The sequence below is a fragment of the Megascapheus bottae genome, chromosome 1 (assembly GCF_031878675.1).
Source record: "Megascapheus bottae isolate mThoBot1 chromosome 1, mThoBot2.hap1, whole genome shotgun sequence".
NCBI lineage: Eukaryota > Metazoa > Chordata > Mammalia > Rodentia > Geomyidae > Megascapheus > Megascapheus bottae.
The window spans coordinates 72,269,985-72,342,073 of record NC_143509.1 but is presented as its reverse complement, the minus strand read 5'-3'; the positions used below and the strand labels follow the sequence as shown (position 1 = coordinate 72,342,073).

The 72,089-nt window shown below is 35.5% G+C and overlaps 1 protein-coding gene across 1 annotated transcript; it reads left to right on the top strand.

Moving 5' to 3' along the window:
• The first annotated feature begins 18,680 nt into the window (after positions 1-18,680).
• Positions 18,681-56,778, top strand: Zpld1 (zona pellucida like domain containing 1). The gene is made up of 10 exons (XM_090332555.1): positions 18,681-18,786; positions 35,406-35,626; positions 38,393-38,574; positions 39,938-40,010; positions 44,789-44,886; positions 46,796-46,876; positions 48,099-48,270; positions 49,401-49,509; positions 55,597-55,626; positions 56,584-56,778. Exons 1-10 carry the CDS (start codon positions 18,681-18,683, stop codon positions 56,757-56,759), a joined length of 1,248 nt encoding a protein of 415 aa, XP_090188681.1. The 3' UTR covers positions 56,760-56,778.
• Positions 56,779-72,089: the final 15,311 nt, after the last annotated feature.

Sequence of the window (72,089 nt, the reverse complement as noted above, 5' to 3'; positions counted from 1 at the left end):
TCTTAATGAGATAACAATGACAATGATCCCAAGATTTACATGTTATATGTAGTTTTAATCAATTACTAGTCATCAAAACCTTCAGTAGCATCAGAATTTCCTCTATAGAGTCAGATAATAAATATTTTATTCTTTGTGGATCTCTGTAACAATCACTCACCTCTGCCACAGTAGCTCCAAAACACTCACAGAAAATAAATAAACAAGCAATCTCTGTTGCAACATTTATTTATAGGAACTGATATTGGAAATTGATATTATTTCTACTTATCCTTTTTTGCCAGTCCCAGGGCTTGAATGCAGGGCCTCTATCCCTGATCCTCTGTGTGCTCAAGGTTAGGATTGTATCATTTGAGCCATAGTACCATTTCCAGCTTTTCTGAGTAGTTTATTGGAGATAAGATTTTCACAGGTATTCCTGCTCTGCCTAGGTTTGAACCAGATCCTCAGATCTCAGCCTCCTGAATAGCTAGGATTACAGGGGTGAGCCACCAGTACCTGGCTTAATTTTTACTTTTAAAGAAAATGTTACATTTATTTTAAACTTTTCCAGTCACTTAATTTACTAATCCTACAGTGTTAATATTCTAGAATTCATAAAATGACACAATAGCATAAAGGATATATAGAAAACATTTAGAAAATACAAAAATATAAAATTAGGTACAGGGATCCTTGTGGATTTTTCTTGAGAAATAACAAAAGGATTTAAAAATTATAAGACTAAACTATAAATGAAAGTCCCGGAACAGCTAAGTTAGAGTAATATGATAATTCTGTTGTTACTATTGTTATATGTGAAAAATACAGATGGACAGTGCAAAAGATGTTTTTGCTTTAGTGAGAATAGTGTTGAGGGCAAATGATAATGTCAATGGTTTCATTTGTTTGTGGTGCTAAGCTTCTCCACAGAAGAAGACTAAACTGAACCCCCTTTCTATGAAACTGCATCATCCAAAAGAGCAAGAAAGACTGAAGACCATTTATTTTCATATTTTAAAATGTAGAGCCTGATATTTATTTAAATATGCTTCTATGAAAAATAGCCCGAGTTCATATGACTGTTCTTCAGTTGGACATATTTTCAGTTCATGATAGGCTATAAATCCTTACATTGTATGTATTGTACTTCCTAATGAGATCAATTTTTAAAAAGAAAGAAAATTGAATACAATGATTCACACTAACCTAACTAATTCACACTAGCTTTTCTTTTCATTGTAAATGAAATTTACCATAATTTGGACACAATAAGCTATAAATGCTTAATTTAGATAATCCTTAACGTTTTATAAATTTGAGATTATTATTCATAAAATAGACACATTTTGAAATCTTAGGTGAGTGTAGGCTCAATACTTAAATTCTGACCATCAACTCTAAATAGAAATTTATTTTACATATGCACTTAAAGTTGAAGTATTGCACTGTATTTCTTGTTGCTAAAATTCGCTACTTTATCAATTCTATCAAAATGTGTCATTACTATTAGTAAAGTGAAAGGAGACTTCACAAGAAAATGTACAATTTGAATCTGAAAAACTGAAAATTATAGAACATGACAATATTCAAAAAAAGGGAATGAATTAAAACTACATAAAAATACTAGGGGAACATTTCTTACTGAATAAATGGAACCTGAATTGGGTGCTAGTTAATCAGGAGGATTATATCTAAGGATCAGTGTTCGGTGCCAGTCCAGGAATATAAATGCATGGGACTCTTATCTCCAGTTTAATCATCAAAAGCTGAACTAGAGATGTTACTCAAGTGGTAAAATGCCAGCTATGAGCAAAATAACTACACTAGAGCCCAAAGCCCTGAGTTCAAGTTCAAGTACCAGCATTATAAAAATAGAGGTAAGATGGAAACTGGCAGCTTACACCTGGAATCCTAGCCACTCAGGAGGCTGAGATCTGAAGATCACAGTTGGAAGCCAACCCAGGCAGAAAGTGAGATTCACCTCCAATTAATCAGTCAAAAACTGGCAGTGTCACTGTGGCTCAAGTGATAGAGTGCTAGCCTACCACACAGGCTCAGGTACAGCACCCAGGCCCTACAAGTGACAACAGATAACTAAAGTGAAATTCTAGTTTATGAGTTTTATACATAAAACGCAATTTAAGATCAATTTCTATATTTCAAATCTTATTTACATTTTTTAGTAAAAGCCGGGTGCAGTGGCTCACGCCTGTAATCCTGGATACTCAGGGGGCTGAGATCTGAGTATCAAGGTTCAAAGCCAGCCTGGACACAAAAGGACCTGAGACTCATCTCCAATTAACCTCTAGAAAACGGGAAGTGGGGCTTGGCTCAAGGGTAGGGTGGTAGCCTTGAGCTGAAGAGCTCAGGGACGGGGTTCAGGCCCCACAACCGACAAAAATAAACAAATAAATAAATAATTATTGTAAAGGTGATGTACGGAGTGTTTACAGTTATGTAAGTCAGGTAATGAACACATTTCCTTTGGAACCATGTTGCCCCCTTCTTGAATTTTAGATGCATTGTATCTGATATTCTGCTGCATTCAAAAGATAATGATGTATGGAGAATTCTATTCTCATGAAGCTTAACATTTTATCAGGGAGAAGAATGATACATATTTAAGCCAACTGCAATGATTTTATTCCTCCGGGAGATATTTGGCAGTAAGTCCAGCTGTTTCTGAATGTCATGATTTGAGAGGGGGCGGGCGGGTGGCTTCCCACTGTGTTGTGAGCAGAAAACAAGGATGCTTTTATGAATATAACAAATAATTCATCTGGTCTGAAATCTCAATTGTACCAATTTGGAGACATTTTGATGTAAGTGCACATTTTTTTTTTAAACAACTGCTCTTATAGATTACTGCCCAGATTCTGTTGGGAATATAGAGAAGGAGGTGGGTCAATACTGTGTGCAGTAAAGAGTTGTTTCCTTGGAGAACAGTCTTAACTGAGGAGGTGTGTGTAAGCAGGCTCTTGAAAGCTTAAGGGAGATACATTCCAGTGGAGAGGGCCAGAAAATTCTGTTTTTCAGACTAAGGAAGTGAAGTGAGCAAAAGCACAGACATGTGAAATAATCTTTTATCTCTGCAGATTGTAAAATCCTGAGCATGAGTATGAGGGAAATAAAAATCTAATGGGGGGGCAGAAATTGTTTCTTCCATGTTATATAGTTGGGATTTCTTTTTTCCTGAAAGCTTTTGGAAAAAAATGTTGTGATTCAAACAGGGACATGATACAATCGGGAAATTTATGATATTTATTAGTCTTGGTGTGAAGTGTCACTATTATAAAGACAAATGAAATCCTGTATCATTATGTCAGAGAGGAGCCAAGAGGAGGCATTTAGTGGGAAGAGGGTGTTACTCTGAGAGGGGAAGCGTATTCCTACTTGTTTTCCTCTGCATATTTCCATGTTGATTCAATTACTTCCACATTCTTTGTCATAACTACCTCCAAGGAATAAAAATGATCTATTTTCATTAATGAGATTTCTTTTCTTTCTGGTGGATTGTCTGGATCATGCAGGATTAAGTTACTCAGTGGTGGCCTTGTCTTTTGCTAGAAGTCCTTTTTAATTTTTTTTTCAGATTCTAGCAAGGATGGGAAAAATAAAATATGTTTAGCAATTAAAAAAATGACAAGAAATATTTTCTCAGAGACAGCAAAAACCTTGTTTCTCTACGTCAGTGATTCTCAGCTCTGAAAACTTGTTAGACTCACTGTGAGAGCCACGTTGCGATCTGTACTTCTGAAAACTCCTTAGGTAATTTTGAATTTGGATCAGGGTGACGACCCTTACGTTATCTTTGCTTAGAGGATTCTCTCATGGATAGAGAATATTAATCTTCCCTTTTTATTTGGCTTTGTAAGGATTTGTTTTTAGATTTTTCTCCAATTAAAAAGTAAATCCATTTCCATTAAAAATTAAAATCCATTTGCATTTTTTGAGCGTGTACCAGATTTCAAAGGGTAGGATTTTTTTCCCCTGGTAGTCTTACAGGACATGTAGGAACTCGACTAATTCTTACAAAAAATCCACAAGATGGTGTCACATTCAGGCAGCCAAGATAACATGCATGGAGTTTTTGAATACAGTCAAATTTATATCTTTAAAAGGGGTCTTACTTCATGCTTCTGGCTGGTTCAAGAGGCAAGTGAGCGTAGTATAAGGAAGGAGAGACTGGGAATTTGCCTTCTTATAGCTCTTTCTGCTCTTCCATCCCAGATTCCATTTCATTCTGAGCAGCCACCTTCAAAATGGAGTGATTTCTTGACAAAATAATGAAAGAGAATATTATTATATTGACATTAATTTACCCTGCAAAAAATAATCAAAAATGTCAACCCTAATCCTCTGTTTTCTCAAAAAGTTACTAATAATTTGCTCCATTTAAGGGAATGAATTTTTTTCACCCATCAAGAAATAGAGATAAAAGAAAGGTCACATGATGCCAGTGAACAATTGTTGCAAATTACTGTCTTTCCACCTCTTTTGACTATATTTCCCTTTGCTTTTGTTCTCTATCATGAGTTTTTTTCTAAAACATTCTAGAACATTTTTCTCTTTCGGTTTATAAACACATGTCATATACATGGTCCCTCTATTTTCTTACAGAATATTTATAACAAATACCCTCCCAGACATGAACAAATAAATAATAAATCAGATTCTACAATTCAAATTTGAGTCCAAACTCAGAACTGGGGAAATATACTTGCCCTTAATATTTGTCTTGTGGGTAGTTCTCGATCAGAATTCTAACTTATCATAGCTTGTTTTATCTGCTGGGCCAATGGAAACACATGATGGGCAGAGCATTTCCATCCACAGGTACCATGTTTTACTAGTTTTAAACCAAACTTTTGAATTATGATCTGTACAAACATGAAAAGAATATATACCATGCTAATATCTTTCACTACTTATAATTTGTTTCTATACTAGTTCTTCCTATTTTATATGTTTTTGAATTTTTGTTATTGATAAGTTTCAAACACAAAATTGAAATATTTTAATCTTTAGTATTTTGTAACTTGCCTACACACAATTCTCTTTTTTTGATGAATCATTTTAAAACAACCCTAACAAACCACCTTACCCAACAAGAATGGCCAAGATTTTGAAGTCAGACAATGACAGGTGATGGTGGGGTTGTGGAGAAAAAGGAACCCTACTACATTGCTTGTGGGATTGTAAGCAAGTTCAGCCACTTGGAAAGCAGTGTAGAAGTTTCTTAAAGAACTGAAAATTGACCTTCCCTATGATCCTGCCATACCACTTCTGGGCATCTACCCTGAACATCATAACCCAAGATATGATAAGGACACCTGCTCAGCTATGTTCATCTCTGCACTATTCACAATAGCCAGGCACTGGAAACAATCCAGATACCCTACTGCAGATGAATGAATACAGAAAATGTGATATATATATGTATATATATATATATATATATATACAATGGAATTTTACATAGCCAACAGACAAGATAAAATAATTGCATTTGCAGGGAAGTGGATGAATCTAGAGCGAATCATATTGAGTGAGCAAGTCAAGACCAAAGGACCAAAAGGCGCAAGATATTCTTAATATGTGGCTATTAGATCCAAACAGTACAAGAGTGAGGACTCAAAAGTTGCATACCCAATGCTATGGACATGGTATAAATATAAACACAGCTACATAGTCATAAAACTTATGACTCTATAGACATAATGTTTTATTACATAGATTATTATGTATCTATGACATACAAACCCTTAGCCTAATTTTGATTATGTTCTAAAATCTAAGTGCCAGTGATTGCATATAGAGATTCCCTTCTTGAATACTTATTTGTTGAACATGTCATTTGAAATATGATGCAAAAATCAATGTTAATAAATTCTTTAATAAAAAATAAAGACAAAAAGAAACCAGAAACAAAAACCCCCAGAAATATGGTTGTAACTCAGAAGTAATGCTCGATTATTTCCTTTGAATTACTGTGTTCTGAGAAAAGATTTGATATAATGACAGAAACATATAATGCTAATGAAGGGTGAGGCTTTGAATTTTAGTTTCTCTCTGATTCCAACATCGATTCTAGATGTTGTTTCTGTGTATCTATGCCACTTGATCCAAAATAGCTAAATGTTTTGTGAATCTGATTTAATCATGTTCAAAAAGTATCATATTGTGTGGATATAATTGTGTTGCTAGCAAACCACCGCATTAAAGATAATTAAAATTATTTCAGCAACAGTTTTTAGCTATCAACTCTTTTCTTAGTTGTTGCAAGTAATAAAATCATGCAAGTACCTAGGAAAAGCATAGTGGAGCCACTTGCCTTCCATTTCCACTCTTATGAAATAAAGGTGGCTTGTTTCCTTCAGTGAATTGTACTTCAGAACAATGTCACAAAGACTACTATCAGATCTCTTGAAAAAGATGAACCAATAATTTCAAAATTCCAGACCTTTAATAAAAGCAGGATTAAAAGCATACTTTAGATAGAATAATGTATTTGTGTAAATTATCAGCAGCTTATTTTAATTTGTGACTATTACTTCTTATTCCTTTAATGAAAAAGATGTATTTGCAAGGAGAATTAAAACTGTAAAACCAAGAGTCAATGGTTTTTTTTTCCACCTACTTTTAATTTTACTATTTTTTTTGTTGTTAATGGAAGATAGAATCAAATAGTTCCAAAGTGAAAGGACTAATGTTTCTCTTTATCAGCGTGGAAAGAAGCTATGAAGTCTCTTCTTGAGAGTTTTTCTTCCAATGAGAAGATGTCATGAGAGTGTTCTAGCAGCATCATTTACCACTTCATCAGGCTTTCGTGCACAAAGCTAGAAGGCAGTAAAACTGATAACACTTAACTTCTAATAAGGGAGAAAAGTGATTTCTGAAAGAAGGCTTTGAAAATTTAGCATTACTTTTTCTTATCATGGCTAAAAGAATCATAATTTCATAGGCTTTAAAAAATAAAATAGATAAATATCACCTTTATCATTCTGAATTCTGTTGTTTATCTCATATGTGAGGTAAATGAACCATAACCCATCATATGACTCCTCCCTGGCCATGGGGGTAATTCGTGACAGAATAACTGAACCCAAGCTTTTTGTAATTCTGGTTCTGTTTTGTTAGTGCAGGTGGCATATAGGTCAAATTCTGTTAATATGAAATGTTAATAATGTAATAATGTTAATATGAAAACCTCGAACCTCAGGCTCTAGCAGGGAGTTGCTGAAGCCCCAGGCCACACTCTATAATGCTAAGACAATTCTTTTTCCTAGAAAAAAATGTCAACAATTGGGCAAAAAGATAGTCTCCTAAAATTCATTCCTAGAAGTTTTTTAGGGTTGTACACAAAATTAGCAATAAATGAACCAGAAGGGTTTAAAATATCTAATATCTAATAATATTCTAGAGGCTGCAACACATGTACCTCATTTGGTGAGGTCACATCACACTTGCATTACCTGCCAACCAATCTAATTGTATTTTCTAGAGGGAAAAAAGAACTATAAGCAATACAAACACACACACACACACACACACACACACACACACACACACACAAATATATCTCCTGTTTTTTCAATAAGTGAGTTATATTTCTCCATAAATCTGTAGACAATATCAATCTGATTGTATTTTTTTATCTAGTTACCATGCATGTTTGATAAACAATCATATCTACCATGTTGTTAATGTTCAAAAACTTTTAAATTTAATATGACTTCTGTAGCAAAAGTAATGACATATTCTGTGCTTTTCATGAAATGAAAGTTTTATAAAGTGTGTGTGTGTGTGTGTGTGTGTGTGTGTGTGTGTGTGTGTGTGTGTGTGTGCCTGGGCATTGTCTGAACTTTTTTCTGCTTAAGACAGTTATTTTTTTTAATTTTGGAGATAAGAATCTCCTGTGGACTTTCTTGCCTACACCCAACATTCCAAAATATTTTTGATGCCCTACATTAAATTATTGGAAGATATTTCTAAAATTTCTAGGGAATGCTAGTCAATTAAAGCTATATATCTCTATAGCTAAGTATTCCTCCAGATTTTAAATTCAAATTCTGAATTTTAAAGAATTTTGCAAACATTTGAGTAATAAGTGCTCTTACATGCAGAAATAATGAATTGGCATACTGAAGAGGATATTCAAATGTATTGTTTTGAAGAGGATGCTCAATATGAAGAAATTTAATTTTCCATTCTAACACTTGAAGTATGCCAAACATTTAACCAGGGGTGAACTATTTTTAAAATTAAATTTATTAAAAAAATAAATTAAATTAAATTTATTAAACCTAAAATATCTCCATAATATTTACAATCTTGATGACATTTAAATTTTATATAAAAAGTGTTTTTTTACTCCATTAAATATTGTTATCAAAATATAAATTGACTTGCTACTCAAATAGTCACAATTACACTACTGAAAATATCAACAAACACAATTTTTTTTCTGGCTTTTGATTTGCTTTGAAAACTTTTACATTTATGTATCTCAGAAGTAGTGCTAACCCACTGGAAAAGTATTTATGTTATAAGCTGCTACCTACCCGTGATTACTTACTAGAAAGAATTTGTCTAGGACAGCAAATGCACACATATTTGCTTCCATGGACTACATAAGGATTTGATATATTAAGGTTGTTTTCACAGTTATATAGTTCACTGAACTCAGATCATATAATCTAAACCTCTAACATCTCTAAGAGTAAAGTTATATTTTATTCACTTTTTCTCTCTGCAACCCCAAACTTGTACCATTTAATATTTGATTATATTTTGCATTTCTTGGCTCTTAAGATATTTGAATGACTTTTAATTAACTTTAGGTAATTTTAATTTTGACAGAATTTTGCATTTATTCATATTTCTTTTGGTTAGTAAAGACCATCGTCTCTTTTGGTGAAAAAATGACATCTGCTATTAGAATTTTTGAAATTACAAGAGACTATAGGAACAAAAAACACAATTCAAAATTGAAACCTTTGCTTTTAATTGTCTTAAATATTTGCCATCTAATCTCTTCAATTTTGAAAAAAGTTATGAAAATACCTTTTTGGATGAGTTGGGGAATTTTTAATATGAAATCGATATTGGAAATTATTGTGAATTAATTACAACTTTCTTGATGTTGATAATGATATTGTGATTATGTGAAGAAAATTTTTGCTCTTATGTGATGTAAAATATTAATGATGAAAATACGTGGATGGATGGAATTTTTAAAAATAACTAAAAAATGAATGTCCAATTTGAATTTCCATATCTCAAAGCTTTATTGGGCTGATGGTTTTATCTTCTAAGACTATATCATTGATAATTATTAGCTGATCTTCAAAAACTGTGATCTCATTGTGAGAAGGTAAACTTCCATTAAAATTCCCATGATAATCTTTATGTTTCTATATGTTTTGTCTTAAAATAAGCAAATGTCTTGAATATTCCTTATTAGAGTTTGTATTATTTGTATTTACATGATGTCAGTTACAAGACTTTGCTCTATTATCCCTGCTAGGAAATATTTAATACTGCCCAAGTAACTTTGGTTTCTATGTAGTTTTCTGGGGAATAGCATTAGTCGACATTTTTCTCATCCTACTTCTCATCTTCTCATGAATTTCATGTGGAAAGGGAGGGAAGGAAGAGAGTAAAGGCTGATTTAGAGACACAGGCTCTGGAAGCAAGTTATCTGAGTTCCCTACTTCCTAGGTAAGTGATCTAAAACAAACTACACAATCATTCTTGTTCCTTCAACTACCTGTAAGATAAGGATCATTACAATACCTTTTTAGTTTTAGTGAGATATGAAAGGTATTTTTGCTAAAAGTCTTAAAATAGTGCCTTGTACACAGTAATTATTATATTTATGAATTTATCTAAAGCAGTTCTTTAAAAATATTGTCTGAGCAGCTGTACAAAAGAGTTACCATTTAACAAAGTAGGTTATGAATACGAATCTTGTTCAATGTCAACCCTTTCAGCATTCTCACCAATTCCTTATTTCTTCCCACACTATTCTTAATTTTGTAGGATGTAACAATGAATCCTTTTTTATATAAATAAAGGAATGGCACAAATAAAATTAAATTTGTTGTTCTTTGGGGGCTGGAAAGCATTCATTCGTTTATCATCTTGGAGTCCTAACTGGCCTTTGTGGAGAATTCTTACCTGTTTTTCAGGGGGTCGTGACTGGCCTTATCATGTGCATAGGAGCTGACATAACTTGTAACCCCTTTTCTCAAAATTAATATCCTACAGTGATTCATCCCACCTCCTGTTAGGGATTTACGCCTTCTGTCAGGGATTGCACTCATGATCTCTCACTGGCACTCAGGGAGCTCATCTCTAGGGTGACTTTCTCCATTCTTCCTCAGACAGTGCCAATCAATCCTTCAATTCATACTCACTTTGACACATCTCAGAACATCCCTCCTGAACCCACCTATCCAAATGAGGTTATATCATAAGGATTTCTTTAAGCATTCTTGACTCTCATCCAATATACTTGTAAGTATATTTTATGTGTGAAATTGTTAATGGTTATCTCTTTCTTTTGTCTGTAAAGTCTTATAAAGGTAAGAATCAAATTCATTTTGCTCATCTTTGAACCCCCAGGACTGCAGAATCTGGCCCTTACACACTGCTCAATAAATTATATGTAATAAATAAATGATAAATGAGTTGATGCAGAAATTCAGTCCTGGAGTGTGATTGGAGTTTGTATGAGCCAAAGGTTGTTTAAGATATGAAGTTATAGTTTCATTCTGTATTATAATTACCTTGAATATACTTTTGATTAATGGGAAGTGGGTTTATATTCAGCTAGAGTGTATCAGCATGTATCCTTTCATTTGACTGGTTTATTTGATGTTCCTGATTGCAAATATTTTGTAAATCCTTATTAATAAGATTTTCCTTTTGGAATAAGCATATAGATCATCTATGTCTAATTAACAAGGGAAAATAAACCATTAACAAAAGTATTATTTTATTATATAATTCATGAAGGGATGAAGAAAGTCAATATATTTAACATATCTTTAAAACTACTTCAGAACTGTAAAATTTATAAGTACCCTGAAAAGAAACTTGGCCAATTATTAAGAAAAGCTTGTAAAGTGACTTAGTTCAATCTGTCAGTTACAGTACTTCCTAAACTAAGGTACTGGAATAATCATTCTCAAAGAAACAACACAGAACATTTAATCATTAGATTACTTGAGGAAATCCTCAACAGAGAGACACAGGAGGGAGGCTGACAAAGAGAAATAAATATACATTCATTCACTCTATGCCAGAGAGAATTGGAGTAGAGTTTTCTCTGAGAAGTAGCCATTAGCATTTATATTTCCTTATGGTATACATCAGCATCTTTAGAGCTATAAAATTTCCAAATGATTCCTTGATAACAAAGTATATTTCTTTCTTTCTTTGAGGCATTGTTCTGAAATTACATGGTGTGTTTTATTCTTTGTTTAGTGAGACAAGGACACTCCACGTTAAGAAAATATATGTACATAATAATGGATATTTCAGATGAAGGCTTTGTTTTCATGTGCCTTTTAATATATGGGCTGCCTCTAATGTTCCAAGAGCAACATAGACATAAAGAATATAGAGCTCTAGTCTAGACAGTCTGTCAAAAACCATGTGACTTATTAAAGAATTATGATCACCAGCCCTTGAAAAAGCAGCGATTTTAGAGGGTGAGCCAATCGCCAATATATTCTTTTTTTTTCTTCCAGCTCTGAGCTCAGCAGGACAATGAGTTTTCCATAGAGTCCTAGCATCTCTTTACCTTCCACCCTGTTTTTTTGCTTCCAAAACTGGAGAAGGCCTTCAATTTTTTTTTTTTTGCCAGTCCTCCTGGGCCTTGAACTCAGGGCCTGAGCACTGTTCTTGGACTTGCTCCAGGCTAGAGCTCTACCACTTGACCCTCAGCACTACTTCAAGCTTTTTTCTATGTATGTGGTACTGATGAATCAAACCTTCTCTTCCTGTATGGTAGGCAAGCACTCTACCACTAGGCCAAACTCCCGGTGCTGAAGGGTTTCATTTTTAAATATTTATCTTTTGAAATACACATATTTCTTTTACTCTCTTTTCCTGGGAACATTTAAAAGTATGTAGTCATTTAAAAGTTTCTGGTGAGTGACTGGTCCTTCCTGAATGGGTACTGTGAATGAGGCTGTGGAAACTGAACCATAGGGGCCTAAGAGCTTGGTACCACACACTGAGGAGGCGCACAGGACACGGAAGAGCCATGTCATGTTTCTGAGAATCCATCTAATTATAAGGCTGTTTAAATGTTCACAAAAATCAGCTTGAGTTTAGTAAGAAGAATCACAGACCTCAGATTGATGGTTGTACTTGCAAATAAACATATGGTTTGAATTTCCTGTTTTTCCTTATCAATAGCAATATCATACATACTGACCTATACGAAGACCACACAATTTAAGAAGGATAAGGCTTTGATAAATCGTTTGACTCCATTTGTCTCTACAGAATTTTTTTCTAGTGAGTAGACAAAGGCACTTTCAAAGGTGTCTACTTTTAAATTTTTGGTTTGGTCACAGGGTTCTAGTTAATAAATTACTTTTGTCAGGCACTAAATGGTCACCTTTGTACATCTGAAAAGGTTGATGCAGGTCTTCAAAGTGCCTAAGTTATTCTAAGAGAATAATTTACGCACAGAAACATACTTTAAAAAATTAGGAAGTGGCTACAAAGGAAAAGAAATGTTAATTAAAGGCAGATCTGCTTATTTACAACAAAAGATTTTTTTTAACCTCTGAGATTTACTTCTATGGATTGAATAATCTCTGGCAATATCATGGAAGAGTTTAAAGAATTTCTTCCCCATCAACTCAGAAGGTCCAATTATCCATATCACTGATCACAAATAATTTGCATGTTTTGCATTTCGTTTTCATTTTGGTTCTTTCTGATTTTTCTTTAACTACAGTATGTGTGTGTTGTGTCCATTTGTTTCTAATTTTTGTTTTTCAGTCCCTTCTCGTGAAACAAACTACGTATAAACTTTCAATAATTATTTGATAGATGAAGAATAAATGTGTCTTGATCAAAATTTTCAAGTAAATGACAAAATTCTCTTTGATAGAGTAAGACATTTCTGGAAAGTGTTTGCTGGAAATCATCACATGATGGATGCATGGGTGATTTTCTAGAATCTCTCTGCTTGAGCACAAATCCTGCTTCTCACACAATGTCTGCCTCTTTGGATGTTACTGAGAATTTAATACCTATGTTATCTTTTCTTAGACTAAGGAGAATAAATTACTTGATACCTTTTACATGGTTAAAAAGCATGTATAAAAATTTAAAACATTCCGGCACACAGTCAGCCCTTAAAATTCAGTAGTAATACTGTTATTAAATCAGTTTGTAAAAAGAATCTTTTTAGACACTCACTGCTAAATGAAGTTATGGCAATTATGTGAATATTAAGAAATATTTTGCCCCAATCATCTGAATCATGTAGTTCAAAGCATAATTTAAGCACACATCATTAACATAACTTACTTTCTGGAAATTATTAGGACATTAATTTTATTTATGTAACAAACTCTAATGAAGTCAAACAGAGTGCTATAATAATTGCAAAGGTCAAGCTCAGTTTTGAATTCTGAACTGCTATTTTCTAGGTCTGTGACCCTGGACAAGTCAATTTAAAGCTTTGAAGCTTCAGCTTTCACATTTGTAACATGGGTAAAAATTAAATCCATGTTAGTAGTTGCATATTAAATGAAGTACTGTGCCTAACACACAACAAATCCCAACACAAACAGCCCTCAAAACATTGTTTTATGATAAAATTGAGCAAACTGTGGCTCTGGAAGAATTGAGTGTAAATTGAAGAAAATTTGTTTCTAATTTATTCAATCCTCAGCAAATAAAATTTCTATCTCAGAAGAGCTTATCATTTAAAAAGGAAATTGCAATATGATAAATATTGACAAATTTGACAGAAAATCATCTAGCATTCAACATCTTTTGTGATACTAATTAGAAAGCTAAAACATGAGTGTTGTTTAAGAGATGAGAGTATTTTTAAATGAATATTTCTGAGTTCTTTAAAATTGATCATTCCACATACAATTCCTGTTTTCTTTTCCCTTCCCTCATCAATTTAAATTTATGAAGGTACTAAGTAAGAAATATGAATTTCTTGAGTACACATATCTTTAAGATTATTAAAATTTCTATGAATATTTATAGTGTTGGCTATGTTCAGCCACGTTGTAAGTCACTATTCACATCTGAGCATCTATATCTGAGCCACTATTCACATCTGTGGAAGGCTAAACTTAAAGAGGTGCTGGGAAAGACAGGAAATGAGTCTGCTGAGATTCTCTAGGAAACATTCGCTGGAGTCCCAGTGTAACAAGAAATACCTCAGATCATTCTAGAGTAGACCTCACAAATCAGTCTATTCCAAGTGTTTCACTCAGCTCATGGCTGGAATAAAGATGAATGCATTTGCATCTGTGCAAAAGCTACTAAAGCCAGATCATCGTGTATTGATAAAAACATATATAGACAAAGTTTCTAAATCTAAATCAATTCATTTTACTTCAGAAAAAAATTAGGAACTGTGATAATGTGGGGTTATCCTGCCTGTATCAACAAATGTTTACTATTTTATGTGCAGAGGAATTAATGAAGACAGGGTTGGATGGAAAGTTTGTCCATTATTAGTTCTCTGTTTTGTTTTAACGTGCTGGTGTTATAAGAGGCTCTAGAAGTCTTGGCATTTGTGATACTTACTGAATATGTTGCAGGGATTCAAAACAGGAGTACCTCCTACAAAAAGATGTGAGTTTATTTCCAAAATTACATTTTCTGTACCTTACCATTAAAGCACACATCCATCACTTAAAATCAAATTCCGTGATTGAATTACGTGGAGTGATCATTAACTTGGGATACCTTCAGCTCTCATGAAGTGAAGTTCTGGAGTACAACGTTACCCAGAGGAACTCAAGTCTAATCATTATTCCTTCTGTTGGGTGTCCTTATAAAGGACACAATATACAAGAATATATGATTCCTAAAATGTACAAATTCTATGTCTTCTGTGTGCTCCAACTGTGTTATGCCCATTCTTTTATTTTTATTAACTGTGTTTTTATCTTTAAGTAGTTGTACAAAGGGGTTGCCATTTAACAAAACAATTTATGAATATGATGCATATTGATCAATATCACCCATTTTAACATTCCTCTCCTGCTCACCTGTTTACTCATTCTCCTTAATTTTGTAGGATATACATTGGATTCTTGTCTGCAATCCCTAGCCTCTTCATTCACCTACCCTTTTCTCCTACACCTTATCCCACCTCTTGCAAGAACCCATTTCTTGGTATTTATTTTGTTGAGCCAAGGTCTGATGTGTAGCTGCAAAAAAATCTTCACCCATTCTGTAGGCTGTCTTTTTATGTGCTGTGCTTCTAGATCTTTATTAGAGTTCTTTCCTGTACAAAGGAGCCCTACGGTTTCTCCCACACCATTCTGTAATAGTTTAATGGTTTAGGTCTTTCACTGAGGTCTTTGACAAGATATGGTCTTTGTGAATTTAGAGTTACTGTATAAAGTCTTATGATCATCACTTAATGCAGTAGCTGAGAAAGGATTTGATTCCATACCTGTTGATAAAGTCAATATAATTGCTATGGAATAAGCTTTCATCTATAAGTCTTTCTCATCAAAATAGTGAATAACTTTTAATCTCCATGACAGTGCTGAAGCTTTTGTTCTAAGTATGAAAGAAATTGGCATAACTTTTTTTTCCCAAATTTGATCAAATGTGGTCAAGAATTCAATGTATAGCCTAAAAAATTAAGAATGAGAGAAAAGATTGAATAAAGGATGGAAGAGTGAGAATGTTGAAAGGGATGACACTGATCAAGATGTATTGTATTTATAAATTGCATTGTTAAATGCCAGCTCCTATGTACAAGTACTTAAACATACTACCGAAAAGTAAAGTTGCAAAGCTTTTACTACTACTTTAAGTAGGTTGTTCCAATTAGCATAGGTTCTCATTCAGTTTTGCAATGCAGATGTGTCCATCTGATACCTTTCACAGAGAGAAAGGAAAGCTTCTTATCTTTTAAATGGATTTTTCTTTCCCATAATGCCCATATTCTAAAATGTAAATATTTAAAATTTTTATTAGGCTAGGCAACAGTAGATCACACCTATAATTCTAGGTGCTCAGGAAGGTGAGATCTGATTATTTCAGTTTGAAACCAGCCCAGGCAGAAAAGTGAGATTTATCTACAATTAACTCCAAAAAAAAAAGAAAGAAAAGAAAAGAAACCAGAAGCAGTACTGTGGCTCCAGTGTTAAGGAGCTAGCATCGAGCACATAAGGCTCAAGGAGAGTGCCCAGGCTCTCAGTTCAAGTCCCACAAATGACGAAAAAATTAATCTGCTTATTAATTATCAGATGAAAGGAGTTTTTAAAGGGAACATGATTTGGAAATTAGACATGTTAGTGCATACATGTAATCCCAACAACTGGAAAACTGAGGGAGGAGTACAATTTGTTAGACAGCTTGAGACATTGTCTCAAAAAATTTAAAAAAAAATGGAAATACAATGAGAACAGGAGTTGGGAGCATGGTTTAGTTAGGAGACTGGTAATCAATGACCCAAAATTTTAAGTACTGAATTCAAATCCCATTCTTGGTCCTAAAAAGAAGAAAACAGTTGATTATGATGAATATTTTCCATAAGAATCATTAATATTTTTTAACTAGCAGATGACTTTAGTTTGTGCATCAACCTTCATTGTCAGAAAAATTTGGGGTTGAATTCCATTTCCTTCCATGTTACTGAAACTTTCTGGGGCCAAGTTTCATCTGTGTACATAAAGTAATAATTCTCAAATTATCCAATCATTGTAAGAAATATCGATGGAAGATTAAGAGTCCAGGATCTGATCTATCTTTGTGCAGAATATTCACTGGATGAATGCATTCTTTTGTGAAAAACTATTGAAGCTATGAAGTGTTTCTGTAAAGTAAAAACAGCCCATAGAGTACCCTGACTTTTGAACACATGCCTGTGTTAGGAATCACTAGTTTAGATCCAGAGACTCCAACACCTTCTAGAATTTAAAAGCACTCTTCCTAAGAGGTAGTGGAGGGGTAAAGAATAAATGTGTGTGTGTGTGTGTGTGTGTGTGTGTGTGTGTGTAAGAATAAATGCACAGGTAATGGAAGTCTACCACTTCGCACCATGTTACTCTCTTTACTATCAATCTTCTAGGGACTCCAAAATAGAAGAGCTATTTTTGTCATATTTTAAGCCTCCTGACAGCTAGCTAGTAATGGCATAAGCGTGTCAAATAGCACTGGGGGCATGGATCAGACATTTGTATGAACTTTTTGTTTATGGACTGTCTCAAAGGATTGGATCCAACCAGATGAAAAGCTATTATTACCCCCAAGTAATGAGGGTTGTGACCAAATAATGTGCTAGAAACACCAAAGGAAGGAAGTTTCTGTAGAGTGAGTAGTTTTCAGTCTATTTTGGAGAGTAAGCCTATGCCTTCCTATCCCACATCCTCTCCACAGAGACTTTTTCGCCATAAACTTGTAATTCTAAAATGATCATTCTAAAGCAAACGTATTTCCTTTCTTTTGCTCAATACTTGATTAGTTGTCCAGGCGGGGGTCTTTGAGGATGGCTAAAACACCATGTCATCCTAAACCCCAAGCTTTTAGAATGCACTAAGGTTTCTGAGTAAACCTTTACAGTTTTCTTTTCTTTTGGCTTTTGATGCATAAACCAAAACCACCACTGAAAGAAAAAAATGCCAATGCTGTGAGAATAATCTGGTTGCTTCTGTAAGGTGTTTTATGATATTTATAATAGGCCAATAAAAGAGTATACAGGAAAGTGTAGTGAAATTCAGACTGACAGGATTCAGGTATTAAAGCCAATATCCACTAATCTGTCCACCCACATTAGACTCCTAAGAAACAACTTTGATTAGCTTCTCCTCAGCATTCATCATGTTCACATATCTGTACCCATCTCACATTTCATGAATGAGCTCAATGAGAACTCATTCTTTGGAAAAGCTACAGTACTGTTCATATACATACTAATTTTGTACCTTATCCCTGTGTTTCTGAGAAAATGATGCATACCCATTGAGAATTGATAATACTGAGAATTCCATTATTGAGAATATTTTTCCCCTGACAAGTACTTGGTCAGTAAGAGTACTAAAAATTTGCTCAAAATTGAGTTTGAATGATGACTCCAATTTGATTTCACATATGTTGATATTCTATGTGTTCAGAAATCTCATCTGCCACATACTTGGTTTGAATACTGTTTTTAGTAGCATTTTTCCCTTTGTTAACCACCTATTCTGAAACTACAACTACTGTTGTAAACTACGTGTTCTGTTTCCAAAGCTGTCTTTCTCACCATTAACAAACTGAAATCAAACAATAAAAATAATCGTAAAGCATTGTTATAGAAATCTACTGCATTTTTTCATGATCATTTATTTCATAATCCTCAGTCTTTATGGATTTATGTATGGAGTATGGATATAAACTGTGTTTCCTACTGTGAGTTGAGATGAGCCTCAATCAGTGGGAGTGATATCTACATGATGATTCATTTTACAGGTCTTGCAATGGAAGGAATATGGTTGTTGATGCTTCTAATGATAAGAGTACTTCCAGGCTCTGCTCAGTTCAATGGTTACAACTGCGATGCCAACCTCCACAGCAGATTTCCTGGTAAGTGTCGAGCTAAGCTATCTTCTAAATGCTTCTTGAAGGAGTGATTTTGTTTGAATAGTAAATAGTTAAGATACAGATGGGAAATGGGGGCCCACTCCTTTGTATATTAACAAATACCTAATGACAAGATGTTTCCTGGAGTTGTAATTAATGTCAATGTTTATATTCAAAGTAGTTATCAAAGCTAATATTATTATAAATACTGTTCACAAATGTGGAAAATATTGGTCAGTGGCTAATGAACTTTAGAGAGGGTTAATTCAGACTTTTAAAACTAGGCATATGTGTAAATAGGTTTAGGAACAATGCTTCAGAAAATGATTACAAATTGTTCCATGCTATCCCTAAAATAGTATTTCAATGAAATGTTGGACACCATCTAACTACACAGATAAGCTTCAAAATGAGACTCACAGAAAGCTATAAATATTATGTCAGATATGAGATTTTGAACATATCTGTGGGCATAGCTCATAGATTGCTAAAATCTACACTCAGTGTGGAGATCTTCTGTATTTCTTATAACTATTTGTCATTTTTTTAGCATTTATTTATTTAGCCAGTCCTGGGGCTTGAACTCAGGGCCTGAGCACTGTCCTTGGGCTTTCTCAAGGATGGAGCCTCTACCACTTGAGCCACGACACCATTTCCAGCTTTTTCTATACATGTGATACCAAGGAATCAAACCCAGGTCTTCATGCATACTAGGCAAGCACTCTACCACTAGACCAGACTTGCAGCCAGTATTTGTCATTTTGCAATAGGTAAAATCATAGAATCGTAGACCAAGAAAATAATCTTCACAAAATAAAAACAGAGTATTGGAAACATTCGTGGGGTTTGGACTCAGGGCCTGAGCTCTATTGCTCAAGGCTCTAGTGCTCTACCGCTTTGAGCCACATTTCCACTTCCAGTTTTTTGGTGGTTGATTGGAGACAAGAGTCTCATGGACTTTCCTTCCTGGGCTGACTTTGAACCACAATTTTCAGGTCTCAGCCTCCAGGGTAGCTAGGAATACAGTCATGTATTCCTATTTTTTTCCCAAGTGCGCATTGTTAAATATATACCTTCAGAGCTCTGTAAACTTGTCAAAGACTCTAATGGAGCATGCTAAGGCAACCAACCACACACCTGCATAGAGAGAGCAATCAGTAGATATTTCCATAGTAGAAAAGAGATTGCCACAGCAGAATAAAGACTAGAATGTGTTTTATTGATCCTTTGAACCAGACAGTATTCAACTTTTTGGAATTCAGTGTAAAATCTAGACGTTGTGGTATAAGGAATTCTGCCATGGGGAAAAGGTAAGTCTTCTAAAGATGGCTGATTAATGATGTTGAGTGCTATGCATGATTTTTTCTTATTTATATCATGAAAAATTAGGATATATAAAAAAGAGGAAATTAGTAAAATGAGTAGTCATCTTAATAGTATAACTTTGTTGTTACCAACATTTTAAATTTTTGCTTAATCTCTATCATCATACTAATCTCTGGAATATTTAATAATAAACTTATATTTAATCTTCAGTATATACATTTGATATATATGATATATAAGGAAAAGAATTTTAAGCATCTTTATATTTCATGTATTTATCAAATAACACTTTAAGTGGTAACATTTATTTCAGACAAATTGCTTTCAATTTGATCATCTGTTGTGTGGATTTCTGAGAATCTGGATTTTGCTAAATGCAAGACTGTTATGGGTTGTATATCTTGTGAACTAATTAGATCTAGAGGTTTGAGTAAAATCAAATTCAATTATTTTGGCTTCATCTGTTATATTGTGTAATGAAAGTGTCAGTAACAAGGAGCCAATGATTTTTTTGATATTTTTTATTGTAATTAATAAAAGGATTACATGATATTTGCCAGATAGAAGGTGCATTAATTCACATACATTGATACCCTTTCACATGTCTTGGTCGCCATTACCCCCCCCCCACCCCCCATCTTGTTTTCCCCCCCTTCCCTATCCAATTTCAAATAACCAAATACAAATATATCCGATATATCAGATAACAAAGTGAGATACTGTAACAATATGAGATAACCAAGGGACAGCAAAAGAGCTGAGAAATAACATAGTACCTTAAGGACAACAATCATTCATTATATGGCTTTTGTTTCTATATCCTAGAGGTCCTTTCAATTAGCATCATACTATATGGCCTTCTGTATCAAGGTTTTGCTCTATTGCAAATCTCTGCTAGGAGAGCCCAAGGTTTCTACTGATTATGACAAATGAAGAAAACCATTGAGCCTAAGTTCCTTTGAGTCTGGCTTACTTCACTTAATATGATTTTTTCTAAGTCTTTCCATTTCCTAACAAATGGGGTGATGTCGTTCTTTCTGACAGCGGCATAGAATTCCATTGTGTACAAATACCACATCTTGTTGATCCACTCATCAACTGAGGGACATCTGGGTTGGTTCCATATCTTTGCTATGGTAAATAGTGCTACAATGAACATTGTTGTGCTAGTGGATTTAGTATGGCCTTGTTTCTAGATGATTGGGTAAATGCCAAGTAGTGGAATTGCTGGGTCATAGGGGAGCTTTATGTTTAGCCTTTTGAGGCACTGCCATACTGCTTTCCATAGTGGTTGAACAAATTTGCACTCCCACCAACAGTGTAGTGGTGAGCCCTCCTGGCCACATTCCCTTCAGCATTGGTTGTTATTAGTTTTCTTGATCCTGGCCATTCTAACTGGAGTGTGGTGGAATCTTAGAGTTGTTTTGATTTGCATTTCTTTTATGACTAGAGATGTTGAGCATTTCTCCATGTGTCAAAAGGCCATTTTTGTTTCTTCTTCATAGAAGACTCTCTTTACATCTTTTCCAAAGTAACAACCATCCCATTAAAAATGAGCCAATTATTTTTTTAAAAACACATTTTTTAAAGTTTGATGAGGAAATATTTCATTTTAGAAAACCAACTTTGGGAAAAATTAAAGACAGAATCAAGTTTGAATGAAACAGGCAGAGATATACTATGAAGTAACTGAGAATGGGAACAGTAGAAGACGATTTTGTCTTCTTTATTTTGTGTGTGTGATAGACCCAGTAGAACTTGATTTGGAGGTGTGAGGAATGGAAAAACAGAGAATTTTTTTAACTTTGAAAAGTAATTGTGACACCATAACACCAAAAATATAGGATGCTTGCATTCTTTAGAAAAGAACTCTCCATTTGGAAATAACAGGTTACATGCATTTCTAAATGAATGTGTAGTGACGGCTTCTATTGCAATAATAAGAAATACATACCTAGGTTTGAGAAAAGATATCAACCATATGATAGCCATAGGAAAGTTGAATTCTTATATAGTGTGAGAGCAATAGGAAATAGGAATGTGAAAGGTTTCCAAAAACATTGTTATCTAGTCAGCTTTTGTTTTGAATGAAAAAGAAGAGTAAGATGGACCAGAAATTGAAATAAGAAAGAAGTGGTTTCAGACTATAGAGTCCTGAGCTATTAGAAAAGAATGTACCCTGTAAATATTTAAGAAAGAATTGATGCTATGAGGAAGAAATTAGTGGTGTGGACAGAAGAGTCCACTTTTAGGACACAGTAATGTTTTCTAAAAGAGAAGGAGAAATAAAGACCACAGTAATGAAAATGTGAGATGTTATCTTTCTCTTTTTCCTGGTCACTGTCAGGTGATGGCTTTCATGAAAGTTGAGAGGCCAGAGACACATATCCCTACAGGGCCTTGCTCTGGTGGTCAAAAGATGGTATTATTTATTATAGATAAAAAGGATGATTTGGAAAAAATACTGCTCAGCTGAGAGCATTGTACTGATGTTGTATCTATATATACTGTCGGTGTGAATAAAACATGTTGACCAGTCAATGATAGCAAAAGGAAGTATTTGTTGTACTATAAAACTAAAATAGGTTAAGCCCTCTATTTACAGATAATGTCTATTAACCACTGTAACAAAATCATCTAGGATAGCTGGTAAATGTGTGGATTACACTATTTCACCTCAAATGTAATGTTGGAACATCTGAATATGGTGACAGAAATCTGCATGAACTTCTACAGATGGACCCAATGTACATTCATGGTTAAGAACAAATGACAATGTCATGCTATTATTTTCTGGAGTGCATTATTTGCCATTAAAGTACAATCATGTGTTAGGGAAATATACTTGCGCACAAAACCATCTGCCAATCTAAAATCCTCTCCACCAAGGTAATAAAGAAAGAAAACACTCAGTGTTGAATACAAATTAAACTCAGAATGTGATATATATCACAGTCTTCAAAGAAAATAAACTCCTTTATACAAGCTAAGCAGATGCAGCACATTACATACAACATGTTTTTATTAAGACACACAATAACTGCTCTTCAAGTAAGAAGAGTTAACAACAACATTTGTCACATTTTCTGACTTCACCTGGTAATTGGAGTGACAATCTGTATCACGTTTATCTTGAGAGAAACTTAACTATCCTTTGGATAGGAGGTAGTTGAGCAATTTGAAGCAAGTCTTACACCAAGTCTCTTCCTCAGAGACTGGGAGATACAGATATGTCTCCCTCCATGCTCCATTTCGAAATGATAGCTTCCAGATTCTAGACACAGACATATAAGCCATATAATGAATAATTGTTGTTCTTAAGGTACTATGTTATCTCTCATCTCTTTTGCTGTCCCTTGGTTATCTCATATCGTTATAGTATCTCGCTTTGTTACCTGATATATCAGATATATTTGTATTTGGTTATTTGAAATTGGATAGGGAAGGGGGAAAACAAGATGAGGGGTGGGGGTTGGGGGAGGGAAATGGGGACCAAGACATGTGAAAGGGTATCAATGTATGGGAATTAATGCACCATCTATCTGGCAAATATCATGTAAACCTTCTATTAATTACAATAAAAATATATGAAAAAAGTTTACAAAAATCTCATCTAGTTTTCAAACTAATTTATGTACAGTTCAATGAGAGGAGAAAATACTCACTATTTCTAGTTCTTTTTTTTTCTTCAGTCATGGGGCTTGAACTCAGAACCTGGGCTTGTCCCCGAGCTTTTTTGCTCAAGGTTAGTGCTCTAGTATTTTGAGGGGCAGTGCCACTTTTGGTTTTCTGGTGGCTAATTCAAGATAAGAGTCTTATGGACTTTACTCTCTGGGGTAGCCATATTTAGCTCTTTAAAGTAAACTCTCTTAAGGAGAGGGAGGTGGGAAAAATGTTTTATTTTGAACCAGGAGCATTAATTAAGGATCTATTTTAATTGGCTTTTCCCTTAAGATGTTAATATATTTAGCATTTTCTTACTTAGGTAACATGTGCACACACCAACACATGCATTCTTTTTTTTGGGGGGGGTTGAGAAAGTTTATAATAATTTTCAGCTTCTATGCCCTTTCAGGTGAATATAATACTGTTTTCAGAATTTTGAGCAAAACTACACAGAGCAAAACAAATACTTAAGTACAAATTGAACAAAATAAACTAAAGCTATGACCTGATTTTGTTCTGGCTTGTTTGAAAATAGAATTAACTCCTTCAGGTTACCGTTTAGTAAATAATCTCTTCATTCCAAATAATGACATTCTAATACCCTAATAACAATAAAGATCTTTTCAGAAACATCAGGATTCTGCAGCGCCATTGTAGAGTTGGGGTGAAAGACATGGCACTGACTCAACCAGCCCATTAGCTCTGTGTGTGTGTGTGTGTGTGTGTGTGTGTGTGTGTGTGTGTGTGTGTATTTCTATCCATTGTGAGGATTGAACTATGGGCCTGAGTGATATACTTGAGCTCTTCAGCTTAAGGCTACCACTCTACCACTTTAAGCCACAGAGCCACTTCCAGTTTTCTGGGGGTTAATTGGAGATAAGAGTCTCATGGACTTTCTTGCGCAGGATGGCTTTGATCTCAGCCTCCTGAGTTGTTAGGGTTATGGCATGAGTCACTGGTGCTAGGCTCCTATTACCATTTTTAGATCCTTTTGGCCCAAGGTGACTATCTAGAGAAAGAAGCCTTTAGGAAGAAGCACCTCCTAGACACAAAATGAGTGAAGAAAAATCCTGGGAAGGCAACTATGTTAAAAGAGGTGAAGTGGGCTCAACACATGCATTCTTACATGTGCATGTATGGACAGCAACACACGCATATACAGAGACATCCATATACACACCGTTATACTTAAACATTTATATGAAAAGCCTCAAATCCACATGAAGGAGAAGTCTCAGGAACTTTAGCTTTTTATGGGTATTACTTGATATTCACTTTTTTTTCCGGTTGCATGCAGAAAGAACAGAATGAGCCAGTAAAGCCTAAAGGTTAATTGCTTATTTCCCTCTTGACTTCTGGCTTGTTTCCACATCAGGATCAGCCTTGATGTCATCAGGGGCTTCAATTGCTGCTAGGATTCTTAGCAGTGAGACAGAATGACCAAGAGCCTGGCAAAGACGAGGGGCTATCTAAATGCAAAGCAATGTTAATAATGATGAGAGTAATCATCTCACCCTATCTGACCCTTGCTGTTTCATGACATTAGCACTATATTCCTTAATTTCCATAGCATTTATTTTTTGGGGCCAAGGCGACTACCATGTTCAGAGTCATTATCATTTAAAGAGATACCAGCTCCTTCAACTCTGCTATGTAAGTGAAGGAGCAGCGCACTGATGTAGCAGAGGAATTGTAGCCATGTTCTTCACAGAGAAAAATGCAACTCACAGTTGTCTTTTAAATATCAAAGAGCTATGCTGGGAACACAAACAGATAAATGTACATGCCTCTGTAATTCTGGAAGTACCTTCTGGTACTAGTCTCTGGTTTGGAAAGGGAGTAGACTTAGGCTACACATTTAGGTACCTGAAGAAGTCTAGAATAATAAAAGCACAGCATCAGAAAATTAATGGCATGACACTGTCTTAATGGTGACCTAAAGAGTTATAGAAAACTTAATGTAAGTCAGCGTTTCACAGCTTGCAATTTGGTATTTAGCTTCAAATATCACTAATAAGGAAGGCAACATGTTTCATATTTTGAATCCTAGATATATCAGAGGAATTTCTCTTTCATGTTTCATAATAAACACACCAAGTATTTCTTAAACATCACATTCCAATTGGGATGCAGTGTAAGAACTTGTCTAATCTTGTAAATTTGCAGAGATATAGAGATTGTGTTATATCATATACTGTAGCCAAAAAATAAACAGTAAGTTTTAAAAAAGCATTGCAAAAAAGGTTAAGCACCAAGGTATATACCATAGTAAAGACTGAAAAGGTAAATGTATTTGGTTAGCTATTTCAAAATGTGATTGACTGAAGACATCTTTTTTCCCTTCTAATGTCTATTAACATTTTAATGAAAACCAATATAGTCCAGAAAATAGAAATGGGATTCAATTTAACTGATAGAATTCAATGGCGAATTAAACAAAGCAAAGTAATTTTGTGTTAGGATTTGCTTAATAATTACACTGTTATGTGCCCAAAGACAAAGTAAGAGAGGGTAATAGAGTGAGTAATAAAACCCCAAGGACTATGTTCTGGTCCTCTGTGGAGATAAGGAAAGTGGGTTCTCTCACCTTCCTACTTAGTGGTTGTATTTTGGTCCCCATCACATCACTTGCTTTTCCTTATGCATCTGTGGCTTCAGTGACTGACCAAATGAGAGAATTTATTCCCACATAAATGACTGACCCCACTCAAATACCTCTACAACGAAACACTGCAGTGGAAAAGAGAGAAGTTAATTAAGTTAGAGAGTGGAAAATGAAGGATCCATATCTTTCTTCAACAATAAAATAATTATATGAATTTTGACTTTCCTCTTTACAAATAAAACCTATGTTTTCTTGTTTCTTCCTGCAAAAAACCTCTTCTGGTTTCAAAGAATGAGTAGCAGCAAGTGTGATTATAATTCAGCAAAGTTTGCTTCAGACTGCATACAAATGTCTTCCAGCACGGGAAATAACAGCTTGTGTTTGCTAACGAGAAACAGATGTGTGGAAAACGAAGGTGACAAGAAACCTGTTCAAAATAGAGAGGAAACTTGAATTCGTGAAATTCTTATCAGCTGTTGCTATTTGGTGTAGATGAAATATCAATATCCCTTAAGGATTTCTTGCTGTTTCAGTACCCAAACCTTATTCTGGAATAAAAACTTTGTGAGAGGAAATATAACTTTAAAAATGAGTTAAAACAGCGTGCACAGCATCTGTTCTCCATAGTATCAAATACCATCACTCTAAGTTTAGAAAGAGAAACAAATGACAGGCATTTGCTCTTGGAACTTACTAAAACGAAACAAATTTGAATTTGAATATTTATTAGAACCCAGGAAGTAAGTCATTTTCAGAAAAAATTCAATTGCAGTTCAAAATACTCTTCAACACACAGAAAATATTACCTCTGCCATCTTTTTTATTTTTTATTGGTCGTGGGACCTGAACTCTTGGCCTGGGCACTGTCCCTGAGCTCTTCATCTCAAGGCTAGACCTCTACCACCTGAGCCACAGCGCCACTTCCGGTTTTCTGGTGGTTAATTGGAATTAAGAGTCTCACAGACATTCATGCCAGGTCTGACTTTAAACCATAATCCTCAGGTCTCAGCCTCCTGAATAGCTAGGATTCGAGGCATGAGCCACTGGAAGCCAGCATCCCCAAGATTTCTTTTAAGGGTATACATGTGCCATTGTGTTTCCATGATACTTGTATCTGAAATGTAGAGATTCTCCACCTCTGATCACTGTGGAGCAACCGTTCAACCCCAAGTCTTCTCCATTTGTGATGGAGTCTCCCAAGTGTCTTTTAGATAGTCAGAAAGGATCTGCTTCTCCTGGACTCGCAGGCCACTATGAGGTGGACACTGCCTTTGCTAGTAGCATTTCTTACTGAATACTAAGCTTACTAAGTAAGCAAGCAATACTTACTGAATTACCCCTCGTGGCAGAGCTGCTTTTCGAAATGGGGTAGAGAGGAAGGAGAAAGAGGAACCAATCCCTTTCTCATTTTGCTTTCACATGAGGCCACCTGAGCATTAAAGTAGATTTAGGAGACTTAGGCTCTGTCTCACAGTGAGATTTTGTTTTGAGATTCAAAGCCAAGTATTTGCTCAGCCAAATAAGATAGTTTCACTTTCCCTCTCTCTTTCTCTTCCCTGTCATTTTTGTATTTGAACTTGCCTCTCTTCTGGGCAGTACACCATTGAAATAGATTGATCTCTGATGGGAATGTTTAACACCTCCAAATGAAGTCCAACAAAGAGCTTCTCTGTCTAATTAGAATGCATGATTGTGTTTTAGTGGTAGTGACTCAGAGACCTATTTCCTAGCTTCACCTGAGGGTTTATGAGATATGCACAAACCCAGTTTTTACTTCCAATCTACTACACAAGAATGGTGCATTTGAACACAATTTTCTTGTGATTTGTTCACACTCTAAAGTCTACCAGGTGTGAGCTACAGCATGGTGAGGGTCTTGTTGGCTTCATGCTCTCAAACAATACATGGTGTTGATGGAATCCTTGGAGGAACATTATGCACTTCTTGTTCAGAATAATAGACATTAGCAAATATGTCACTAGTTAGAGGATATTTTAAAACAATTAATTATTAAACAATGAGGGAAGACAATCACCAAGACTAATACATTTAAAAAGGTGTAAAATACCTAAATGGATTGCAAAAATACGTGACTTACATATTGGCTAATGAGCTGTGTTTTCTTAATATGAAGTTATATAATCTGTGACAGACAGCGTTCCTTAACAACTTGAAATCAAAGGCCTCCTTTTGGGCATTTGGCAGAGTTCGGACAGGACACATTGTTGAACATTCTGGAAAAACCCACAACTTCCAAAGACTTTGTAATTTAATGGGAAAGCAGTCGTCTACTCTAGCTATAACACAACTGACAGCATAGGCTCACAAGAAAAGGGAAAAGGGACATGTAAAATAGGTTATAAGAGGATGATCATGGTATTTTTTCCTTGGGAAAATTAGGCAATATTCAGCCAAGGACAACTTTAACACTATTTTTCTGTTCTCCTCCCCCCTCCCCCTCCTCCTCCTCCCTCCCCCTCCTCCTCTTCCTCTTCCTCTTCCTCCTCCTCCTCCTCCTCCTCCTCCTCCTCCTCCTCCTCCTCCTCCTCCTCCTCCTCCTCCTCTTCTTCTTCTTCTTCTTCTTCTTCTTCTTCTTCTTCTTCTTCTTCTTCTTCTTCTTCTTCTCCTCCTCCTCCTCCTCCTCCTCCTCCTTCTTCTTCTTCTTCTTCTTCTTCTTCTTCTTCTTCTTCTTCTTCTCCTTCTTCTCTTTTCTTCTTCTCTTTTCTTCCTCTTCCTCATCTTCTACTGTGCTGGTTCTGGGGCTTGACCTCAGGACTAGAGAGTCCCTGACTCTCTTTGGCTCAAGGCTAGTGCTTTATCACTTGAGGCACAGACCCCTTTCAGCTTTTTCTGCGTTGTTTAGCTTACTGGAGATAATAGTCTCACAGAGTTTCCTCCCTGGTTTGGTTTCAAATTGTGATCCTCAGATCTCTGGCTCCTGAGTAGCTTGGATTACACATGTCAGTTACAGGTATCTTTGTTACTTTTTTTTTTTAACAATGTTGTCATGATTAGTTTCAGCTATTAGTATGCTTCTTAATATATTGAGAAACTGATGAACGTATTTTTCTCAAATGTATGTATTTTCCTCTTTTTGATCATAATTATTATGCCTATGTTTAAAATACCATGATATACAGTTCTGTATATATATATATATATCCCATGTGCCATCTAGAACTCAGCCTCTCAAACCCAGTCCATCTCTTGCTGAGATCTATATCTCAAGGAATAATCCATCAAAGCTAGAAATCTGATCGTTAGTGACACCCATTTTTCCATAATCAAATCAATTTCTTATAAAACTTAGTCCATTGGAAATATATCACTTCTTCCTAACAATTCCTTCCCACACATTTTCCTCTACCAAGATAAGGGTGTGTAGAATATTTATCGAGCTCCTGTGTACCATCAGGCTGGGCTGTATGGGAACTGGCTACTTTTCATCTGTCTTATTTTTCAACCACAAGACCTGGGAAGTCATGGCGTAACTTGTCAATATTTTTAGTCCTCAGTCTATTAGAGAGACTGACAGCCACCATGCATTTAATAAAAGTTAGGGTACTTTGCTGATATAAAGTAGCATGCAGTATAGCTTTTGAAAGCAAATAGAATAGGGTAACAGTTGTCAAGACATATTATGTTCATAAAAACTTTATTAAATGGCATTTCCTTCGTACAACTATTTAAAGATAATGAAAACATACACAAAGCAAACCTAAATAGGACTAATAGACTGTCAATTAGGACCATACTGATGCCACTGATTTTCTATGTCCAGTTCTTGTGAACTCTACTTTGTTTTTGTGATATGACTGGCCTCTAGAATTGCTTTTCATAAATATGCTTACTTTTGCAGATCAACAGTGAAGAACGATTTGAGGCACAGCACTATAGTGCTATCAGCTTGCAGCCAAATCGTTTGTTTAGTGCTATATTTGTAGAAAAAGATACAAGTAGGTACATTATTTAATTAATTGTATTGATGTGTGCCCTTATTATTTCATAACACATTTAGAAAATGTTTAGGCCCAGGCTGGGAATTTGGCCTAGTAGTAGTGCTTGCCTAGCATGCATGAAGACTTGGTTTTGATTTCTCCATACCCCATATATAGAAAAAAGCCAGAAGTGGTGCTGTAGCTCAAGTGGTAGAGATCTAGCCTTGAGAAACCCCAAGGATGGTACTCAGATTCTGAGTTCAAGCTTCAGGACTAGAAAAAAAATTAAAAAGGAAAAAAAAATGTTTAGCTCTGGTACAGCTACTAAAAGGGAATGTGAGTATTCAAGTTAATAGTGCCCAAATCAAAAGAGAAAGGTTCAGTTTATCCTTAGTTAATCTTTAGCTTCACCTAGATGCTTTTGGGTTTACAAAAGTTGGCTAGGAAATTGTTGAAAGAGGAAAGTGGAACATTAAATGTATGTATGAGTGCTACAAATACATTATCAGTTATTGTGTCTAATAGAGACATATGTAATTAGATTTTCTAACAATAATCTTTCATTAAGAGTAAAGAAGTTGTGTAGTATGCTGGGAGTGGTGGTGGCTCACACCTGTAATCCTAGCTAATCCGGAGGCTGAGATCTGAGGATCAAGGTTCAAAGCCAGCCCTGGGACAAAAGGACCTGAGACTCTCATCTCCAATTAACCTCTAGAAAATGGGAAGTGGGGCTTGGCTCAAGGGTAGGGTGGTAGCCTTGGGCTAAAGAACTCAGGGACAGTGCCCAGGCCCAGGGGTAGGGCAGTAGCCTTGAGTTGAAGAGCTCAGGGACAACACCCAGGCTGACTTCAGGCCCTATGTCCCACAAAAACAAAAGTTGTATAATATCCTTATATACACATATATAGATGTGTGTATATATGTATTTGTATATATGTACATAAATATATATATATATAATGGGATCCATTTAAGCCCATTTATATGGTAACTATAACCTATGAATTCCAACTTAGGGCAGATTTTTATACATGATAAGCTTGAGAATTGGCAGTGTGGTGGTGTATTTAAAACTTGCATAAATTTAGAAAATCTGTGAGAGACAAACCCAATTTTGTACTTTATATTATATAATCTTTAAATTCCTTAAAAATATCTGAGCTTGATAGAAATATCCAGAAGAAATATGATTATCTTATAAGTACCGCCTGCTAACCGATTGCACCACTGGAGCTCCAGAAATATGATTATCTTGACAATTAAGAAATAATATAAATAAACTATGTAAGCAGTTTGGCACAGTTTAAGCACAGACTTAAAAATCATATCCTAAATACATGTTATCCCTTCATTTTTTTTGTCACTAGCTTCTAAAAGGTGTTGCACAGAGGAACATTACAATTTAAGCCAGTCAAGGACGGTAAAAGGCTTAAAAATTTTGTTGAAAGAGTTTTCAGTAACTGAAAAAAAATCTCTTACTTTTGGCAGAAACTCTCCTTTGGTGACTTGAAGTATCGTTTTATTTTTCCTCAAAGCCTCCCAAATGGTAAAATTGAGCTGAATGGATGCCTTTACTATCTTCAACCAGGGGGGAAATATGTTTCTCTCAAAGATAGTGAAAAGCCTTTAGAAAGCTGGGTCAGAATGGATTGGAACATATCTCTTTTCTTATGCTGTAAAATCCTTTAATTTGTTATCATATCGTCAAGTGGGATCAACTTGTAGCAAATTCAGCTTCACTGCAGGGGTTACATGTCCTTGGTTGTAAAGCAGAAAACAGACGACAGCTTTATATCTGCAATTTTACATCTTTACATTTTTACACAGCAATTGCTTCTGTCTGTTCAGGTATTCTAAACATCAGTGCATGTCCTCAAACAGAGGTGAGACAGTAGAAGTCTTAAGTTTAAGTTAAGGATAATGACTTCTGTCTTTGAGGTATTTATTGATCAATTATTTTGGTATATTTGGAACATACTAACTAAAATAATCAGGTTTGTTCACTGAGCAGAAAGCAAAGTCTTTGTGAACTTATGAATAAGGATGGGTTTAACATTTAAATAGACATTTTGTTACCATAAAAAGACCATTTTCTCTGTAAAGCTATCTTATAAATTCTTCTGTGCCTGCCACAGGACTTCTTTGCTTGCCATATTTTTCTTCTTTAAATTCTAATGAAAAGAGACCTATCTAGCTCTCAAGGGGCCTGAATGTATTTTTATCTTCACCAAGTCCCTACAGTGTCATTAATTCCTGCTTCTTAACATTGCTAACACTTACTGAAATTAAAAGTTGGTGCCATCTTTGCAAGAAGATCTGCCTAACCAACTTGTCTGGGCTAGGTTGGCTTTCTCTTCCACCTCCTAGCATTCTGTATGCCATATCGTGTACCCACTTCTTGTAATAATAGACTGTAATACACAGGATAACTGTGCCACTACTGTTGAAATCATCAGTGTAGGCTATTACTCCAGTACTTTACAGAATTCATTAAAAAATCACAGGAATGCATCAATGAATAGAGTAAGTAGCTTTCCTGCCTTTGGAATTTTTAGTTCATTAGACAAATCTACAAATGCATATATGTCTTTAAAGCTACTGACAGTATAAAAATAAAGTGCTACACTTTATATTTGGGGTCAAGGAGATCTTGAATAAGAAAAATAAGTTGGAGACCTGAAGGATGAGAGAGTGATTACTCAGTTAATACCTAGGGACACTGGTGAAAGCACTATCATGTAGAAAATATGTTTTAAAATGGGCATACTTTACTGGGGTGTAATTTTTATATAATAAGATAGACCAGTCATAAGGATGGAACTTGAAATTTTAAGATATGTGCATAATTACATAACCTTGCCAGAACAGAATATAGAACAATGCTTACATATTTCATAGGTGAATGTCCTATCATTTGTGAAAAATATATTTTAATTTTGTTCAGCTTTCTTTTGGTGAACAATCTATCTTTAAGAAGATTCCAATAAAACTATGGCTCTGTCTCTTCAGAGTATGGTACTTTCATAGAACATCATTCATGTTTGATTGATGTTTTACTCTACTCCGGAATCACCACAACTTCACTTCATTAATTAAATTCGAAACAACTCCATCTCCAAATAAATCCTGACACAGAAAAGATTAGGGCTTCATCATGTCCTTTCAGGGATATGACTCAACTCAATTCCTATATGTTTCCTAAATTAATAAGTTAACTCTGAAATTATCCAGAAGCCAAAGTTTCCATTCGCTACACACATATTCTTCTTTATAAATAGAAATAAAAAAACTGTGAAATACTGTCATGTGTGTGTGTGTGTGTGTGTGCACTTGTGCACCGGCATTTATTCTTATGACTAAGACCAAGGATAACTCTTTTTTTTATTTCAGTGTATAGAGGGGTTACAGTTATATTCGCCAGATAGAGGGTGCATTACTTCTCACACATTGATATTCCTTCTTTTTTTTTTGTGAGTCATTCATGCTGGGCTCACCCAGACATTATTTTATCAAATTCTTATTATAGCTGTACAAGGCAGAGTATGAGTCTGGTAAGGATAGGCAACCTCAAACTGGGCAGCCAAAACAAGAAATCTAATTACCTCACGGTTTGATATCCCTTCTTATGTTTTTGTTCCCATTTACTTCCCCCATCCCCTCTCCTTATTTTTCCCCTCCTATTTCAAATAAATAAGTAAACATCTATATAATATACTGGGTAACAAAGTGGGATACTGTAACAATATAAGATTAACCAAAGGGCAACACAAGAGAAGAGAGAAAAACACAATACATAAAGAATAACACACTCATAATTAAGCTCTTGTTTCTGTATCCTGGAAGTCAATTCATTTGGCCCCACCCTATATGGCCTTATGCGTCTAGAGTTTGAGCTATTGTAATCCTCTGCTAGGAGAGTTCTAGATGTGTATTAATTATTACAGATGAGGGAAACCATTGAGCCTATGTTCCTTTTGGTCTGGCTTACTTCACTTACTATGAACCCAAGTCTTTCAAGGATAGCTCTTATTGTTGATAAGTCATAAAACCAAGGAGAACCATGAAAATTATGTTTTGCATTTCATGTTTAGTACATACTCTTCTGCATGCATAATCATTGGAAATTTTTTCTCTAAGTAGCCTGCACATTTTTGGATATCATACCACTATTTTTCTTTATCTTGATTGTGATTATATAGGTAAAACAAAATGAAAATTTTTTTGAATGGCATTAAGTTCTACATCTTGGATGTTACTAAAAGACCAAGGTGTTTAGCAACTAGGGCTAAGACAAATTTAAATGCTTCCGCTTTATACCAGGGAGAATGCATCAACTGTGGTAAGCTTCACCCTATAGAGGAAGTTGAATAATTTAGTCTGGTTTGGAACTTTCTAAGAAATCTATTTTCTTAGATACATAAGGCTATATAGAATGATGCTAAATGAAAGGACCTCCAGAATATAGAAACAAAGCCATATAATGAGTAATTGTTGTCCTTAATGTACTATGTTATCGCTCATATCTTTTGCTGTCCCTTAGTTATCTCATATTGTTACAGTATTTTACCTTGTTATCTGATATATTGTATATATGCTTATTTGGTTATTTGAAATAGGATAGGGAAGGGGGAAAACAAGATGAGGTGCAGGGGTGGGGGGAATGGAAATGGGGACCAAAACATGAGAAAGTGTATCAATGTATGTGAAGTAATGTACCTATCTGGTGAATATAATGTAACCCTTCTATTAATTACAACAAAAATATATGGAAAAAAGAAATCTATTTTCTTTTCTTTTCTTTTTTTCCATTCTATTTTCTTATAATTCAATGGCACTCCATTGATATTCAGTGCATATCTACTGAACTGCAGGCACAAGAAAACAGAGGTAAACTCTAAAGTCCACATGAAAGACCTCACGTTCTTTCTTACTAACCTGAACCTTGAATTATGAAGTGTGTAGACTAGAAAGAATTAGATGAAGGAGATGATGAATGCAAATATTTCAGAGGCAGAAGAACTGCTCAAGTATGTGCTACTGCATCTTTCTGACTTGCATTTGTTTTTTCTAATCCATTTATGTTTTAGCTGAAAGAGACATCAATGTGTACTGTGGGGTGCAGACCATTACGATGAAGATTAATTTTTGCACGGTCCTCTTCTCGGGTTATTCTGAAACAGACCTGGCGCTGAATGGCAGGCACGGGGATTCCCACTGCAGGGGCTTCATCAATAACAACACATTTCCAGCAGTGGTCATTTTCATCATCAATCTCAGCACCTTGGAGGGCTGTGGAAACAACTTAGTGGTAAGATATAAATGTGAAATTGTGTGCTAGGTATGAAGTCATAAATAAAAAGCTACCCCTTTTGGGGAAATAACCAGAAGCTCAATCTATCTTTAAAAATAATCCAATAAAACTGAACAAATCCTTTTCTTTTCCTTTGCCTGCTGGAGGCTTACATTCCCCCATACACAATTTTGTCTTCCTGTAATGGTTTTTGTTTATAGTAGCTAAGTCAAAAAGGCCCGATGGCAGCTTAGCTGCCCTAAGCAACATCCTTTTAGGCAAGTGACATGGATGGAAATTTCTTTGCAGTTTATCATTTGCCATTGAAGTTCTTGATAATACAGTGTTTTTTTCCAGTGAGTTTGACTTGAATCACTTGGCCTTTTGCTTCAGTGATCTCACTCAGGAAGAAAGACTAAAGATAAAAATGGGAAAGTTAGAGTCTTTTGTTAAGTTTATCATTGAGTGATGGACATTAGTCCTTTGTATAAGGAGGCTGTTGGTGTTTCTTGGGTGAATCTCTTCATTGTGTGGGTCTACACTTCACATTCAAAATGTTTAATCAGAATTAAGTCTTACCCATAAAATCCAGTGTACATTTCCCCCCCAGTCATCTGCAAGGGAAAAGCAGTCCTTTGCAAATTTTCACCCTGAATGAATATAATAGTCTGTTAGTCTATCCTAATAGTCTATTATAGTAGACTAACATTTAGTCTAACTAATTTTAGTCTACCTAATAGTCTATACTGTTTTAATTAATTTATTGACCACACATACAATAAATCAAGGAAGGAATTGCCTCTCCAGGGAATTAAAATTGATTGGCATTAATATATTTTTGATGAGTATTAGTTACAAACAAATTCACTTAGGATTGGTTTTTATTTTGCTTGTTAAAAATGTAATCTTTGTGATATAGGCTCACAAAGCCAAAAGGAAATAGACTAGGATGACCACTTATTCCAGTAAAGGAGAAATAGAAATTCACTTTCTTTCTAAATAATTTTTATTGTTATTGTTAAAGTGATATACAGAGGAATTATAGTTATGTAAGTCAAATAATAGAGATATTTCACTTTATCTTTCCAATTATTGTTTAGGATTAAAAGAAAAGGCTTTATTATTTTAAGGGCCCAGTGTCAAAATTTGGTAGGGACTGGAAGACAGAGAAAAAGATTTATTTGAATCTACTTCCTTATCTTTTCCCAAAGACCATTTCCAAGCTTGCAGTTTCTGTTTCGTTGACTCTTTTTTATTAAAAACGTTTATTCATCTCTCTGAGTTGTGTGCAGAGAGGTTATAAAATGGGCCTAAGGGATAGTGAGGCATGTTGATTGTTGCTGGTCTTGTTTTCCTTTGGAGTAAGGGAAGGGAGCTCAACCTTATACCATATCTCAAAATGCTTCTTTCATGCATTTAAGTCACTTTGACATCCTGGCTAGGAAACAATCCAAAAGTAAGGTCTGGAAAATGTGTCTCTTTAGTATGTGCACCTTTTTTTTTTTTTTACTCTGGGTGTGTGTGTCTGTGTGAATTTTTCACAGAACTGTTATCTTTAGCAACTTAGGAAGAGATGGAGATTTGCTCATTTTTCATATTTTGCCTTGAATACATCCAGATTTGGAATCTTCTCTAAAAATATTCATTATGAGTAAAATGAAACAATTGAATTACTGGTTTAGTAAATGTTTAGTAAAATGTTTTTATTCACACGGATTGTTTCCATAATTGTACATTAGCTAGAGTTTTAGCTTTGCCCATGGGCTGTTCCTGTGTAAGTTCCTGCATAAAATGTATTCCACTGTTGAAAATTAAGTATTATAGGAATTAATAATATCTGTTGGAAATATTTATGAATTCCATATTGTATCATTGGATTTATAAAAAAATTAGAAATATAGTTGCTGTATTCCTAAAGTGGTAGATTTTCAATTGCAGTATTGTTAGAGAATCCAATAAAAAAAAATACAGAGACCCAAGAAAATACATACACAAGACAGCCACAACTTTTGGGAGTTTATGGTGATCTGAAATGCATGTATGAATTGTCACACTGGAAGAGAGCAAGCCTCGCCACGAATAACAGAAGACTGATTTTGAGCACATTTGTGACTTCCATGATGTCCAGAAATTATTTGTGAGGCCCATGATGCTGAATATACAAAAGTAGATCTGACCTGGCTGGTGCCTGCACAGAAACAGCGCTGAGGGCTAGTGGGGGAACTCCCAGCACTGTGAACAGTACCTGCTGCCATGACAGAGATAAACACAGAGGGCTTGGGGGTTTTTCCCATGGAAGAATATCACATACAAAGGAATGACATCTATCTTACTCTGTGAAGTAGAAAGGGGAAAGGTGACTAAGGTACTATGCATAAGAGCAGAGCAAGAAGGGTCTTGGGGATGGAACATTCCTATCAAGAGCAGAAGCTTAAAGATAGGCAGTTAGTGTGGAAAATATTGTTAGATTCACTGGAATCTTTTAAGTCATGTCAGAGAAATTAGACCTGACATAGGGCTTTACATTAACTTGTAACCCAATGGCCCTTTTCTGTCTTATTCTCTTTCCTTTCATTACTTAGGAAACATGAGTAAAGTGTTTTTAATAAATACAAACTTTCTTTTACTTAAAAGACATATTTAATGATTTCTAAATAGCATTCATTACCAAAACAGGTAACTGTTGAAGTGAAACCTAGAAATGATCTAATTTAATGTATATTTGCATAGGAATTTCCCCCCCCCCTCTCTCTGGACATTCAGTGTGATCTACCATTCTGACAGGTCTCCACAGTTCCTGGTGTCACTGGTTATGGAAATTCGACTTCAGTACAAATAGGAAATATTTCAGGATACATTGATACTCCGGACCCACCAACCATCATCAGCTATCTACCTGGGCTTCTTTATAAATTTAGTTGTACTTATCCTTTGGAATACTTGGTTAATAACACTCAACTCGCTTCGTAAGTTTACGTTTTATTCTTGCTTCCCCCTGTCATTTTTATATTTGCATAATTTCTTACTTTGAGGGACTTAGAAAGACTCAAACAATTCAATGGAAGCCATATTAAGTTTTACTTCTGTCTTTATCATGTTTCCTCTGTCTCTGTTTTCTCCTTCCCTCCTTTGAATTCTCCTCTTTTGTTCTGACCAAGAACCATGCCTAAACTTAAGCAGTTCTGAAGACTTTACAGTATTTCCAGGGTGCATAACATTTATTTTGGTCAGTAGATTTTTAAAAATCTTTTTGCATGAGAAAATGGACAGGTATGTTGGATTCTGTTATACATTGTATACAGTGAGTACACAGGTGTCTGTGATTCTCTAGGAGTGGTAGCATGGCTTAGATCTAAGGAACTCCACACATGGACTGAGCATATAGTTTATAGCCATGTATTCATTTATTATCTCTTATTTTAAATTTTATATTGTCAGGGTGATGTAAAAAGGAGTTATATTCACAAGGTAGTGAGTATGTTGCTTCTTGAACATTGTTACCCCTTCCCATGTTTTCATCCATTTTCCTCCCCACCTTCATTTATGATTTCTAAAGTACATACTCCAAGAAATAATTATTTTCATGTCACAATATCATTACTTAGATTTGCCAAATATTTTTCATCATATGTAGTGATTGAAAAATGATGTTCCCTCTGTAATAATACAAGATTTATTATTATGAACTCAAAATTATAGTTTAAGTACAAGAGAACATGGAGGCTGCATTGTGGCTCTGTATAAAACAGATACCCACAGTTAACTTTAACAATGGAATGATGATGATACATGTTTTAGTCAAAAGCAAAACTAGAGAGGAACATAAGAAAATAAGTCTTTTGTCCAAGAATTACAGATGTGGAGAAAAGGAACTTTCTTTAAATGAATTCCTCAGCTTTAATTGCTATAGAAATTCATTCACTCACCTAAGCAATATTTATCATACACTAACTTTACAATGTTCTAGCAATGATCAAAGCAAAGCAAAATCCTGCATTTCATAAAACTTCTTTTTCAATGACACCAAAGAAATTGTATTTTTATGAGATTTGAGCTTTTATGAAATGATGTTATTTTTCAAACATGCAATACAAAACAATAAACAGATGATTTTATAACTAAAAAGAGGCTAAAGGACTGTCTTTATTTTGTACCTCTTGCTTTTTATTATTTGTTCAGTGATTTGAATGGTATTTCCGACTCCATACCTAGTTAAAAGTACACAGACTTTAGGTTTAGTGCCTGAACTATACCTAAGCATTCTAAATAGAGCTTAAGCTTTTAATTTAAAATCTCACCAGTGTTTTCCTGCTTCTAAATCTGTCTTAGGTCCTCAGCTGCTATTTCTGTGCGAGAGAACAACGGGACATTTGTCAGCACTTTGAGCCTGCTCCTTTATAACGTATGTTGATGGGTGAAAGATGTTATTTTCCCTTTCATTGTTGTGAGGAGCCATTTAGGTGACTAGCTTTTATATAAAAATCTACTGAAAGTCACATGAAGCCTGCTGTACTTAGGTAACATTAATCCCTCTTAGCTTCCAACCTCATATTGCTTAGTCATAAAGTATACTATATGCACCATTTAACTTTCTACAAATCGATAAATGATTGAAAATTTACACAATAAGTGATTCGATAATAGTAATGGCAAGTGTCAATCTATGTCCATGTACACATATCTGAGGGTACATTTACAGCAATACCAGGGTCAAGATCTTGGAAATCATATTTTTATGATAGGAAGAGATGGGTATTCCAAAGGATTCTTCTTCTTTTGGAAACATCTTGGTGATGAATGTGTTAATATTTTCAGTCTGGGTTTGGGATAATGACAATTGCATCATCTCAAATAATTTGGATTGACAACAGAGCATTGTCTGAAGTTGTAACATGTAAATATTGAGAGCAGCACCAAAATGTGAAAAAATACACAAGTTTCTATTTATAACCATACCATTAATCCCCCAAATGATATTTTCATGTTGATTAAAAAATTTTATTCATACATTTTAAATGCCTGATTTAAATATCAATTTTTCAATCTATCAACCAACATTTTTGTAAATTATGAATCTGATTTTTTTGCATTATTATTCATGTCATCATGGCAAGGACTTATAATTCATGCAACTGATTTAAAACCCAGTGCTTTATACTTTGAATATAATGAGCTATAAATATTATAGTAGAATGTTTTTCCAAAGGCATTTAAAAAATCATGTTTGTAAGTTTGTAGTATGACACCAGTGAGTTCTTTAACAACAAATTAAAATGTATTGGAATGATGAAGATTGCTTTTCTGTCATTCGGCAACTTTCTTCTGAAAAGAGAGATGCCAGTTAACTTGGTTCTAGAATGCCCATGGCAATATTTGTTTTCAGTATGGCTAGGTATTTATTTATTTGTTTTGCTTTGAGCAATATTTATATTTAATCTAAATTGGAAGGTTTCTATCCATTGATTTGTATGTTTAAGCTCTTGAGATAGCACTGAGATGGCTGGTTTGATTCAGTGTTACTTATTATAATTGAGTGAGAAAAATATGAGGCTTTCCAGTCTAAAAAATGAAAATATGTTCACATGCCATTTAAATATACATTTGTTTTCTGTGAAATTAAGCCATCATTTCACTTGAAAAGCAGAAAATCAGAATATATGTGTGATTCTGAAGAAAATTTTCTTGTGAAGTTCTTCTTTACAGTTAGAAATGATGCTGTAATCCTGTTGCTAGCATGACAATAATCCAGTCTCTAAATTTTTACATTTCCTTTTCTTTTATGTGGTAGTACTATGGTTTGAACTCAGGACCTTGTGCTTGCTAGTTAGATCCTTTACTATTTTGGCCAGGTGCTCATCCTATTTTGGGTTTAGTTATGTTTTAGAAAGTCTTCTTCTCCTTCTACTTGCCTGTACCATCTACCAAGCTACAAACCCTAGGCTGAAAGCCTCCTCACACCTCCTATGTAGTTCCACTGCATACTTTCTAGGTACACTTCACTAATTCCCAGATTTATTGTTGAGATTGGCCGTGCTAACTTTCCCTTGCTGGTCTTGAACTACAATCCTCCCCTACCCCTGAGCCACTATGCCTGGTTCTGTAATCCCTATGTGAAATAAGTACAATATAAAAATAATCTTTATAATTTAGTTCTGTGGAAAAAGCTAACCCATTTCTATGTCACAATATTAATTAAAGAGGTAGTGCTAAAGTTATTTTATTTTTCAGTAAAGGTTTTATTAGTAGTTGAACTTAAAAAATGTATTTTAACAGTTCCTTACTAATCAGGTACATAATAAAATTCAATCACTTCCCCCAAACTAGTTTTAAATCTATCTAAAATCAACAAGTGTTTTAGAGAATTTTATGTGCATATAACCCCCTCTTGCCTCTGGACAGAATTTCTTCTATTGTGTTGTACTGTTATACACTGTTACAAATAATAAGGTAGGATTGCTCTTAAGTTATTCACTAGTAAAATATCGTAGTTCATATTTAGTTCACTCTCTGTTGAACAGTATTTCATGAATGTGTGTGTGTGACTGTGTGCGTGTGTGTGTGTGTGTGTGTGTGTGTGTGTGTGTGTGTGTGTGTGTGTGTGTGTGTATGAGTCCTGGGACTTGAATTCTGGGTCTGGGCTCAATCCCTAAGCTTTTTTGTTCAAGACTAGCACTCTATCATTTGAGCCATAGCTCTACTTACAGCTTTTTTTGCAGTTTATTGGAGATTCAAGTCTCAGACTGGTCTGTGTTTGAATCACAATTCTCAAATGTCAGCCTTCTCAGTGGGAACCACCAGTACCCAGTCACATTATGTAAATTTTGAGAATCACGTAAAGGCATGTACTTACCACTGCTATGTCAAACACAAGAGCTTCACTGTTCAAATATGATGTCATCGTGATATTTTTCCAGATGGAAAATATTGTAACATTAAAATTTCACGATATAAAAATGGTATTTGCTGCTAATTGATCCCAAACTATATTTATTATTTGTTCAGAACACTGATTTAATATTTAGTTATTCAAATATAACATTATTGTGGTATTTAAAATTAGATACCATTTTATAACCCCTAGAGCCTATGCATTCCTATCCTTTAGGAGTAATAGAAAATTGTATTGACGGCTGTATTTTTACTCTTTTATTTGCTGTTCAGAGATTTAAAAAATTGCACCCAATTTGGCACAATTTTTAATTGCTATGGGTATTAGCACATAATCAATACTCTGAGGAAATGTATAGTTGTAGAGAACAGTCATCTTGTCAATGAGTTTAACATACACAAAGACTATTTCAACTTAACTGTGGCCTTCTTTGTGTGTATTGAGAAAATAAGTTTTCTGTTCTCTGTGTAAATGAGAAGTGAGGATGCTTTTGTGTATGTGAATTGTAGCTAAATGCTGGAGTTTTCTCAGCAGGCAAATATTTGAAGTAGGGTAATGGTAATCGTGTTGAAAATTTGTGTTGGACTCAACAGTAAATTACCTCTTAGAACCAGTTTCTAGGGAAGAAATTTGATGGCTCATATTTAACGATAACTGGGTCATACGTCATTTTCAAATGACAGCAGTGTATACTTGTGAGGAAGTGTTTGCATTCTTGGCAACAACATTGCTAGAACGTGAGATGAAAAGCCAGTGAAGCTAATCAATTGTACATTACTTGTAGACCTTGGAAAAGGGAGTCAGAAAATTTACTAAAGAAAACTATCACCTATAAGACATGATTAGAAGAGCAACTATCATTTATCAGAGATGTAGAGAATAATTAGAAATACAGTAAGAGATACAAACGCAATTTCCAACTGCATCACATAGTTCTTCATATGTCTGGCTTTATTTGAAATGTTCTATATGGATGTAATTTTTTATCTAACCTCTTATTATTTTTTTAAATTTTTTTTGCTAGTCCTGAGGCTTGAACTCGGGGCCTGTGCACTGTCACTGGACACTTTTTGCTCAAGGCTAGCACTCTGCCACTTCAGCCATAGGGCCACTTCCAGTCTTTGTGTGTGTGGTCACACTCATGGCCATTCATTTTAAAAGTTCAAAGGGTGTTTATTTTCTTCCCAGTCTTTTAAACAGGAGATGCTCCCTATTTTGCCCTTCTTTGAAGTTTAATCTTTTTTTTTAGTGAAATTACGAACATTCTTTTGCTACAAAATAGCAATACATACTATCCAGCTACTAGATTTGGAGGAAAACAATTGTTATGTAAGCTATAGGATTTGACTGCTTCAAATTTACAGGGTTTGCTCTGTTTTAAATTTTTTTATTTACAGTGTTTTTCTTCAATATCAACTGTTACATTCCTGCTTTAATATACTATAGATTGGGAGTGACATAAATAAATCTAGAATGGCCAAAAATAAGGATGAAGTCATTAAAGGAAGCTCTGAGAATCTTGTATAGGTATTCCCTAAAAATTTTGATGCAGGACTTCTATGATGTACATTCTGGAATTCAAAAAATGTGTAGGTCTCTTTTAATACCAAAAAGATACCAAAAATTGAAGTCATGATACTCAACCAATAAGGCTTGAATTGAATCTGATACAATTTAAATAACCTGAATCCTAATCTCTGATATAATTTAAATAAACTGAATATTCACTTAAATAAGCTAAACCTTGGCCATTGGATATTGCATAAACTGAATATTAACCGCTGACCATTGAATATAATAAATACAGTATTTGGTATGCATTAACCACAATATATGGTTAGATGATAGAAAAGGATTTTTTTTTCTTTTTTTTTTCTTTTTTTTTGCCAGTCCTGGGCTTGAGCTCAGGGCCTGACCACTGTCCTTGGACTTTCTCAAGGCTAGAGCTCTACCACTTGAGCCTCAGCACCACTTCCAGCTTTTTTTCTATATGTGGTACTGAGGAATTGAACCCGGGTCTTCATGCATGCTAGGCAAGCACTTTAAACACTAGGCCAAACTCCTGGCCCCAGGATTTTTTTTTTTTTTGCCATGGAAATCAGACTTGTTGCAAGAATTTGGTTTAAGGGAAATTCTGTCAAAAATCAGGATTACATACATTGTTTTGGACATGGCTATGTAGATTTATTGATTTACTTGCCCTTTTCTAAGACCCCTTTAATGATATTCAGAGTGGTAAACATGATGTTGTCAGAGAGGTAATGAGAGATTGTTTATTATTTCATCATTAGGATTCAACCTACAGGCAGCAGTTAATTATCCCGAGTACAGGATTGCCTTTGAAAACCAAAGTGTTTGCATCTGTACAAGCTACAAATCTGGATGGCAGGTATCTTTAAACTCTTATGTTTTGTTTGTCTAGATACTTGGGTCTCCTGAGTAGTTCTGAAGTCAGCTCATTCATTTTTCCATTCGTCTAAGAAACACTGTCATTGCTATCTGTTCAGTCATTCTAATAAAAAGAGACAATCAGTTGCAAAGTTTAAGGGATAACACTAGTTTGATGTCATTGATTGGAAAATAACTCTTCCCATAATAAAGGAGGGTAGTAAGTTGTAGGGCTCTGGGGAGATCTTCTGGAGTACTGCAAAGTTTTGTTCTTCATCAGAAAGATAACTACACATAATACTTTTGTGAACACTTGTAATTTGTGTATACATACATATAACTATTAGAAAACAAAATATAAGGGACAGAATTACATACAAATTTTTAGAAAAATTACTGTGAAAATCAGTTTTTTATATAACGCTTAAGAAATTCAGAATTATTAAAATAGAAAGGATTCCAGTTTTTCAGAAACTGAAGCCAGAAGATCCTGAGTTTGAATCCAGTCTGGGTTAAGTAGAGATATCCTGTTTTCCTGTTTCAAGAGAGAGAGAGAGAGAGAGAGAGAGAGAGAGAGAGAGAGAGAGAGAGAGAGAGAGAGAGAGAGAGAGAGAGAGAGAGAGAGAGACAGAGACAGAGACAGACACAGAGAGAGACACAGAGAGAGACACAGAGAGAGACACAGAGAGAGACACAGAGAGACAGACACACACACATAGAGAGAGACAGAGAGAGACAGAGAGACAGAGAGACAGAGAGAGACAGAGAGACAGAGAGAGACAGAGAGAGAGACAGAGAGACAGACACAGAGAGACAGACACAGAGAGAGAGAGAGAGAGAGAGAGAGAGAGAGAGAGAGAGAGAGAGAGAGAGCGAGCAGAACAGAAACATATCCTCAAAAAGGCTGAAGATCTAATACTGCCCTAAAACTAAAAAAAATTAAAATAAAAAAGTAACATGTAAAGGAATTATTTGGGTCATCCTGTGTTAATATTTAAACTTTGCATCTGGGATTCTCATACCTAGCTATTTGACACTTTTGTACTTTCTCTCTTTTTATCTTTTTTTTTTAAACCTATCTAACTTTCTGGCCATGGTTTAGACTCCATGTGAATCTTCCCATATAAAGGATTTTCTCTTTTTACATTTTATTGACATTTCCTTTGCTGTGGACTATTTACTTATTTGTTTGCTTTATTTTTTTACACCAAGAGTTAGAATAAGACACTGTATAAATCTTGGCCTAATTTGGTCCAGTAGAGAAAAACTGTGTTTGACTCATGGCTTTCTTCTATCTGTTTAAGTGTCATGAATGCCTTTCCCATCTCCCTGACTCTGTCATATAAACTGTACCAAACTTGGCTGTATTTGTTGTTATAATATTTTCTATCTTATGTGTCTGAAGATAAGAGACCATTTTATTTTATTTTATTTGCCAGTCCTGGGGCTTGAACTCATTGAGCTTTCTCAAGGCTAGCATTCTACCACTTGAGCCACAGCACCACTTTTGTTTGGCTTTTTTTTAAATTTATGTGGTACTGAGGAATCGAACCCAGGGCTTTGTGCATGCTAGGCAAGCACTCTACCACTAGGCCACACAAGACCATTTCATAGAGAAGTTCATGAGCGTTCTTCTGTGGAGCTCACCTGAAGTTTCTGCTAGGACCATTCATTTTCCTTTAAACTATTGTGTGTAACATTACCTTTAACATAGGAATGATAACAGTTTTTTTGCAGACTTTTAAACACTTTGAGTGTGGAGAAAATCTGAATAAACAAGGAATTTCTATTAAAAAAGAGACAATAATACAAAATAATCTACCATGTGATAAGAGACTTGTCAATATTTACTCTTTTTTGTATTAATGAACAAAGAGGATTCTGACTATACACTGTGTTTGCCTCTGCAGATGGAATGTCTTGATGGATTCTTGCTATACAACCCCATCAGGGAACCCAAATGATGATATTCGCTATGACCTCTTTCTTAGGTAAGTGTCAGAGATTAGTTCTGATACAAAAGGCAAAGATGTAGATAATGAAAATGGAAAATCCAGGTTAGATGCACAAATTATGGAATTCATGTGATGAAGCACAGCAGTCTAGGTGAAATACTGATAAGGCTATTGAATGAAAGTTGTAAGTAAAGTCCAGAAAACACAGGACTATTTCATTGTTTTAGGAAAAGCCTGGGTAGAATACCAGGAGGATATTAATTATTTGTAGACGTTTCATATCAACAGATATCAAAAGGTGACTTAAAAGAAAGTAATGGTCCAATGGTCTGAATAATTTAGGCCCCAACACACAACATTATTTTGCTCATTTATCAGTATTTAATAGGAAAGTATAATATAACCTATACTCTTTTTTTCCTCCTCAGTCAATAACTTCAGCTACACTTTTCAGTAGACAGTGATAGAGTAAATGTAATCTACATCTTGGGAAAAGGGACATCGATCATAAAACATTCCATCATTCTAGTTCCCTTCCACCATTTTTATCTGACCGTAGAACAGACTTGAGTGTTATGTAATGTCTTCTAAGAATGCTTATAAAATGCGTTCGGCTCAGAGCATTGTATCTTATTGACACATGATGAGAGTAACATATAAGAAACCAAAAGAATATATTTTATAGCCTATTCAGGGCTAAGATATGTTCAGAGGGTATGGTAACTACCACTCATATATTCTAATACTGGAAGTATTCATGTGCACAAGAATTTTGGGGGAAAATATCATTATGTATCAAAATCCTTAGAAGATTTCATTTAGTTGGATTGTATTTTCAAAATTTTAAAGTTAGGTTTTAGAATATTGAAGATATTTTCATCTGTTGGTGTTATTTAAAATAGTGAAACATAGAGACATGTAGACCAAGGCATCAGACAAGAGAAGAGACACCTTCTGCCACAGATGTTTCTATACGTATTTTATATTATTTGGATTTTTGAATCCCATGAAAGTACCAGCCTCCTAAAGTCTGGCAGTAATATTGTGGTCAGAAAATGATCTCTTTAACTTTTATAAGCCAGGTTGTTCTTTTGATAATTATTGAATTAGCATACGGGCTTTATACATATCTGTAATGTAGTGAATTTCTCTTGGCTGATAAACGTGCCTAGGTTTCCATTAATACTGTAGAAAGTAATCTACAAATCCCAATGCATTGGTACTTTCAACAATATCCTTCACATTCCTTATGATATAGTTGTGACAAAGACCCTCAAACCACCGTCATTGAAAATGGCAGGAGCCAGCAGGGCCGGTTTTCATTTGAAGTGTTCCGTTTTGTGAAACACAAGAATCAGAAAATGTCCACTGTCTTCCTGCACTGTGTTACCAAACTCTGCCGTGCTGACGACTGCTCCTTCCTTATGCCGGTACATTTTACATTAAGTCTTATTCTAAATGATTGCATTGATCTGCGATGAAAGGTTATCACATGTCAGTGTGCCAAGTTACGGGTCAGACAGAAGTAGGATTCACTCACTCATTTAGTAAGGATCTATTGAATGCTTACTTTGTGCCAAGCTGGGAACACACAGATGATGATTTATGTTTGAGGATCGTGGAAAGAAGCAAGATTATTAAAAAAATCTTATGAGGTAAATGCTGACAAAGACATGGGTAAGAAAGATGGAAGGAAAAGAGTCGTTGGTGGGGTGAGTATGAGAGGTAAAGCTATAATGGGCAGGGAGAATGAGAGACATTACGAAGAAGAAAGAATGCACAAGCGTACAGCATTTATTACAGCACGGGCAGAGTATACGATGATGAGGAAACTTGAGAACTGGGCTAGGCTCATGCTAAAATGTTAGATGTGGACCGTATGGATAAATACACTGAAAGATGCGGACTGAATTCTATGCAGCCACCAAGTAAAAATAGTATTGATTTCTTAAATTCTAAAATTCAGTTCTGACAGGTTAAATGCATATTAAATTCTAAAATTTGGTTGCGACAGGTTGAGTTAATATTGAATTCTAAAATCTGGTTCTTACAGTTTTAATTAATATTAACTTTAGAGAAACGCAAGCAAAAAGCAGAAGTGGCACTGATGTTTGTATTTATAATCATAATCAGTCCATGCATAAGTAGGAAGTCATTTCTTCACAATCATTGATCTCTTTTGTCCTCATTAGCCCTATCAAATGGAAGTTAATGCAGATTCACATCACCTCGAGTCTGTACTGACCATTATTTTGGAGAAGAATTTATTGAAGGTTTGAGAGAAATAAAAGTAGAAATGTTTGATAAACACAGCTCTCTTTTTCAGGAGAGTCACTGAGGACTGACACACCATTGCAAGCAGGAAATAAGAAAATGTGACCCAAGCCAGGATAAGAAACACTGTAGCAGTCATATGCAAAGTAATTAAACAAATGCACAGAAGGAAGTGAATAAAATTAGACACGTGGTATCTCTTTCAGAAGAATCTGCTTTCCAAATGGCCATAAAGAAACAATTTTGTGCTGGTGTGGAATTTCACTTGCTTTCATTAACACTTCAGGTTTGTGGCAACAGAGAAAGGAGAGATGCTGCAAGCAGGACCACTGGGAGACCCCAGAGCTCCTCCGGAAGCGCCGTGCTCTCCGCGGGCCCCATCATCACTCGAAGTGGTAGGAGCTTCCCGCCCCTGGTCTCAGCAACAGACATTTCTAAGCCTGGCTTCTTCTAAGGCCTCAAAATAGCTTGTAAACCTTAAACTGCTAAGAAACTTGAATTTCACAGTGATTTCCTGTCTATTCAACGTTCACAACAAAGGATATTGCCTTCACTACAATTTTTTTTTTCTCTGTGTGTCCCTGTGTCTCTGACTCCATGGTCTCTTTCTCCTGTTTGTAGCTCTCTATTTTGGGGGTTTCAGTTTCTCGCTCTCTCTCTCTCTCTCTCTCTCTCCCCCCCCCTCTCTCTCTCTCTGTATCTCTCTCTTTGTCTCTGTATCTCTCTCTGTCTCTCTTTGTCTCTGTATCTCTCTCTTTGTATCTCTCTCTCTTTGTCTCTGTATCTCTCTCTCTTTGTCTCTGTATCTCTCTCTGTCTCTCTCTCTTTGTCTCTGAATCTCTTTGTCTCTGTATCTCTCTCTCTCTCTCTTGCACATACACACACACACACACACACACACACACACACACACACACAGATTTTTCTTTACCCTTCCTCTCTACCTTTCCTGTTCTACAGGTATCACCCATTAGCACACTGTTGTCCGTTAGTTTCTGACTTGGCCAATAGGTGGTGTTGTCAAAAACCTGGCCTTGTACAGAAAGTCATTATTCCCATCAGCCATTCTCCACAAAATAATTCCCTCTGGCTTCCACAAACCAATCTCTTAAACTCTTTGTTTAGGAAAGTGAACTTTTTCTTGTGAGTTTACTACTTCTTTGTAACTAGTCCTATGAAATACACATTACACTTGTCAGTTTGAGTACTGTTTCCTTGCAGAATTTTGCATTATACAACCCTTCCAGAGTACTTATTCCTGCACATAGATTAACATGAGCATATAGACACAACTGTTAATACACTTATGTTCCCGAATATAGAAATATCTGTGCATCTATGAATGCACATATATCCATACAGCCTGTGTTTGAGAAAATCCACATGTATCATGGAGCTAAAGCTGGTGAAAGCTGTTCCTAGCTCTAGCTTTGGTTTTAATGAGACATGACTGGAGATTTTACTTCATTTATTTAGGAAAATTACTGTTCATGTTTAAAATAAAGGCTTTGTTTCCTTTTTAAAGCAGGCTTCAAGATTCTCAACCTATAGTTGTAGACTTACTTAACAAAATATGTTAATAATGTTTTCTCCATAGCAAGATTGTTGCTATGCTTCAATTATTTTGCCTTTACCTTTTCTCCTCTTCTTGTCTTATAGTTTAAAGTAACTTGGCCAGAAATGGATATATAATTAAACAAAAAGTAGATTTGGCTAAAAAAAAACCCCACAGACAATTGCTTTAATTATTCACCTCACTGTGTTTATGTAAGCATACCATTATTGGAAAGGAAATTAATAGACTCTTAAAGTAATGTAAAAATTAATTAAATATGAAATTTCAAAGCTAGTCTTTATTCCCTGAAGTCTTGGTATATATTCTGACTGGCTACAAGATGGGGTTTGTGAAAGACCCAATTCTTAAATCTACATAGATGTAAGAAATTGCAAATAGAATTACATTGGACGGAAGGTCAGATTTGGTTGCCAGTAATTAGGAGTTCTTCAGGGCAGACAAAATTTTAAAAAGAGTATTTCTCTGGAGCATGTCTAGAGACAGTTTGCTTTGGGATAAGTATCCTGATGGAGACACCTGTCGTCTTTGTTTATTTGCGAATTTTTAGTGTTTCTGAGGTTTTAACACAAAGTCTCACATTTGCTAGGCAGGAGTGTTGCCATATAGCCACGCATCCATATGTATTTGTTTTTGATAAGTATTTTTCTTTCTTAATAACTACTTCATTTCCTTCTTACCTAGGTCAAATACAATTTAGGTATTACACTTTTTGAATAACCTGCTACTGTAAGATAATTTTTTAAAATGTAGTTTTATTGCTATGATTAAGGTATTGTACAGAAGGGTTACTGTTTCGTAAGTCACTTTATAAGTTTCACTTCCTCTTTCCCTATTTGGATCCCTTTTATGCTTGCTTCTTGCCTATTGCTCTGGCTAGGAATTCTAATACTATGTTAAAGAGGAGTGGAGAGAGTGGGGATCTTTATCTTGTTCCTGATTGTAGAGGAAATGGCTTTAGATTTTCACCATTAAGTTCAATGCTAGCTGTAGGTTTGTCATACACAGCCTTTATTATACTGAAGAATGTTCCATGGATTCCTAATTTCTCCAGAGCTTTTAGTATAAAGGGGTGTTGGATCTTGTCAAATGCTGTTATTAGTTTCATAGTTAACACTAAGACAGTCTTTTTTTTTTGTTCTCATGATGACCTCATTGTTTCAGTGCCAATGTATAGCAATGTTTACAATGAAATTCTTTAATTTTTATTAAAATTTTAAAATTCAGGGCCAGGAGTTTGGTCTAGTGGTAGAGTGCTTGCCTAGCTTTCACAAAGACCCAGGTTTGATTCCTTGGTACCGCATAGAAAAAAGTCAGAAGTGGGGCTGAGGCTCAAGTGGTAGAGCTCTAGCCTTGAGAAAGTCCAAGGATAGTGCTCAGGCCTTGAGCTCAAGCCCAGGACTGGCAAAAAAAACCAAAACAAAACAAAACACAAAACAAAAAACAAAACTTCTCCATGAACACAGATTTTGAAATATAAGCCATTTCCATCCACAGGCAAATGCTATGCAAACTTAATATTCAACTTTATGGCCAAGGCTACTGCTTTTGATTGTTTCACTTTATTTTTGCTTAGGTCTGGTAGAATCTATCTTCCTAGTATTATGACCAATTTCATGTAGACAAGTCCAACTTCAGACTTGATTTGCCCTCTTAAAAGCTCTGATAGTTGCAAGTTTTGCTCTATTTATTCATCAAACCATTCTTTTCCCCTAGATGTCTGGTGTAAGCCAAGTTGAGTAGGTTGTAAAACCTTACAACTCTTGTTTTGTCTTGCTTGTTGAAATCAGATTGACTTTGATTTTTTTTATCCAGCAATGCTAATCTTTTAACTAATCATACTTTAATTTTTCACAGTTGAAAATCTTTAACATGACTAACCCGTTCTTAAATAAAATGCACAAATATTGAAACTTCTTAGGTGGAAAAATGCCTGCAGGGTATAATTTTGGCACAAACACAAGGAAACAGTAATTCCCAGCTCTTTCACTAACATACTTTTTAAGGAAAAACCCAAGCCAAACTCTTGACCATTTGATATCAGTGAATTTAATGAATGGATGATAACTCATGGGCACATTTATTTAGTGCCTATGTGGCACAGACACTTTAGTAGGGTCTGATCCTTAAACTTGTTTCCAAGGATCTTGGAGTTCAGAGCCACAAGCATTTTATTTAGTAGAAAATAAAAAGTACAGAGGTTTATAAATTGATAATAATGGTTCATTTTAGTACAGAGAGATAAAAGATATTTTTAATTGTATAATCAATAATGGAAAAATGTGTTCTGCATATATCTTTACAATGATGTTTACATTTCCCATTTATTCCAAGTTTTTATATGTGAGGAAGTAGATAATGACAGATTATCTACCATTTCTGGCTTTCCAGTAGCAGTGCCATTGCTGTTTCTATGGATCCTCAGAAAGCTATCTATTCTTTGAAGATCCCACCAAGTTTACTGTTCCAATCTGTCCAGAATGACTTCATGTTCTTCTTTTAGCATATGTGAGCATGATAAAACCAACTGGAACTGAGGAAAGGAAGTGCATGTTGACCAAAAGCTCCTGAGAATATCTAACTCCCTTTCTAGGTTAGATAGAGCTTCTTATCACAGTGACACCAAAGTCTTTACATAATGACACAGGATGATCCATCACAAAAAGCAATTCTTTCTACCTTTATCTTACCTTCAAATACAATGCCAAACAACACTCAAACTGCTTTTATTTTGCTTTCAGCCATATTCCAATAGTAGGAGTTTTCTTCCTTCCTTCCTTCCTTCCTTCCTTCCTTCCTTCCTTCCTTCCTTCCTTCCTTCCTTCCTTCCTTCCTCCATCCCTCCCTCCCTCCCTCGCTCCCTCCCTCCCTCCCTCGCTCCCCCCTCTCTCTTTCTTTATTTCTTCCAAATTTCTGCAACCTAGAACTGGCCTCATTTGGCCTGGGAAAATTTATTCCAACACACCTAAGACACAGGGAGATTTTCTTTTTTCCTATAGCAATGTCCTCATGGGCAATATAGGATATTATTCCTACAGAAGTTCACAATAATTTGGGAAATGGAGGAAATGTTCTTGTTTCAGGATGCAGAATTGATAGGGACTCCAGAAATATGGAGCTTCTTCTTTTTTTTTTTGTGGGCTTGAACTCAGCCTGGGTGCTGTTCCCGAAATCTTCAGCTCAAGGTTACCACCCTACCTTAGAGGGGAGCCCCACTTCCAGTTTTCTAGAGGTTAATTGGAGATAAAGTCTCAGGTCCTTTTGTGCCCAGGCTGCTTTGAACCTTGATCCTCACATCTCAGCCTCTGGAGTATGGAGCTTATTATTATTTAATACAAAATTTCTTATTTGGTAATACTAGAGTTTGAATCCAAGGCCTCACATTTTCTGTGCAGGTGTTCAACTACCAAATTATGCTTCTAGTCCCTTTTTGTATTAGTCATGTTAAGATAGAGTCTTACTTCCTGTATGGGTGTGTGCCTAGACTGTGTTCTAGTACAGGCTCTCATGTTCTAGGGAGGCAGTTTATCTTGTTAAGAGCACACAGGAGGTCTGGATCAGTTGATCACGGTTTCACTCATCCCATTTATTTCCACGAGGAGGTATATTTATGGTAGAGCATCCATTGGAAGTTAAGATTTCTCTAAGAGTGAAGTATAATAGAAATTAGGGTTTTCTTTATTCATTTTTCCTATTGCAATGCACCAAAATATTCTTAAGAATCCTGTGAATGAGTGCTGTATTAACTTTGAACATAGTACTCAAGGATCAGAGAGCAAAACTATCATTACTGTCAAGGTTTATGTATCAGAAAAGAAATGCTCTCAGATACTTTATAAATGTCTAATATTCTCCCACTATTGATTTCAAATTATAATTCCAGAGCCAAAGCTTGAGAAATTCATTTCATAACAATATTTTCTGCATCTGGCTATATTATTTTTATAAAAAGATTATGAAATGGAGCTTTGGGCTCAGCATGTGTTTACTTTGCCCACAAAGTCTGAGACAGATGGAAGCTTCTATGTCTGAAAAATGGGGGTAGCACTAATATCTATACTGCTTGGTTACTGTGAGCATTAAATGTGCTAGCATATGAAATAGCACTTTGTAAACTGTGTGGCATACATTTATTGTAATAATAATTATTTCCCAGCAATTAATAATCAAGGGCATCCATGTTATGGATTAAAATATCAAAATCACATACCCACATGTGAACACAGACATGAGCTGCACTAGTTTCAGAGCTCAAAAATTAATAGTGATAGGATTACTAATTGGTGACAAAAATCGAGAAAGCATGTAATCATCCATTTCGTCTACTGTATTTGCCCAGGAAAGTGAAAAATCAACATCCATCTTTCACTTAATAGATGCAAATAAAATAACAGCTCAGGTTCAGGGGTCATGTTTTCCTTTCATTTAGTTATTAAGTGTGAATTTGTTTTCTTGGAATTTAAATGTTTGTGTAGATGATGTTTCTGACACTTGAGATGCAGTGACAAAATATAAATATTTCTCTACAACAGGATAACATATGGTAGGTTATAGGCCTATGAAAGATGTAATAGCTGTTAACAATTACTGGCCCCACTAACCTGTATGTAGAGATAATAATGAAAGCTGGCAGGAAAGAAGATAACACAATGCAGTTAGTGGTTATATTCCCATATTGAAGGCACTGGCAGTAAGTGGGCTTGGGGAACAGGTAGATGGTTAAATGTAGCACATATGGAAAGGAAAATGGGACATCTCATCCATAACGTACCCTGGCACTTGTGGTGGAACTAAATAGATGTGGGGACTAAAAGTGATTATGAAGTCAAAAGTGTATAAAGTAAATAATTGAAGATCTATTGTCACCTCCCTTTTTCTTTTTTCTTTCTTTTTTTTAATTTTGCCGCAGATGAAACTCCAACCAACAATTCCCAGCTTGGTAAGATAATTAACATGCATCACAAATAAAAAAAAATCTATGCTTTAAAAATATCTAGTGATTGATTACAGTTAATGTTATGAGATCTATTTTTCACTGTTATTTATTTATTTATTTATTTATTTTTGCCAGTTCTGGGCTTAAGCTCAGGGCTTGAGCACTGTCCTTGCATTTTTCTCAAGGCTAGAACTCTACCACTTGAGCCTCAGCACCACTTCTGACTTTTTCTAAGTATGTGGTACCAAGGAATCAAACCCGGGTCTTTGTGCATGCTAGGCAAGCACTCTACCATTAGGCCAAACTCTCAGCCCCACAGTTTTTTATTTTTACTTATTTATTTTGTGCCAATTCTGGGGCTTGAACTTGGAACCTGGGCACTCTCCCTGGGCTTCTTTTGCCCAGAGCTAGTGCTCCACCTCTTGAACTACAGCACCACTTCTGGCTTTTTCTGAGTAATTAATGAGTCAAGAGTCTCACTTTGACCCTGGCTGGGCTGGCTTTGAACTATAATCCTCAAATCTCAGCCCCCTAGTAGCTAGGATCATAGACTTGAGCCATCAGTGCTTGGATTGCAGCTTTCTTTCTTTCTTTCTTTCTTTCTTTCTTTCTTTCTTTCTTTCTTTCTTTCTTTTTTTGTGACAGTTTACTGAGGATTTTTGACAGTATATATAGTCTATGATCAATTCTTACAATATTTGGGGGGTTTCTTTACTTCTTTTCATTTGATTTGATTTGGGTTTTGACTTTGTCCACAGGACTTCAGGCTTCTCACAAAGATCATCTCTTCTTAGTACTGATTTTGAATTGCTGTCAAATAGGTTAGAACAGAATTCTGAGCACCATGCTGTTGTTTTGTAAGAGCCTGCTGAGAGATGTTTTGGGAAAACCTAGGTTGGAAGAAGGTGAGATAAACAAGGTTTGAAGCCTTTCTGATTATGCCTCTGTCATTTCCTGCAGGTTCTCTGGGTGAGCCTCCTTTCCAGCTAAATGCCATCACCAGTGCCCTGATATCAGGAATGGTCATTCTGGGCGTTCTGAGCTTTTCCCTTCTCCTATGCTTACTAGCGCTTCTCCGCAGGAAAGGACCCACCAGTCTGGTGTTGAATGGCATACGAAACCCAGTCTTTGAATGACTGCATCAGGTTCTGCTGTCCAGGGAAGGTGTTACCGACTGTAATATGCATGACCAAATTCAGTGCACAATCTGTACTGAATGCCAGCCACATTTGGTATTTGTAAATCCTGATAGATTTCATGGGATAGTTCATCAGTGTGATGATATTGAAAGAATTTTGATAAGATGCCAATTATCACTGGTACATGTGGACAGTCCTAATTTTATGGCACCAGTGGGCCTTTTGAAATAACAAAAAAATCCAGGACTTCGATCTTACACTATCAGTCATACTTTATTTTATTTCAATTTCTTTTTTTTCCTTTTGTGTCCTGGGTTTTGAACCAAGGAAATGTGCATTTTAGGCATGCACTCTCATATTTAGCTACAACCCCAGGCCTCAGTTTTCTTTTGATTGTTGTTTTAAGATATAAGCATATAAAATAGAAAGAAACAAATGGGATTTGTTGCATCTTTTTCCACTATGCATAAAACTTAATGCACCGATATTAAAATTGCTGAGTATGTGGCCCTAAAATGCCAATTGCTTTTTGTTTCATTATAGATAATTTCAGCTTGAGGTATATATTACTTAGATTGGACAATTTGGATGCCTGAGGTTTAACTATTTGTCCTATGACTTCCTGTATTTGGGGCTGTGTTTCATGTGTGATGATAGTTATTGGAAAAAAATATACTAGAAAAACTCCTGGGAAATGTATTCTAGAACATGGGATCTGTGGAATCCACTTGTACGGTAAAGAGTAAGAATAATTCCCAAATGATACTAAGTATTCCAGCATCTTATTCCTCTGGATAGGAATGCTGTGATCATTTTCTTTTGCCTGCATATATTAGAACATCAACACAGATTACCTCTCTCCTCCCAGGAAAACAGTTCAAGATCCATTGGCACTGTTTCTCACATGGAGGCAACTGTGCTGTGACTATTCTTAATTCAAATATCACAATAAATTTTGATGTGGGATGAGGATATCATTCCTATCAAAGCATGATGCTTCAAGAAGGGGTTTTAAAAAAAACCAACCTGGGTTTTCTCTCTACTCCATCCCCTTCCAAGAATAGGAGGAAACTTGGGTTAATTGTAGTTTACAGACTCACTGTAATCTCTTTCCCATAAATTGCTGATGCCAAGAGGAAGAAATAGTACAATGGTGCCATCTTTCTAAGGTGTCTTAGGGTTTGTGATCACCATGGAATAAACAGTGTTTTCCCCTAATATTGACCTTTAAAAGTATTTGATTCCCTGTAGATTTTATGAACTTATATTTTTTTTTGTCAGTAGTGTGACTTGAACTCTGGGCCTGGGTGTTGTCCCTGAGCTCTTCAGCTCAAGGCTATTGCCCTACCACTTGAGCCTCAGCATCACTTCCAGTTTTCTAGTGATTAATTAGAGATGAGTCTCATGGACTTTTTAGTGCCTGGGCTGACTTTGAACCACAATCCTCAGATCTCAGCCTTCTGAATAGCTAGGATTACAAGCGTGAACCACCATGCCTGGCCAAACTTACTTTAAAAAGCTAAATTTATGCAACCCTGTTCTTACAAAAAAAATGAAAAGCAAAATAATAAAACAAACCCTTGGTTTTGTTTAATATATTGACTAAATTGAACAAGTAAAACAAGTTCCAGAACAAACAAGTTCTAGTCCAGTTACTAGAAATGCTGCATTAATTGTTAAAACATATCTCATTTTTATTCACCTGTGACTCTTTTTCAAGGCTTACTGTACTATACTATATGCAAATCATTATGCAATTTCAAATTTGCTTCAAGTGAAGTGTCTACACTCTCAGTTAATAATTAATTTCCCTTAAGTTGCTTAACTATTTTACAAACAAATGTTTATACATCTAAAACAATTAGCAATATAATTACATCAAATTTTCTTTTTCAAGGTGTACACACTAAATAAGTTGGGTCTGAAAAGTCTGGATATTTTTTCAGTGTTCAAAATGTTTAACTTAGTAAAAATAAACACCAAGACATTGAATAGATCCTCTTGAATTTCATCTGTGTTAACATAATTAGCTAACTGTGCCTCTAATGTGATCTTGTATGTACATGGATGATGCTGAAGTATTTCAGTAAACCTGTTCCAAATAACTTAAAAGAATTGCCTTTGATCAGAGGATAAAGTTCTGTAATAGGGCATTGTATCTTTGAAGCTGGTTTGTCAGTTTGATTTGTATGTTTTGGGAATGGCTACTGTTTCAACTGTTGACCTTTTAAATTCCATATTCCATTTTACAGAGCTGAACAATGGACATATCTCATTTTTGAAGCAACTTAAGTCACATATTATTTTTTCTCGCCTTTTCATTGTAAAAGACAGAATCAGAGTTATACTGAGTAAAACCAGGTTTGTTTCATACAGCTTGGAGCTTATAAGTCTGTAGTTTAAGGTAGGATTTAGTAATGTACAATTGTATGATTATTATAGCATGAAAGCCTCACAAATATGTGCAAGCATCCCTTCAGTTTTAATACCTCAAACTGTTTGTTTTTGCACTTCAGGGGTAAGATCTGATGATATGTAAAAGATGATTGTTTAATAAAATAATTATAATTAAATACCATGAAATATTGACCTTTTATTTCAAAAATATATTTCTTATTTCTACTCTTGTAGAACAGGAATATTGAGAGACATTTAATCTGCTAACAAGCTGTACAACAGGCAAGGTTGGTGATTTCTGCAGGTGGATGAAATTTCTCCTCTCAGTACTGTTTCCCTTCCTGGTAAAGGCCCTGTGTTGAGGACATATCCTTCTGATCGAATAAAGAAAAGAACTACCCTTTTCCTTGAGCTTGACTTCTGGATAAAATGGAGTCTACAACTTTAAAACTTGATAGTTTCAGTGAAGCATGTAAAGTCTAGAAGTTCAGCTTCTTCACAAAGTCCAGTTTCTTTTCTCCTGTGTAGCTCTGTATGACTATAGAGTGACCAAGCAAGGTTTCTTCTTCGAGCTGTAGTCTCATTAATTCTTTGTGCTATGGATGCCCTCTAACACAATGTTCCTATCTTTACTTCCAAGTAACTGGGATTATTGGTGTAAGCCACTATATCGGGTCAAGTTTTCAAAATCTTACACAATTTGACATTACAGTGAAAGTAGTTATAAAACATTTAATAATTACAGCTGGTAGTTTGGCCTAGTGGAAGAGTGCTTGCCTAGCATGCAAAAAGACCCGGGTTTGGTTCCTTGGTACCACATACATAGAAAAGCCAGAAGTGGTGCTGTGCTAGCCTTGAGAAAGCCCAAGGAAAGAGATCAGGCCCTGAGCTCAAGCCCCAGAACTCGAAAACACAAACAAACAAGAAACAAACCCTCTCCTGAAAACATTTAATATTTACAGGTAATTAAATATTTAATAATTAAAAAATTTTAGTGTGATATAAATGATGTACAAAGGGGTTACAGTTTCATAAGTCAGGTAACGAGCATATTTCTTTTCAGATTGTGTCACCTCTTCTCTCCTCTCTCCCACTTGTTTCCTCCCATGCCCACCCACAAGTAGTATAGTTTAAAGTTGTACAGTTCTTTGACCATAGTGTTTAGTGAGTACCACTGGTGCTTCTGTTCATTGTTTGTCCTACTATTTCTTTTTTATTTTTGATTGTAATTAATAAAAGGATTACATTATATTCACCAGATAGAAGGTGCATTACTTAACAATCATTGCTACCCCTTCTCATGTTTTTGTCCCCATTTCCCTCCCCAGATTTCTCCCCTCATCTTGTTTTCCCCCTTCCCTATCCTATTTCTTGTTTTCTCATAATTAATAGAAGGGTTACATTATATTCACCAAATAGGTGCATTACTTCACATTGATACATTGATACCCTCTCTCATGTTTTGGTCCCCATTTCCCTCCCCCATCCCTTCCCCTCATCTTGTTTTCCCCATTTCCCTATCCTATTTCAAATAAACAAATAAACATATATACAATATATCAGATAACAAGGTAAGATACTGTAACAATATGAGATATCCAAGGTACAGCAACAGAGATGAGAAATAACAGTACATTAATTGTCCTTCTATTTTTGTGCCCCTTCTTACCCTGCCAAAGAAAGATAAACAGACAAGGCAAAAAGAAAAGAAAACAAAAGCAGCAATAAAGTAAAAAAAACTCTCATTTCCCTTTCCTGGAGTTCATTTTGATAAATATTGTTCATGGATATTTGAGGGGTTTTGTTTGTTATGAAAGATTTTGGTTTCAACAACAATTGTAATTATCAGTTTCTCTGGGTACCTCAGCTTGAGCTGGTAATTATCATTTATAGATTAAATTATAGCCCAATCCAGATTCTCCTTGCATTCAGAGTTTGTATGGAGAAATCTGCAGTAATTGCTTTTCTTTTTCTTTTTTTCACTTTTTTATTGTTGGGGTAATGTATAGAGGGGTTACAGTTACATTTGTCAGGTAGTAGGTGCATTATTTCTCACACATTGATATTCCTTCTCATGCTTTTGTCCCTATTTCCCTCCCCCACCCCAATCATCTTGTTTTCCCCCTTCTGTTTCCTATTTCAAATAAACAAATAAATGCATGTACAATATACCACATAACAAAGTCAGATACAGTAACAATATGAGATTAACCATAGAGGCAAAAAAAAGAAGAGAAATAACATAGCACATTAAGAACAGCAATCACATAAGATAAAGCTCTTGTTTTCATATGCTAGAGATCCTTTCATTTAGTCTCATCCTATATGACATTATGTATCTTGGTTCTGAGCTATTGTAATTCTCTGCTAGGAGAGTCCTAGATGTGTACTAATTATTACAAATGAGGGAAACCAATGAGCCTATGTTCCTGTAGGTCTGGCTTACTTCACTTAATGTGATTTTTCCCAAGTCTTTCCATTTCCTTACAAATGGGTGATGTCATTTTTTCTGATGGCAACATAGAATTTCATTGTGTACAAGTACCACAGCTTTTTGATCCAATCATCTACAAATCTTTACTTTTTGTCATAAAGTTCTCTCCTTGATTTTGCTGCATTTAAAATTAATTACTTGTTTCATAAGTCCAAAGTTTTCACCATAATGTCTCTAGAAGTATTTCTTACTAGAGTCTTTCTACTAGGAGTTATAGTATACTTTAGTCAAATGGGTAAGGGACTCTCTTTCGAGACTGGAGAAATTTTCTGCTAATATTTTTGTTAAGTGCTTTTGATTTTAAATTCTTCTGCCTTATCTATTCCTGTTATGTATAGATTTGATCTTTTGGCTGAACCTGCCAATTCCTGAATATCCCTTTGGAATGTTCTGAATTTTTTTCCACAGAGCCTTTGATTTTTTTCTAATTCCTCTACTTTATCATCAACCGCTGATTTCCTGCTTCCTACTTCACTTGTTCTATTTCCTATAATTTCTTTTCTTTTTTCTTTTATTTTGCCAGTCCTAGGGATTGAATTCAGAGCCTGAGCACTGTCCTTGAGCTTTCTCAAGGCTAGAGCTCTACCACTTGAGCCATAGCACCACTTCAGGCTTTTTCTATGTATGTAGTACCAAAGAATCAAACTTGGGTCTTCGGTGCATGCTAGGCAAGCACACTACCATAAGGCCACACTCCCAGCCTATTGCCTATACTTCCAACTGTGATTTGAAATAGGGAGCTTTTCTTGTCTCCTAGCACTTTGTTGATGTCAATTCTCAAGGTGTCAATTTCATCTTTCAATGAGGTGTATAACATTTATAAATTCTTCATGCCTTCTTGGATATCTTGCATTTTCCTGGTCATTTCCTCCATGTACATTTTCACTTGTTTTTGGATCATCTCTTTTCGTTCATCAGTCAATTCTTGATCAGTTTAATGGTTCTTTTGTTCTCCCATTTCCTCTTCACTCTCACTGGTATCCTTCCCTGAGTTGTTGTTGGCTTTTGAAAATGGCATGTTGCCTTGATTGCTCATGAATTTTGTGATCTTGCACTGTATACCCGTTTTGGCTCACGGAGTGTAGTGTCTTTTCAGTTCATTTATTAAGTTCAGTGGTGGTGGGATATGGTTCACTGGATGGATCCCTGTCAGATTTCATGCTTGGAAGCTTTCAGCACCAAGTGGTAAAGCAGTGTGATGGGTCCTGTGGTGGGTTCCCATGCAGTGGGGTGGGCTTGGCTCAGGTTTGGCCTGCTGATGGATTCCCACCCGGCATTTAGACCTGGATGCAGGTTCCTGCAAGGCAAGATTCAGAGGTCTCGTGTCTAAGCCTCTGGTTCTGGCTGATGGTGGATTCTCACTGGGCAGAGTACAGCCATTTGGCTTCCTAGCCCTTGTTAGGGTTCTGAGGTGTGTTGACAGAAGGCAGGGCCAGAAGGTCTAGAGTCCAGGCCTGAGTTCTGGCTCAGGAGTTGGTGCCTGCAAGGCATGAAGCAGTGATCAAGCACCCTGTCCCAGGTTCAAACCCAGGCACTGCTAGACCTTGTAGTTCTTTGACATGGTGGAAGGGTTGTGTCAGGGTGATCTTTAAGAGGAAACTGCAGAAGGGCTGTAAGATAGGCTCTGGCTTCTTTGCCTTCTTCCAGTATGGCATCCCTTCTTGAGTCAGGAGAGGTGGGTGGGTGTCCAGACCAAACACTTTGGGGTACCAGTGGCACTAATCTCATGGGGCAGGGGTCTCCTGTGGGTACTCATGGCTCCTGATACTGATTCTGAGTGAACTGATATAAGTGTGGATGTTACAGCCACAGTACATTGGATCTTCAGATGTGTTGCTATCATTGCTGATCAGGATTGTAACATGAAGACAACAGCTTAACTGTGCTTTGGGTGTGTGTGGGGGGGTACTTTGCATGAGGTTTAAATTCATCTTGTTCTTTTCATTCTCTGCTTTACTTATATTTTCCTGTTGTCATTCTCTTTTGGTGAAGTGTGTGCTAGAACCCCAAATCTCTGTTGAATTACAGAGAACTAGGGTGGTTCTCTGTTGCTACTCTGACATCTTACTAATTTAATTAAATGTTTACTATTTAGAGTTCATTTAATAGAGTTTGTAGCTTCTTGAAAAACAGGCTCCTATTTTATATTAACTGAGTAAATGGAAGTAAGGTAGGGCAATGAGTAAGTGGAAGCTGATGTACTATAAATCATGCCAAATTTCCCTACAGCTTCAGGAAAAACACAGAAAGTATGGCTTGAAAATACTCAAAGGACCAACATGATATTTGGTTGTCATTCCAAGTACTGGAAGAATGACATCAACAGTGACTTTAGTTCGGAATAGAAAAGAGCTTGTAAAAGGGCCCCAGAAATAACAATGGGCAAATGTAATAGGGAAGTACTGGAATGTAGGAGAAAAAGGTCATTGGCCTAAAGGAACTTCACTGGTAGGATACAGAAAAAGAACCATGGTGTCTGTTATCTACATCTTCATAATGACATCCTATCCTCCAGAATTCAAGGAAAGTGGAAACTAGGCAGAGGGCTTTTTTTTTTTTTTTTTTTTTGTCATCGGACTTGAACTCTGGGGCCTGGGCATTGTCCCTGAGCTCTTCAGCAAATGGCTACTGTCCTATCTCTTGAGCTACAGCCCCACCTCCAGTTTTGTGGTGATTAATTGGAGATAAGTGTCTCATGAAATTTTTAGTGCCCGGGCTGGCTTTGAACTGCAATCCTTATATTTCAGCCTCTTGAGTAGCTATGATTATAAGGTGTGAGCCACTGCACCCACCTTAGGTAAAGAGTTCTATATTCATGTTTCTGAGAGTATCTTACCTGAAAGCTTATTAGCAAATATCATCATCCTCTGCAAGCTGGAGAAGAACTGAGAAAATCTTGATGAATGACACATTTTTCTTAGACTGCAAGGAAAGAATTGATTTGAGTGACTTCTCGTTTATACTCAACCTAATATTTAGAAATTTCTGCTGAGGAATATTCAACAATACTGTGTATCGTTCACAAAGTGAAATTGAATATTCAGATTTTTATCTGTACAGTTCAAACCTCCAATTCCTTTTTGCTTTGTGTGTGTGGATATTTTCTTTTTCACTTGAATTGCAAAAAGAATTACCTCAAATTCGCTTCTCAATTTCTATGTAGAGAAGAATAGTGTTATCATGAACTGGAGCTTCAGCCAATGATAATGTGGCCTAAGTTTTGAGGGTTACCTCTCATCAGAATCTTAACTGTGTTAGCATTGCCCAAAGCAGAATCCATTATCAAATAATCCTGCTCATTTGGCTAATCAACAGAACACTGAAAAATCCTGGGAGAGCCTTAGCTTGACAATTTAATTCAACTCCAACTCAAAGTTATACAGATCCTGAAGCGATTTCTACTTGTGTGCATAGATTTGCAACTGACTTTTTTTTTAAAACAATTGTGAACAATTAACTAACACGTAAAAAATACTGTAGAGGAAATATAGTTGGTTTTAGTAATTGCTTACTACTTGGAATTAGAACTTACTTACTACCTAAAAGTTTTCACTTTGTCACCAGGCGCATAAGATAGATTCTGAAAGTAGATCGCATCGAATGATATAGAGTGCAAATTGTGGAAGAAATTGAATCCAATAATCCTTCATACTGTGGAAGACAGTGACCCAATAATCCTTCTTGAACCTTAGGTATATAAATCAGGGATGTAGGAAAAAATAAAGATGATTTACTATCATTAGTTACATGATTATCACAAATTTAACACTTTCTTTCCAGTTTATTAATGGATTTATACCCAGAGACTCCCTTATTTCTCATATTAATCGTTAAAATGTTTTGCATCATTGTGTCAGAGATGATTTATGTCTCTATGACTAGATCTCATTTAAAGTTACAATGAATATTAGAAAAAGCCAATGGAAGAGTATATCCATTTAATTTAATTGTTTCAAAGAATACACACACATATTTAGCTTCAAATTTATGGTTGTAGAGAAATTTTCCTGGCCAGGTCCCTACTCCAGTGTCTTCCAAATCTGGGGTAAGAGTTCTGTAGGAAGAGTGCTGTACTTCCATTGACCAACAGGAATCTTTTGCGAACTTGTTTTCGTTTCTGTATAAAAAATAACCAACATGATAGACAGTTTATGTAACACTCCGTTTATAAATAATTTGAATTAGAAAAAAACTGAAACTGGAGTTTGAGAATATGAAAGAGGCTGAGTATACATCAAGAAATAAGAGAGAAGTTAGCTGTATTATAATCTTTTTTACTCCTTAAACTTTTCCATTTATAAGAAAGAAATGCAATATAACAAGCCACAGGAATTTTGCCATCCTGGATTAACAAATATACATATTTTGTTTTTTCATTGTTTCAAACATATAAAAAGAAGTACATAAAAAGAAATTTGTATATTACTTGAAGTCTATTTTGTTTCCCTTTCTAATCTTAGGTTGCTTTTTTTATCCCCAATCCTAGAAATAATCATTGCCATAAATTTTGTGTTTTCTTTACACTTACTACATGTTTTGCTCCACAACTTGTGTTTGAATGTAGATAAAACTTGTTCTTGAAATTTCTTCATCCTGATTGACATAGGTTTCATGGAAGGGGCAAATGATTTCCATGGTACCCTGTATGACCCTGCTGTGGCAGTGTGATAGTGGTTCCTGTTTTCTGGTTTTATTACTGCAGGTTGTTAAGGTACAGGGAAGCACAGGCTGGTCGCCTTTAAACATTTCTATTCAAAAGAGTCATTGATCATTTACTCTTTTTTTCACATTGAAAAATAAACTTTGCAATGTTAAAACATAGGTTATTTTTCCTCCAGATTGTCACAAGAGTACTTACATTACACACAGTCTCACATTTCCTGACCTCCTGTTCTTTAGAGATAAAGGGACTATAAATTATACCAAATCCTTCTCAGAAGTCCTATCTTTGTAAACAGCAACATATTCTCTGATGCTGTGATTAATAAAATCGCTAGCATAATTGAAGTGTCCTTACTTATTTGTTAGAAGATTATATATTTCAAGGCTTCTAATCTTTTTGTCCTATTGCTTAAGAGAAATCTAAATTTTAGTTTATTTTATATATATTTATTGTATGTCAGTAACAGAGGAAATAGCTTCATAGTTTATGATCTCATAATATTTTCTATTTTTGATAGGAAAAATGAGTGATATGAATCATAAGTTAATCATTTAACATTAAAGGGATTATTTTATAGCTATTATACCTCTAATAGATAACAATCAAACTCGTAGGAATTTGATTAGGCATGTAATAAAATTCCAATTATTATTGAAAGCATTAGGATGTGCTAGATTTATTTCACTGGAAAGTAAGTACAATGTTGTAGGAGTTAGAATTATACTCTATTGAAATCATAGAGATAATATAGCAGTAGCATAAGTGAAATAGAAGTTTCATGTACTATTTCAAGGCAGATATGGCTCTACTTGGGGCTTTGCAGTCGTTAGAGACTCATACTTCTTTGGTCTGACTGTTGCTGGTCTTTGTTCTGTGATCTAAAATAAAAAAAATACAAAAGGAGAATCACAGGGCACACACCATCAATAATTTCAGGAAGCTGCAGAGCTATTGCAACTTGCTTTCATTAAGTGAAGTATAAGTCCTACAGGTAGTGAACTTGTAAGACCTTTTGGGAAATGTAGTCTTCATTGTGGGCATTCATAAGTCCCATTAAGGTCAGACCAGCCTTGGATTCTGTTATTTAAATAGCCCCATCATTTAATCACAAATTTAAAACATTAGATGCATTATTTTGTGTACAAGTTTATTGTATTATCTTTAATAACAAACTAGTTTATGACACAAAATTGTAAGTAGGGAATTTGTACATAAAGTACTTTTTGGTAATACAATATGTATACACTAAAAATCAGTAATTAAATAAAACTTTTACTGAGTTACTAAATGATTGTGCCACAATATGAAGAACAAAATCTATGCACACACTTAATATGTATTTCATGTAGAAAAACAGATCAGCTGGACATTGATAGAAATAACTGTGATCAACAAGGAAAAGAAATAATTGGTTTCAGTATGAGTTTTCTTCTTGTCCTCTGCAACATTTCCTCTTGAGAAAGTATCTAAATAATTTAAACTAGATAGATTTGGTGGTCTGATAATTGAGGAGCTAAAGAAAGAGTTTGGTCAATATTATTAAGATAATTATACCACTCTCAACTTTATTTTGTTTTACCCTTACAGAAAAATCCTTTGTACTAAATCTAGTAAGTACATGCATCCAAAAATAAGATTTTAAGCATTTTTTCCCCTGAGAGATAGTAAAAAAGCTGCTCCTTTGCTTATTCCTAAACAATGCTGACATGTGATATAAAGAGCAGATGACCTGCATTGTCCTTCAGATGGCAGGTTTGAGGAACTCTGTCTGGAAGTTGCTTCTGACTGATTCCTTCTCCTGAGTGCATTTGTTTTTCCAAATCACTGGCATGCATTACAATCCCACAGCCAGTTGTAGACAAAGGAGTTGATGCTCTAGGAGATAGCTGAAAAACATCATCATCTTTGTTTTGTCAACAATGAAAATGATGCTTGTCTATGCTCACTGACTGTAGTGTTTGCAAACAACATCCAGGCATTTTCCTTTCACCATGAGAAAGAAAATAGCCATAACCATGATAACCATGATATAGTTTCTATTATTATACTTCTTCTTTTACACATTGTTTGTGTTCCTCTTGGCCTGTAGAGCTGGGAAAAGCTGCATATAATGAATGCTATTTGTACATAAAGGCAATTTCAAGAATGAATACAGTACCACACTGCCTGCTGATTCTTAAGTGAAATGGCATGTGTAAAAGATACACAAACTCTTCAAATTATTCCTTCAGTTGAACATTACCCATTCCTTGAAGAAAATTGGCAACTATTTCCTGTGTAGTTTCACCTCACTTCTTCCTGTCAAAACAGAATGGTAATTGTTTTGTCCCCTCTTCCCTCCATGTCCTAGGAGGTATTGCTTAGAAGGAGAAGCTGTAAATATAACTAAAACCTAACTCCAATATAATATGACCTTCACTTTGCCGATCTGAAGAGAAAAGTATTTACAACTTCTATTAACTCTGATTTAAAATAATTTTTTTGCCAGTCCTGGGGCTTGAACTTAGAGGCTAAGCACTGTCCCCGAGTCACTCTGGGTTCAAGGCTAGCACTCTACCCCTTGAGCCACAATACAATTTATGGCTTTTTCTGTTTTTATGTAGTACTAAAGAATTGAACCCAGGGCTTCATGCATGCTAGGCAAGCACTCTGCCACTAAGCCACATTCCCAGTCCAAGATCTTTTTCTTAAAATGGCTAGTAATACAAATAATACAGGTACCTGGGGAGGGGGAAGGGAGACATTGAAATAAAACTTCAAAGAGTGGTTTTCTTAACTTTCCATTGCTTGCTTTCAAATCAACACTTTCCCCTCTTCAGGTGGGATCAAAACAACAGAGTCAAGGATAACATGTGTTCATCTTTTTTGTTTAGTCCAAATTACTTTTTCTAATATCAAAGCTCTCAATTCATTGCAAATGGAAGACAGGAAGCCAAGAATAATGTGCTGCTTCAAATGCAGATGGAAGATAAGATGTTGAGACTAGATTTTAAAAACCACTCCTAAGATTATTCATTTCCCCTCACATTTAAATAATGTTCCCATTGAATAATTGTTCCAACAGAACTGTCAGAACAAACAATCAGAGTTTCCCCTAGCTCAGCTTTGACAACTATAAAAGTTCCAAGCTCCCGGGGAATCTATGAAAATTATTTTCTAAAAAATTCATTTGCAAAACATGAGCAAAACCTTATTTCTATCTGGTTATGAGCAGAGAAGTGAACACAGTGACACTATTGAACAGATGAAGATTTCTCGATTACATTGATTATGTGCACTGAGCCAAAGGATGTTGAATTCTGCATAAACTGCAAAGTTACAGGCATGTTTGTTTATAGCTTTAATTATCATCAAGGAATTGAACACATGTAAAACGCTCACTATTCTTTCTGGATAGATAGTAGCGTACAATGACTGACATTGGGCTTGAGTAAAGAGAAATAAATTGAAGCTTGTAGTAATTATAGTTTCAAAGACCTCAATGTATAGATTCATACTTAGCATCATTAGAAGTGCTCAGGAAGTGTTCTGCAATGTAACTCCTCAGAGCAGAGTTCAGGTCTACCCAGTCAGAAACTTTGTGGTTGAAATTTCTGTTTTCCCCCTTAGGAGGTTGTCTGTTTCTGTTAGCCTTTGAGCAAGGCAGGCTCTTTGGGGACTGGATTGGGGGACTCATTAATAGAGCTTCAAAATATCTTTTCCTTATTTTTCAGCTAAAACTTTTTTTTAAAAAAGATACCTAGAGCAGGTCCTATGTACCATCTTTACGATATGAAGCTGAGCATGCCCTATCTGCCATTTTTCTTTCAAACACGTGCTCTATTACCTTGAGCTAAAAAATAAAATGCCTCCAAAGACACTAGCCATCTCTCTTCTTGAAGTTTATAACTATAAACTGAGTATGCTCAGAAATGCAGTCCTTTTTGAAGAATTTGTTTTTCTTTTCTTTGGCAGTACTGGAGTTTAAACCTGGGGCTTATCATTTAGTAGGCAAGTATTTTGCCACTTGAGCCATGCCCTCAATTTTTTTGCCTTATGTACTTTCCAGATTGACAGTCATGCTTTTTCACCTGGGATATAAGTCCAGGCTATTCATATCTGCTATATAGCTGGGAAGATAGACCCATATCACAATGCTTGCCTGTTTTCTGAGAGGGTTGCTAAGTTGTATTATTTTTGACTATGCTAGGTCTTATCCATTATCCCTGCCTCTTAAGTAGCTGGAATTATAGCCATGGGTTATATCACTGACCTAGGAATATACTCACCTGAGCCCACGTAGGAATGTGTCCATCTATAAACTGGCTTTCTATGAAAATATGTATATACATAGCGATTTAAATCTTCACTTTCTTTGTTAGGGGAAGGCCAAAAGTTACTTTGGAAGTAATTCTTGTTTTAGGTAATAAATCTTTCTCTACTCTTATATTTTTTGGTCATGTTTATACTTGGCTTTGTACTGACCAAGATGAGAATTTACTGCATCTGGTTACAGTTCTACTGCATGTTAGATTTTGAAAATTGTTGCTCTAACGTAAGACTGAATTCAAATCCAGGAAGTTCAAGGGAGATTATAGACATGTGGCACCATCTGTAAATCCGCTAGACATTCCCTGAAGTCTAGAACTTGAGATGCACCTCCATAATAAAATCAATGCACTCCCTCCTGCACAACATTTTAAACGTATTGATTGCACTTACCTGTGACCTATTGAACAAAGGGCTGTTGTAGCAGGCTCAGCAGAGCCAAAGAATACATGCTTTTTTATTCTCAAACCACCTGGGTATTTTTAGAGGCAATAGATACATGCTTAATTAGAGGAAATAAGCTTTCTAGAGTGAAAAAGTCCTTCCACTTCCACTCTGATTTCTCTACACTTTGCACCTTCTCTTTACTACCTTTGTGACTTCTAACTTCTCAATTTGGTTCTACTGAAAATGATGGGAATTTAAGAGCATAGACTGCTGTGTCAGCCTGCTTTAGTTTCTGTTCTACCTATGAGACATAGTCTATATTTTCTTCATGTGTACAAATTGAAAAATACTACTGTTCAACTTTCAAGTTTTTTGAAGCAATAATTTCATGTAAGGTGTTATCTAATGCTTCTCAGTCAGCATGCTTTCAGCATCAGATGTGACTACCACCTTCATTTCTCAGACTCTGCAATCACTTATCTGCCTTATCCTTTTTGCATCCAAAAATGTAGAACTTCAGCTAGGAATGGGTGGATCACCCCTATAATCCTAGCTACTCAAGAGACTGAGAACTGAGGACCATTGTTTGAAGCTTGCCTAGGCAGAAAAGTCCATGAGACTCTCCAATTAACCACCGGAAAACAACAAGAATAACAACAGCAACAAACCAGAAGCTGCACTGTGGCTTATACCCCTAGAGCAGTAGTCTTGGCAAATAAACTCAGGGACAGAACCCAGACACTGAATACAGGCTCCAAGACTGGCAAAAACCAACCAACCAAACATAACACTTTTGAAGGAAAAACATCATCCATTAAACATATTCATTCAGTATAATTTTGAGGACCTTGCATGTGAAATAACTTGAGCTTGGATAGAGACTTTGCCTCCTGCTTTAAAGCACAGCTTTGCATTTCCTACTTCTTTTTTTTATTTTTTTTTATTGTAATTAGTAAAAGGGTTACATGATATTTGCCAGATAGAAGGTGCGTTAATTCACATACATTGATACCCTTTCACATGTCTTGGTACCCATTTCCCTCCCCCCAACACCCCCCACCCGTCTTGGTTTTCCCCC

Bases quoted from the DNA above. Each gene is read 5' to 3' on its own strand.
- Zpld1 (XM_090332555.1), top strand. From the start codon at position 18,681: ATGGAAGGAATATGGTTGTTGATGCTTCTAATGATAAGAGTACTTCCA. The intron at 18,787-35,405 runs GTAAGTGTCGAG...TTTATGTTTTAG, and splicing joins CCTCCACAGCAGATTTCCTG to CTGAAAGAGACATCAATGTG. The intron at 48,271-49,400 runs GTACATTTTACA...TTAACACTTCAG, and splicing joins ACTGCTCCTTCCTTATGCCG to GTTTGTGGCAACAGAGAAAG.